At 35.8% G+C, this 66,984-nt stretch overlaps 3 protein-coding genes, 3 non-coding genes and 1 pseudogene across 9 annotated transcripts; 4 read left to right on the forward strand and 3 right to left on the reverse strand.

Annotated features, from left to right (window-relative positions):
* Window positions 1–14,940: 14,940 nt before the first annotated feature.
* Window positions 14,941–16,085, reverse strand: LOC132054572 (dehydration-responsive element-binding protein 3-like; annotated as a pseudogene).
* Window positions 16,086–31,732: 15,647 nt separating this feature from the next.
* On the forward strand, window positions 31,733–38,989 carry LOC132052230 (uncharacterized). 3 transcript variants are annotated; one of them, XM_059443666.1, is made up of 14 exons: window positions 31,735–31,937; window positions 34,049–34,469; window positions 34,664–34,755; window positions 35,085–35,243; window positions 35,387–35,723; window positions 36,436–36,554; window positions 36,647–36,719; window positions 36,783–37,003; window positions 37,088–37,144; window positions 37,225–37,381; window positions 37,624–37,746; window positions 37,824–37,994; window positions 38,363–38,422; window positions 38,498–38,989. In XM_059443666.1, exons 1-14 carry the CDS (start codon window positions 31,894–31,896, stop codon window positions 38,615–38,617), a joined length of 2,154 nt encoding a protein of 717 aa, XP_059299649.1. In that variant the 5' UTR covers window positions 31,735–31,893; the 3' UTR covers window positions 38,618–38,989. The 3 variants fall into 3 exon arrangements, 2 of the variants coding, with proteins under 2 accessions (XP_059299649.1, XP_059299650.1); XM_059443667.1 differs by lacking the exon at window positions 31,735–31,937 and adding an exon at window positions 33,016–33,283; XR_009413963.1 differs by lacking the exon at window positions 38,498–38,989 and having other exon boundaries at window positions 31,733–31,937; window positions 37,858–37,994.
* Window positions 38,990–43,940: 4,951 nt separating this feature from the next.
* On the forward strand, window positions 43,941–44,014 carry TRNAN-GUU (transfer RNA asparagine (anticodon GUU)). The gene has a single exon. It is a non-coding gene; the product is annotated as a tRNA-Asn (tRNA).
* A 1,093-nt stretch (window positions 44,015–45,107) lies between these two features.
* LOC132052231 (aquaporin TIP2-1-like) lies at window positions 45,108–47,479 on the reverse strand. The gene is made up of 3 exons (XM_059443668.1): window positions 47,231–47,479; window positions 46,261–46,511; window positions 45,108–45,676 (listed from the first exon to the last, which is right to left on the reverse strand). Exons 1-3 carry the CDS (start codon window positions 47,355–47,357, stop codon window positions 45,296–45,298), a joined length of 759 nt encoding a protein of 252 aa, XP_059299651.1. The 5' UTR covers window positions 47,358–47,479; the 3' UTR covers window positions 45,108–45,295.
* A 3,544-nt stretch (window positions 47,480–51,023) lies between these two features.
* On the reverse strand, window positions 51,024–51,139 carry LOC132054972 (U5 spliceosomal RNA). Its single transcript, XR_009414444.1, has one exon. It is a non-coding gene; the product is annotated as a U5 spliceosomal RNA (small nuclear RNA).
* Window positions 51,140–53,830: 2,691 nt separating this feature from the next.
* Window positions 53,831–58,627, forward strand: LOC132052232 (uncharacterized). Of its 2 annotated transcripts, none has more exons than XM_059443669.1 (4): window positions 53,831–54,182; window positions 56,298–56,742; window positions 56,931–57,046; window positions 57,969–58,627. In XM_059443669.1, the coding sequence occupies exons 1-4, from the start codon at window positions 53,861–53,863 to the stop codon at window positions 58,385–58,387; spliced, it is 1,302 nt and encodes a 433-aa protein (XP_059299652.1). In that variant the 5' UTR covers window positions 53,831–53,860; the 3' UTR covers window positions 58,388–58,627. The 2 variants fall into 2 exon arrangements, with proteins under 2 accessions (XP_059299652.1, XP_059299654.1); XM_059443671.1 differs by having other exon boundaries at window positions 54,043–54,182; window positions 56,302–56,742.
* A 1,549-nt stretch (window positions 58,628–60,176) lies between these two features.
* On the forward strand, window positions 60,177–60,258 carry TRNAS-CGA (transfer RNA serine (anticodon CGA)). The gene has a single exon. It is a non-coding gene; the product is annotated as a tRNA-Ser (tRNA).
* The last annotated feature ends 6,726 nt before the right edge of the window (window positions 60,259–66,984 follow it).

Genomic DNA, 66,984 nt, shown 5'->3' on the forward strand with positions numbered 1-66,984 from the left:
TCTTTAGATGGGCCACGTTCCAGTTATTGCGCAGACGCTGCCCGTCCATTGACTCTAACTGGTACGATCCTTTGCCCGTTATACCGGTTACCTTGTATGGGCCCTCCCAGTTCGGACCTAGCTTTCCTTCGTTGGGGTTCTTGGTGTGCAAGGTAACCTTTCGAAGCACTAAGTCCCCAACTTGGAAGTGCCGAAAGCTCGATCTCCGGTTGTAGTATCTTTCCATTCTCTGCTTTTGGGCCGCTATGCGGATAGACGCGCATTCGCGTAGCTCATCCGCGAGGTCAAGCTTTATTGCCATGGCTTCCTCGTTCGACTCCCCGGTGGTATACCTGAAACGGAGAGTCGGTTCACCGACTTCTACGGGGATAAGGGCTTCGGCCCCGTAAACCAACGAAAATGGAGTTTCACCGGTGCTTGATTTGGATGTGGTTCTGTAAGCCCACAGCACCTCCGGCAATACGTCTCTCCAATGGTGCTTCGATGCTTCAAGCCTTTTCCTCAGATTTTGGATTATTGTTTTGTTCGTGGATTCTGCCTGTCCGTTCGCGCATGGGTGATACGGGGTTGATACGATTTTCTTGATCTTCAAACCTTCGAGGAAACTGACGTTGACTTTTCGCCCACGGGCGATTGGGGCCGTTATCACAAGTTATCTCGGCGGGGATGCGAAACGGCGGATGATGTGATCCCATATGAAGTTGATGACTTCTTTTTCTACGATTTTTTCAAAGGCACTCGCGCTTCAACCCACTTAGAGAAATAGTCAGTCATAAACAAAATAAAACGGGCCTTACCTGGTGCCGGTGGTAACGGGCCCACGATGTCCATTCCCCATTTCATGAATGGCCAGGGTGAGACCACCGAGTGCAGTAACTCCCCGGGCTGGTGGATCATCGGGGCGTGTTTCTGGCACCCGTCACACTTTCGGACGAAATTCTTAGAGTCTTCATCCATCCGATTCCAATAATAACCGGCCCTGATGATTTTTCGGACCAGAGCTTCGGCACCGGAGTGGTTGCCCGGGTTCCCTCGTGGACTCTCTCTCAATACGTATTCGTTTCGGGCCGGCCCAAGCATTTAGCTAGGGGCCGAGAAAAGATCGTCGATACAATTGACCATCTACCAAGCAAAATCGAGGCCGCCTTCGTCTTAATGACCGCGATTCCTTTGGGTCGTTCGGGAGCTTGCCATCACTCAAGTAGTCGATGTACCTGTTGCGCCAATCCCAAGTCAGGCCCATTGTGTTTATCTCGGCATGTCTGTTTCCTATGGCCGTGTTTGATAGGTGCACTGTGGTACCGGAGTCGATCTCCTCACCGTCGACCGAGGATCCCAAATTTGCCAAGGCGTCGGCCTCGCTGTTCTGTTCCCTCGGTATGTGCTGCACGGTCCATTCACTAAATCGGTGAAGTACCACTTGGGCTCTCTCGAGGTACCTCTGCATCCGTTCATCCTTGACCTCAAAAACACCGTTTACACGGTTTGCGACCAAGAGCGAGTCGCGTCGAGCTTCGATGAATTCGGCTCCCATGCTCGAGCCGGCTCCGAGCACCTGCAATCATAGCCTCATACTCGGCTTCATTGTTAGTCAATTTAGCAGTTCTAATTGACTGTCGAATGATATCCCCGGCCGGACTCTTAAGGACGATTCCCAGCCCGGAACCTTTAAGGTTCGAGGCCCCGTCCGTATGCAGAGTCCAAATGCCCGTGGTTTCTCCCGAGGTCACAAGTTCCTTCTCGACCTCGGGGACCATAGCCGGGGCAAAGTCGGCCACGAAGTCGGCCAAGATTTGGGACTTGATGGCCGTTCGGGGTTTATATTCGATGTCGTAACCGCTAATTTCTACAGCCCATTTTGTTAACCTACCGGACAGCTCCGGTTTGTGCATGATATTTTTCAAAGGGTAAGTGGTCACTACACGTATAGGATGGCATTGAAAATAAGGTTTGAGTTTTCTGGAGGCGCTTACCAATGCTAATGCCAACTTTTCCAAATGAGGATACCGGGCTTCCGCATCCCCCAAAGTTCTACTCACATAATAGACAGGGAATTGCGTACCTGATTCTTCTCGGACCAAAACGCCACTTACCGCTACTTTGGAGACAGCTAGGTAGAGGAAAAGCGGCTCGTCGGCCTTTGGTGTGTGCGACGGGGGGGGCTAGTCAAATACCTTTTCAACTCCCGTAGAGCCTCTTGACACTCCGGTGTCCAAACGAAGTCGTTCTTCTTTCTGAGCAAGGAGAAGAAACGGTGACACTTGTCGGAGGACCTCGATATGAAGCGACTCAGCGCCGCTATTCTTCCGGTGAGCCTTTGCACCCCTTTTATGTTGTTCACAACCTCGATGTCCTCGATGGCTTTGATTTTGTCCGGGTTGATTTCGATTCCCCGGTTTGACACCATGAAGCCCAAAAATTTGCCGGACCTTACTCGAAGGCACATTTTTCTGGGTTAAGCTTCATGTTGTATCTGCGGAGCACATCGAAGGTTTTCTGCAAATGCTTTAAATGGTCCTCTGTTTCCAGGGACTTAACAACCATATCATCAATATAAACTTCCATCGTTTTCCCTATTTGTTCTTCGAACATTTTGTTAACTAGGCGTTGGTAAGTTGCACCGGTATTTTTTAATCCGAAAGGCATGACGTTATAACAGTAAGTCCCATAACGGGTAACGAAGGACGTTTTCTCTTGATCCTCCGGGTGCATCCGGATTTGGTTATACCCGGAGTAAGCGTCGAGAAAACTTAACACTTCATGCCCGGCCGTGGCATCGATCATTCGATCGATGTGCGGCAACGGAAATGAATCCTTCGGGCACGCCTTGTTTAAATCTTTATAATCGACACACATCCGAAGCTTATTACCTTTTTTGGGCACCACCACCACGTTAGCAAGCCAATCCGGGTATTTTACCTCCCGGATGGAACCTATATTTAAAAGCTTTGTTACCTCGTCTTTGATGAAGGCGTGTTTTGTCTCGCCATGGGCCTTTTTTTTTTCTTTCTCGGGAAAACTTCTCGTCAAGCGAATTCGTGCGATGCTATTTCGAGTGATATACCTGTCATATCTATATGCGACCATGCAAAGCAATCGGCGTTAGCTCGAAGAAATTCAATTAATTTGCGCTTGAACTCCGGGGTAAGCCGTGCCCCGTATACCTTGCGTCGGGTAAGAACTCGAACGGGATGATCCGCTCCGTTCCTCTATGGTTGATTTGGTTGCGTCAGCCCAGTCGTCGGCATGACAAAAGACTTTGGGTATCCGAAGTCATCCTCTCCGTACACGGATCGCCCCGGTACTCTTTGATTTCTATTGGGGGCTTCCCTCAGGTTATACCCCTTCTTTGTGAGCGGTTCTTTAGGCCGGGGCGTTGATTCCTCTACGGCGAACATCTCCTTTCTTTGCGGGCTGCTCACAGCGGATGGTTTTCCTCCCTCTAGGGTGGGGAATTTCAGCAATTGATGCGGCGTTGAAGGTACCGCCCTCGTGCTATGTATCCCGAGGTCGCAGTAGCGCGTGTGCCATGTCCCTCGATCACGTAGAACAAAGTTTGTTGAATGGCGGCTTGTATTCCCGCAGGCGGTGAGATCTCTTTTCGTGGTTTCGCTTGCCATGTTGAACCGTAGTACCGAGGTTGCCGGTACGATCCGATCGAGCGATCTGGCTTATTCGACCACTCTCATCGAATGATGTTGGCCGGTACACATCGATCAAAATACGTTTAACCTTAGTTTTAAAGATAAGTACGAATTACCAACGCATCATTGTGCGGTTGAATGATGCCCCTGCGTCCCCGTCGTTGAAAGAGATGGAACCTCCGTAAACGGTCTCGGAGTACGTTTTCCCAACGATGGAAATCTTTGTCCGACCGTTACGAAATCGAGGGATGTCAATGCCCCCTATCATATTGATTATATCTTTGGTGTTCAAGCCCTAGTTCGATTCTACGATGACCTTCCCTTTCCTTATAATGGTTTTTGGCTCGCTCGCTCAATAGACCTTCGGAGGTGGCCGTTTTTCGCCGCCGGGCTACCTCATCTCTCGGCCCTGGCGGCAATCTTGATCTTGTGACCGTGGGTCCGTGATATTCCTGAGCCATGCTCGGATCCGTTGCCGGGGATGCGCCCTCGGTGGTTTCGGCCGCACATTCGGGACACGACCGATGGCCGAGATAAGATCGAAGATGCGACGTTGAAGTTGTACTCCGAAATCCTTGGAGGGCCTTTATTCTTTGGTGAACTTCCGGTATCGCTTACGAACGCGGGACCCGGCTATTTAACGGGGGCGCGCGTCCGACTGCCTACCTCGACACGAGGAAATGGCCGGGCCTTCTCTGGGCTTTTCCGACTGGGAATTTGATCGCTCCGGATGCGGTATGGCCGAAACCTTTCTTTGGACGATTCGGACTTTCATAACCTTTCCTCGGCTTCTCGAAACCTCGTCGCCTTCAGCTTTATCGGGGAGAGCTCGGGCGGTCATCCTCTGCCGAATCTTCGATTCATCTAGGTTGTGGACATCGGCCCCATATTACGGCCTCGTATTCCGGCAAATTCTCCTTGACTTGGCCGGGAAGGCACCGAGCTTAGCATGTTGAGCCCTTTCGTGAAGGCTTGTGCGGCCCGTTCCTCGACGGGGGGTAATTCCATCCGTTCCTGCAGGCCGGGTGCGAACTCCTTAACGACTCGTCGTCCCTTTGAGTTATCGGAAGATGTCGGCCTTACGGGCCTGCACCTTGATGGCACGCCGCGTGTGCCTTTACGAAAAGCGTCGGCCGGCATTTGAACGAAGTGATCGAGTGCTCGGGTAGATGATCATACCACGTCGGCGCTCCGCCCGACGGAGTTTCCCCAAATTTTTTCGGCAATACCGACTCAATTTCATCTTCTTCCATCATTGCCTTTTATGGCGCAAGTATATGAGGTCACGTGCTCGTGCGGGTCCGTGGTGTCGTTGTGCTTACGGATGTCGGGCATCTTGAACCTCTTCGGGATCGGTTTCGGGACGCGCTTGGTGGAAAAGGCCTTTGGATGTACCTTTTCGGGTCGGCCCCTTCGATGAGTGGAGCCCCGGTATTTGGTCACAGAAATTGTATGTCTCGATTCTCTTCTCGGTCGAATCCACGTTTTGCCAAATTCTCGAAGCATGCGGGACCTCGGTGGAGGAACCGGCCGAGAATCGTGCCTCTCGACCATCGTGGCTCGTTCCTCCGATTTCCCTTGTACCCTTAGCTTTTCCGCCCGGCTTCCCCTTGTCCACTTTGCAACCGGGCAATCGCCATTCTTGCTCGGCAATTCTTTCTTTGTTCTATGACGTCTCAAAAATCGGACGCGAGTTAATGCCGTCATTTGGTGCCTCGGTTCCCTACGGCTTTGGGTGCGAGACAATGTAACGGAGTTATGAGTTCTTAGAGGATCGGTGGCCGGTAGGGCGGCATTCTCTTGATCACGGTGTTTTGTCGATTGAGCCCTCCTCGAGTTAACGGGGTTCGGGTCGGCGGTTGGTAGTCCCCGTGGTTCGCTCCTCCATTTTACCCCAATTTCGGTGTTATTAACGTGACCGGATTGTCCGACGTCGACCATGGGTGAGTTTGATAAAAATCAAGACTAAGAACTATTATCCTAGCCCCACGGTGGGCGCCAAACTGTTTACCCCGAAATCGGATAATCAATTGAATTTATAAGCGGGTATAGGATATGTGCTTGGATCTTGGTATATATGAAATGGAGAGAATATATGTTCGAGAGTGTTCTAGTGAAAATGGCCTATGGCAGCGATTCGTTTGCAAATATAATCGCGTATGGACAATATGGAATACTTGATGGATTAAATCACTCTATAGACTTGAACAAAACAACCTTGACCAAGTTAGGAACCGAAGGGAAGATTGTATGTATATATATATGATCTATTCTATTACAAGTGTTCTTAGAAAGCAAGAAGGAGCCAACCTCTGCAAAGGAGGGGGATGCCCCATATTTATAGTGTTGCCCCCATGGGCTTTGTACAATGTAAACCAATAAAATAATAACAACAAGGACAGCTCTGAGCGGATTTGGTGGGATTAGACTGACGGCGCCGTCTGACACACGCGTGGTTGGTGGGCGACCATGGCGGAGACGGCGCCGACGCGTGGCTCCATGCAACGCGGCATTCGGACTAACGGTCACTCGGGGCAACAACTATCCGGATCAACGGCCACGGACTCCGTGGAGATGCGGTCTTGGCTATTTCAATAACGGAGAAGAGGCTCGTTTCACGGACCTACTTCCGGAAAAGGATCGGGTAGCATCGGTATGTCCCTACTTCTTCTCTATCCCGGTTTGTAGCGCATCCAGAGTTTTAAACGGTATACGTAGAGAGAGGGTGCAATACTCACAAAGATCTAATATTGCAGGTATCTATTATATTAATTATCTCGTTTTTTTCTCATAAATTATACTCACAAAGCAATTTGAATGGAGAATGTATAAGTAATTTGGTTACATAGGAATATATTTTTATTTATCTTGATGTACTTTTAGAATCTTGATACCATTTTTTTATATTTAGCAAAATTAATATGCTACAAGATTCATTCAATTATCGTAAATGGCATAACAAGGTACAATATCAATGGATAATATTTTCTTGTTCATTAAAATGTATTACACAATTAATTAATTAATTAATTATCTAAATTTATTTTCATAGATCGAGAAGAATTTGCACGGTGATCCGAACTTTTACATTAACTTTCTTGAAAAGAAATATAACGTATGTTGTGAAGTTGAAGGTCTATGCCTCCATATTTAAAACACAGAAAAAGTGAAGCTTTATTATTTTAAAAGAAAACAATTAATCTTGAGAATTCAGTTATATCAAGAAAAAATTATTAGTGTTATGATTGGACAATATAGAAAAAGATAACATTGATTGAAGTATAATTATTGATTTTTTATTACAATATATAATTATAATATAATTATTCAATCACAATTATTATTATTTTAGATCGCGCTAAGCCCGAACAAATTCACTGGTTAAAAGATACTAACAGCAAAATATCCAACTTTATGGCGTGCAGCTCATGAGGGTTGGGGTCGTTTTCTAGAAATCATTGTAGAGAACTACCTCCTTCTTAATTAACTAATGTACTGTTGCACGTAGGAAAACTTATGGATGTCTAAGTTCTAACAAGCAAATTGTTGTGTGGTGTAATAATCGCCACACAGACCATATCTAAAGGACATAAAATAAATACATCGGGGGGCCCACTCTTCGTTAAGAGTCTCGACTTGTTTTCCATTCGTTCTAATGTTGTAGCTAAGCAAGACAGCTTCATTGTGATTTTGACAGCCTACCAGATTAGTACTTTTTTGTGATTAAAAAATTAGTGCTGCAGTAATTAGGTCTGTCTGCGAAATATCTGATTCGAATACAAAGAAAACGGGGAATAACTAAAAAAAATATAGTGTTTTCTTAGTTCATAATTTGGCAGCTTAATTTGTCAACTTATACAGGAATATGTCAGTTGTCTATCTGTTACCCCGTTAGGTACCCCTTGGCCTCCCACCCACCAGGAAGTAGGCAAGAACAAGAAAACTCCATGCATTTCTCAAACTTCCAGTTTATAGTATAAGGTTTCTGAATTTGTAGTTCGAACAAAACACTGACTACATCAAATCTTGAGGAGATCTTAGTTTTTTCTTCTTCTTTTTTTTTGGTTCCGAGCAGCTTATTTTTGGTGCATTTGGTGGTACCTTAATGTCCTATCGGCATTTGACGTGAAATTCTTAAATCATCTTCTTTATTTGATTAAATGGACAAAATATTACGAAAACTTATACGTCACTACAAAATACTTGTCACTTTGGACCATAATTTTTTGAGGATTAGCTTCAATTATATTCCTAACAATAGCCGAAACTTTTCTTGCAAACATAGTTCCTTTTTTGTTAGACCATACGGCTTCATTGCCAAATAGATGAAGAATTACAAATAAATAAAAATGGGATCATTAAATATTTTGTTTTTGCTCTTTTCGTTGATAGGTTCGCCACCCTGATCTGCTTCCGAAAGCTGTGTGCCTGAACATGCATCAAATACATACATTTGTTTAAGATATAGCTATAACTAAGTTTCGTGATAGTATTGATTAAGAAGTTTGATTACCTTGATAGAGTATGTGGAAACCTCCAATGGATGGAAGTAATTTAGAACATCTATTTTCGTTATTTAGAACATCTGTTTTCAAACCCTGCAGTAGATCTAATATTAAATCATCTCTGTTTTACTCATTACACATGTGTTGTAAGTTGCAAGTTGTAACCTAAACATCATATTATCTGGTTAAAAAATTGGATTACTATCAATCAAGGTATTTGAAGCAAATTATTGAAACGAATGGTTTTCACATTAATCATTAATCATGTAATTGCGACCTACCTGTAGCAAATAGTCGGTTGGAGTATTGTAAAAGTTGAAATCTTTTGTAAGGACTCTGCCCAGGAGCAGATGAGCTGGATTGCAATTTAGGAAGATGTGATATCCAGCTCGTTAGTATCACTAACTTAATTCATTTTTGTAATTATATTAGTAATACTTTTTTGTTTTTCTATATGCTAGTCATAATCCAGATTAATGTTAAAAAAATTGGAGTTTATGCCATAAATTTGCAATAGTTTAATGATTATTACTATCATGTTTTGGTTTTTGGAGGAATAGAAAAATGCTGGCATGATAGGCTAACAAGAACAGAAACGAAACCACCGGTACTCCATCTGACTTAATAGAATTACATCAAGTAGTGGTCAAACATCATCGGAAAAAGAAATTATTTCGTACCAATGTGGGAATATAATAGATGAATAAATACAAATTTCATGGAATTGTACGTCACACTTTTCTTTCGAGTATTCTTTCATTTGTTAACATCAGAGGCTGTAAGTTTCCTACCTAATAGGTAATTAAAAGACTGTAAACATACACATTGTCTTCAATTTGAAATACATAAATCGGGAAAAAATTATTCACACTCGATCATTACATTAATTAACTGTAGTTAAGTAATATATTGAGGTAATAATATATATATCGGTTAATTATAATTAGGCGACGTGTATATAAGTACATGTTAGTCTATTCATCATTAAGGTGTAAGGTGCCCTATCACATTATCAGCTCGATCCAGTTCATTTTTGTCCTTGTCTGTTGAAATTTGTAGCTTGATATTTAAAAAAAAATCTCTTATTTTTGTTCGCTAGGCTACATCCACAGCGTAAGATACCTGCTTTCTTTTTCGAAATTGTGATATTTATAAAAATGATTATTCGTTAGTCAACCACGATACTTGAATAATGCAAATCGCGCGCGTAGGAATTATTACATTGGTTACACTTAAGCATGATCATATGTAATTCGTTTACAAGAGATGATTGATTCATAAATTTTGTTTCCGACTCCATTACGGAAATACTTTTGTGGCCACGACATATTTCTACTAGGAAACTTTGCACTTTTCAATGCTTTTACTTTTGAGAAGTACTTCTCGTCACGTTAAATTAGAAATAAACATTATTAGCCCTATTTTGCAGGTAAAAAGGTGAGAATATCAGAGAATCTTGGGTGCGATTAGAATATTGCAGTTAATTAGTGATATAAATGATAAAATTGTAACTAGGATATATTGTACCCTAGCTAACTCACGATCTTAAGCTAAGTGATAGAGATGTCAGATGTAGCCAACCGCGGAGGCTACGGCTAACAAAACCGCCATAGGTATATTATTCTCCTAACAAGGCGTAAGTACTAAATACCCTCTCCATAAATGAATTTCATTATTTGCAAATTAATGGTTTGAAAATCTGTTCATTATTTCAATGTAACCTCAGGACCGGTGCATCTATATATATATTGACGCAAGGCATGTCCAAATTATCTCAAGTGATCTTCTTGTATTTTATCCTCAATGTGTGCTATTTGCACCTTCTGGCGAATGTGACTATTTTTTATGTTATCTAATCTGGTATGAACGTACATCCATCTTAGCATCCATATCCCCACAACACTCATCTTGTGGATAAGTTGGCCTTTAGCACCCAACATTCACTACCATATACATAGTCGGTCTTGTAGTTGTACATCTATAGAACTTACCTTTTACTTAATCCTTCTATCACATAACAACCCGGTAGCACTTCTCTATTTCAACCATCCGATTTTATTCCTATGACCAACATACATCGTTCCATTAATTCTCTTGAAACAACGAGCCTAGATATCTAAATTGTTTGCATTTTGGCACTGCAATCCCATCTAGTCTCACCTCAACTAAGTTCTCTCCTCTCATGCTGACTAAACCTGCAATGCATATATTCAATCTTACTTCTACTTATACAAAAACTCTTACTCTAGAATGTGCTTCTCTATAGTTCAAGCTTGGTTGACACCCTCGCTAATTTCGTCAATTAACACAATATTATCAGCAAATAGCATATATTATGGGACCTCCCCTTGTATTGTGTTGGTTCGCTCGTGCATAACTAGGGTAAACAAGTAGAGACACAATGCTGATCCCTGGTGTAAATTCATTGTTATGGGAAACTCCTTTGTGTCACCTATCACTGTTTTCACGCTAGTGACGGCTCCTTCATATATACATGTCCTTCATGTTATTAATATATTTAATACTATGAATTTTATTTTCCATCACCCACCAAAGGACCTTGTGTGGTACTCTATTATACGCACTACAAAAAAAAGGGTAATTTGCGGAGGTTGAAAGTCGCAATTCGCTAGGGTTTTAGCCTCCTCAAGCAATTAGCAGGAGCTAAAAACCCCATGAATTGGAACTTTCAACCTCCACAATTTACCTTCTTTTTTTTTTTTTTGTAGTGTGTATGCTTTGTATAGATCAATAAACGCCATGTGTAGATCTTTTTTCTTTTCGTGATAGAAAATTTCCATCAATCTTCTTAGTAAGAATATAGCCTCCATTGTAGATCTACAAGGCATAAATCCAAACTGGTTCTTTTTCACTCTTAGGAGCCGTTTGGACATGGTTTGAAATGATGATTTGAAACCATGGTTTCAAACCATGATTTGAAACCATGTTTGGACATGTAATTTGGATATCTTAAGTTGCATTTTCTCTTATAGACATGAAAACCCCACAAGTTGTGAAAACAATCAAAACATTCCCAATTCTTATACAATCTTACCAAATGAGCAAGTCATAGTTCATAACAAATATTAATACGCTACTAGAAGACCTTTCTAAAAAATACAATATCAATTGATCAAACTTTAGTTCAATAAAACGAAAATTTAACATGAATAGTAATGTAACTACTCTTTAACATAATCCTCCCACATGGTAGACATAAATAAAGATTGGTGGAAGTTAATGAGATTGGTAAATGGTTGACGGGAGTAATTGTTAAAAATATTTACCAACTTATGGGTCTTTTCTTATAAAATATAAACTTATGGGTCAAGTTTTATATTTAAATTTTTTGAAACCATGGTTTGAAACCCCCAATCATGCCTTTTTGGATGATTTGGGGTTTCAAACCATGAGATGAAATGCGTCCAATCGCTTGGTTTCATCTCATGGTTTCAAACCGCATATCCAAACGCCTACTTATTGTGTTCCTATGTCTACGCTCTATCACACTTTCCCAAAGTGTCATCGTATGACTCATGAGTTTAATGCCATGATAATTCACACAACTTTAAATATCTTCTTTGTTCTTTTAAATCAGAACCAGATTACTCTTTCATTCATTGAGCATCCTACCACTTCTTAGTATAGCTTTGAATAGCTTGGTGAGCCATTCCACTCCTACATCTCCAAGGTACTCCTTCCGTTCACTTTTACTTGTCCACTATTCGTAAAATAGATTTTCATTTTTACTTGTCATTTTTCACATATCAAGATAAGACAAATTCTTTTTTTTTCTATTTTACCCTTAACATTAATTGCTCATTCCAAATCATTTTTCAAAACCAATATCATTATATAGCAATTAATATGGCGTAAATAGTAAAATATACTGCTTTATTTATTATTTTTTAAATAGCGTGAAAAGTCAAAAGTGAACGAGAGATTACTTCCAAACCTCAATAGGGATCCGGACCACAATAAAGAATAGAAAGTGTAAGTAGATTAATTAAGGCATAAAGTTTGGCTGCATTAATTGTTTAATCATATACATGTGTCATAATTAAGGCCTAAAGTTTGGCAGCATTAATTGTTTAATCATACACATGTATCATATATGGTTCATATGCAAATGGTCCCTCCCCTATTGGAGAAGTCAGGAACCCGATAGTTGATGATATATTTCAAACAAAGAATCGTTTTAGTGGCACACTGCCATTAGTTCGAAGAATGACCGGTTACTTAAGGCCTAAGGCCCTAAAGTTCGGCAGCATTAATGATTCTCTCCTTCAACTTTATTTAATTGTCCCTATGTATAAATATTCCTCCAAGTCTAGATCGTTATAATTAACGGCTATAGCAAGAGCGAATTAAACTCTGATCATCTTCTCCTTCACATTACACACAAGTTTTAACTAGTACTTGAGCTTTAATTTAAGCATGTTAATTACTATCTTCTGATTTTCCTTTTAGACCTCGAAAGGAATGGTTTTTAAATGGCATATGGCATACTAAACGAATCACCATAAAAGCAAAAAGATTCATGTTGAAGATACACATTAATTAGTTGAGATTAATATCTAGTTGTCGTTGTTAATTACGTACACTTACATTAGATCTTCTCTAGTTAGTCATAAATCGTTTTAAAAAATATACTCCGTAAATATAATTTTTTTGTTTTAGTATTACTGTACTAGTACTCTTAACATAAGCATGTTGAACTAATTAATCGAATTGCTCGAATGAGCATTTAGAATAATAAACCCTGCTCAATTTGATTCAGAAATGGATCAAATAGAGAATGAATGTAGCTCACGGCTAAGTTCTTTCGACAATCTAAAAAAATGTTGTTGCGTCAAGTGTAACCGGATCTAAAAAATATATAATTTTTGGAGGATAATATAACTTCATCGATATTTCTGAAGATACGATTAAGCAACATAGGCTCACGGAGGTGATGATGCGTGGTGTCTAATTTTGAAAGGTGTGGGGGGGGGGGGGGGGGAAGGGAATTGTCTCGCAAGGAGGCGGCATGAAAACAACTAAATAGAAGAGTTAAAAACATGTTGAAGACCAACCTAAGGATGAATGCAAAACGTGGCCGAAAATTGATAGTGTAAACCTAAGGATGAAAGGTGCACACTGAATCAATGATCGCCCACTTAGACTTTCGGTAGAGAAATTTTCACCAGTTATCCCTTTTTGGGATAATTATATATTTAGTAAATAATTTTTTTTTTTTTGTAAATTATTTTTAGACTATGGTCTAAAAGCAAATTGCAAATTTTATGAAAAAATATTAGAGCCTATAAAGGGATATTTGGGCAAATAATTCCCTTTTTGTACCTGTAAAATCTCTTTCAGTTGACAAAACCAACGAATAATTCTTCTTTAACATAAAACCAGAAACGCAAGCTATTTTAAAAAGTTCACCATAAAAGAGTAAAATAAAATAAAATGGTCATCCAAATGAGTTTGGCCGGTGTGTTTAGAAAAAGAACAAGATAATGAAGATAGACGACGAAAATGACAGGATAACCTATAGTACCAGTTTTGAAGATTTCAATTCTTGAATACCCTTTTACTTGAGATAATGCCGAGTATTTACTCTACTTGATATTTTTTCCTATCAACCCCGACCCCTACCCATTTTCTTTAACACAAGTTTTGACTTTTGAGTGCAAATACAATTGAATGGCCCTTCATTACAAGTCAGTCGATTATTATATGTTGAGTTTAAATGTTATGCACCGATAATGTAACAGCCCTTCCCAAAACTAACATTTGTTGTGTTACAGCTTTGGATCCATAAATTTTGAGTTCACTTTTTATGAGACAAAAAGAAACCTCACAACATCAGTGTGAGTTACAAAATACTTTTTTGTCTTATAACACGTCACATTACACTGTCAGTGTATATAGCTTAAATCTAGATGGGCATTACATCCTCTCTAACAATTTAATAACCTTATATTTCATAGGTTTTAATTACTTTTAAGCTGGTTAAATACTCTAAATTTATGTACCATTTAAAAAAATCATTTACTACCTAATGAATGTAGAAGATTAAAAGTTAAAAACAAAACAAAAAAAAAACTATTTAATTAATTTTAAGGTTATATACAATATATAAACTCTATCTTGTTGTCATATTTTTTCTGCAATCTTACTTCGAAAATTTCTCTTAAACGTGAGAGTGGTGTTTGAAACATCCTCTTTACCCCCCCAAAACGACGAGGGTGAGGTGCTCGCATACATCCTCCCCTCTCAAAGCTTGCTTAATGGCATTATATTGAATGTGTTGTTGTTTTTTGTCGTTGTTATTTACTCTAAATTAATTACTCTGTGTCTTTCAAAGCTATTGGGTACAATCGCTCTCAAGTCTTGAGATGTTTGCATGCTAACTGAAGAATGCCCTACACTTGCTGCCCTGCTGTAGGTTAATTAAGTAGACTGCAAAAGTATATATGTTCATGAATGTGCTATAAAAAGTACACTTCTATTTTAAGTACTGTATATATTACTCCATACATCTTACAAGTTAAAGGGTTAAAAACACACCTTTAGTATCGCTCTTTTTTCTTTTTTTAGTTTCCTACCTGAAGTATCAGGTGTAAAAGTTTCCAACCAGTTTAGATTGAAAACTCCTTCATGTCGGAAACTATAAAAAAAAAAAAAAAACGATACTTGAGGTGCGTTTTTTATCCTTATCTCTATCTTATATACATAAACACAGATGACTAGTTCGTGAAAAAAAAAAATTAAAATTTTCAAAAAGCTTACACCACTCTTACTTATTTCAGCATCTCAAAGCTGCTAAGAATTAAACTCTCTCCAAACGGCATCTTGTCCAAGAAAATACCCAGCAAAGTCGTTATCTGTTGACCACCACGGTGGATACAGCCACGTATCAACTGAGTCACTCAACTTCAACTCGCTCTTCGACTCGTCCGAGTCAAAACTAATTCCCTCCAAGCTAGGAAGCTCTATAATTTCACCCAACTCATCCGACCCTGACGTTATTTTCTCAATTGAACTAACAGAAGACGAAGAAGAATTTGCAGTTGGTTCTTCCATTGCAGCTGCTTTAGCTGCAGCAGCTTGTACATCTCTTGGTGAGAGTGAAATTGGACGAGGCAATGAGTTAACTAGATGAGGGAAATTTAATATAGATGAGTTCTTTTTAATACTCAACGCCGCAACATCGTGTGCTCTAGCTGCCATTTCTGGTGTGGGGTAAGTTCCGAGCCAAATGCGTGACTTTTTACGTGGTTCACGTATTTCAGACACCCATTTGCCCCAACTTCGCATACGAACTCCTCTGTATATTGGGTGTTTATTCCCAGCATTAGCACTCTGTCTTACTCGCTTCGTCATTCGATTAATATTTTCTGCTTTTTAACTTGTTTTGAGCCGAGGGTCTATCTGAAACAATCTCCCTATCTTGTGAAGATAAGGGTACACTCTACTTTCTCCAGACCCCACCTGGTGAGATTATACTGGATATGTTGGTGTTGTAGCCTGTTTTTGGTAATGATTTGTTGTGTGGAGGGTCTATGAGTAACAGTCTCTCTACTCTACAAAGATAAAGATAAGGTTTGAGAACATCCTATTCTCCGCAAACCCCGCTTGTAGGATTACACTGCGTATGTTGTTGTTGTTGATTTGTTGTAATGTAATGAAGATCAAAGGAGAGTGAGGAATGCCTTTCTGAAAACAGAGGAGAAAAAAAAAATCAGTGTGTAATTGTGTGAATTTCTGCTTTTTAGAAGCAAGAGGAAAATGAGAATGAAAGGAAAGGACAAAACAACGAAGTGCCGTTGGAGGGGGAGGGAGATAGGGAATTGGAGAGGAGTGTGTTTTTTCTTATAGAGAGTGAAGAGAGTAGAAATAGGTTTCATCATTATAAATTCTGAACAAGCTTAATATTTCTATAAAATGAAGAGTGTAGAATTTTCATTAAATTTACAACTACGTCTATAATTTAGACAAAAATAGATTAGGTATAAGTGATTAAATTTGTTGTACTGGTAACTTTTAAACGTTAAATATAACACCTTACTACCAATACTGACGGTTAACTAACCAACTGATAACTTATTATATTACTGACAATATAGACGCGCGCACCTATAGTGTAGAACATTTTTTGCATCATTAGTACTATATTTTTATTATTTAACAGGTAATATAGTTTATTATTTCTAATTGTTATACTAACTGTTTTTTAGGTTGACCCAATAACATATTCTTCCATTTCATTTTAATTATTGGAGTTTGACTAGATAAAAAGTTTAAGAATGTAAAAATACTTAAATCAAATGTCCAAAAGTGTTGAACTTGGGATTCTGATCATGCTATTTTGTGAATTTTTCTGCCTCTTACTTGTAAGAATAGTCATGAAGGAAAAAATTAGAAAATAAGTATTCCCTCCGTCCCAATTTATTTGAAGGTTAACCAGTTTGGGGTGTCAAATAGCTCTTTTTTAACTACAATTTTCTTCAACTCTTTTTATATATTGTGAATTATTAATTATGCAGACTTATATTACTTTTTATATAGTTTTTAAATATGTAAATTTTATTATAAAATACTTGAAGAATCAATGTTTAAAATTAAGTCAAAGGAAAAACTGTTTGACTCCCCAAACTGGCCAATTTTCAAAGAAATTGGGACGGAGGGAGTATATGTTTTTAAATGTAGAAAAGTATTTTTTTAATAGATTAAAAAAAGTGACATATAAAATGAAATTGATGGAGTATAAATTTGTCTACACTGTGCATATTCTTCCATTACTGAAGATATTAACCTTCCAAACTACCCAAAGCACCATTTACAAAGATACAACAGACTCGTGGTGTAATGGGACCAACAAGAAAGTTATGTCATTTATAATGCGAAAGGGGTCCCCAAAAAGCTCAATAAAAAGTCCTCTTTATTTAATGTAGTTTTGCTAGCTAGCTTTTAATCAAAATCATCCACGTATCCTTCTTTCAATTTATATATCCATTGAGTAGAGCCATTATACTTTTGTCCCTTATACGTGTTCAAACATTAAAATCTGGCCCATCTCCGTATTCTGCTGAAAGGCTACCTCCCTTAGTATAAACTAAATTAACCTGATACATTTCCTTTAACGACATTCCTTGACTATAAAGTTCCGAGTAATATACTAATACTTTCCAAATAAAATATTTTACGTTATACATCTTTAATCATTAGAAAATGAATAACATGTCACAGTAGTGACGGATGAATGCCAGATATACAGATTAAGTATATGAAATGAGAGTAAATATAGTTGTGTTGAAAAATACTGTATGTCGGCATTTTTTTTTTAAATAATTTGACGTAATACTATTCTCACGACTATATTTCATCCAAGTCTATCACTATCCCAAGGCAGGAAAAAGCAAAATCGATGTTATTCTGCAATTTCTCTCTTTTTTCTTGTTCTACTTAGAGATTCTTCTGTGCTGATAGTCACAGCATAGCGCTTGTTTATTATCAGTAGCTACTTCTAGAAAAGAGACACTTGTCTTAAACGTGTTGATCCAATTTGCCGTACACTCATTTTCTGAAGAACGTGATCCACATTTTGTTAACAAGTACTGTAGTAATGAGACAAGGGAAAAACAACAGAGAGATTCTGAAGTCTTAGAGAAAAAGAATGAGGTAGCAAAGAACTCACATCATGGCTATTGGTGCAAGGAAAACGATCATTATTTGGGCTACAAATAGACCTTAGGTGTTGGACCCAAGTAGAGGCTTATTGGAGACTTAAAAGGCCCAAAGAGAATAGGCAAAATCCTATTGGAATCACCATTAGAAAGAAAATCACAAACAACCACTTTTCAATTTCTGTAATTCAAAATAACTATTATCTTGGAATTTCAATTTCTACAAGTGAAACGGCATGACGATAGAAGTTAAACTTGAGGACATTGTCATAGAATTTCACTCATAGAAGTTGAAACTTCGGAACAATGAATATTTTTATAGGGTTGAAAAGTGGTTATTTATGAAATTTTGGTGTGTCAATATAATCGTCACCATTATAACTTGTAAGTAGGTCGAGTACTTCCTATTTGCCACGCTTTTGCAAATCAACCTACTTTTACATATTTCCATAACACTCCATTTTGACATTTCATTATTACTTATTAGTCTATTAACCATATTGAGATTTGAGTGTCGCAAGGCAATTGGGTGAGAATGGTCCTGCCATATAAATTCGGCCAAACACCCCAAGTTTAGTGGTAGTGACCACCATTTATACTAGCAAAGCTGCTTTTCTTAGCATGCGTGATTTAGGAGCCGTTCGCCTATAAAAATTATTTACTCTTTTTCGAAAATAATTTTTCACTTCATTTGAAAATCAGTTTTTAATTATGAAAATTTCAAATTCAACTTAAAGTTGTATTTCAAATGTGCGTTCGGTATGAAGGAAAATGTGTTCTTGGAAAATAAGTGAATTTCTACTTATTTTCTCATGTTCGTTTGAGTAGCGGAAAATAAGTGAATTTCTTACTTATTTTCTCATATTCGACAGTTGGTAAAACATTTTCAGAAAATACTTTCCCCATAACCTCAATTTAACACGGGCCCACCCCCACCCCAATTTTTTTTTTTGAAGTATTTAATTTTTTTTCGATTTTCTAAACCACCACATCCCCCGTGTGGACCAGTACACACCAACCCCTACAACCACCCACCCCGCACCCTTTTTTTTTTTTGGAAGGGTGTGGTGGGGTGTCGGGAAAGGGGCGTGGGGGGGGGGCAAAAAACCAAAAAAAAAAAAAAAAATCAAAACTTTTTTTTCAAAACAAAATTATTTTTTTTGGGGGGGGGGGGGGGGGTGAGGTGCGGTGGGGGTGGGTGGAGTGGGGCAGGGGGTGGGGTGGTGCAAAAAACCGGAAAAAAAAATTCAAAACTTTTTTTTCAAAACAAAATTAATTTTTTCTTTTGGGGGGGGGGGGGGGGGGGGGGTGGTGAGGGTGGGGCGGGGAGGGTGGGGTCCGGGCGTGGGGGGGGTGGGGTGGTGCAAAAAATAAAAACAAAAAAAAATTCAAAACTTTTTTTTCAAAACAAAATTAATTTTTTTTGCGTGGGGGTGGGGTGGGTTGGCGGCAGGGGGCAGGAGGGGGGTGGTGCAAAAAACTAAAAAAAATTCAAAACTTTTTTTTCAAAACAAAATTAATTTTTTTTTTTGCCAGGGGGTGGGGCAGGGGTGGGTGGGGTAGGCATGGAGGGTGGGGTGGGGGAAGGGGTGAGGTGGTGGGAGTGGTTAGGGGTGGGTTGAGTGGTTGGTGGAATGCACTTATAGACTTGTTTTCCCTACTTTTATTAGGGAAGTCATTTTCCCTATTTTTGAGAAACTTGTTTTCGTAAAGAAAATGTTTTCCAAATTTTTTGACCAAACGAACATGGGAAAATTGGAAAACATTTTCCGGAAAATTGGAAATCATTTTCCGGAAAATGTTTTCCTCCATACTGAACACACCCTTAAAGAACAACTTATAACCTGTCTTCCAACTTATCACTTTTTACTTTTGAAGTCGTATTAAAGTACATTCAAGCATAAACATTATTCTAAACATTTGGAATCTATGGATTGATTTAGTAGCGCAAAAGATTTGAGGCTAGAGAAGCCATGGTTCCAACGTTCATCCACCATTCCACCAAGAGTTCATCATTATATATTTCTCTTGTTATTGTATCGCACTCACTTTCCATATTATTTCATCATTTGAAATTTGAACTAAGCGAGACTTTGTAGAGTAATTTGAAATTCTCTTCAATATACTTTAATGTCTAGTATAGGTATTTGGAAAGTTGTTGCAATTGAAAATACACTCAATTTATTAAATTCAAATGATTACGTAAAAATTTACTTTCAATTTTTTCGATTAGTTTCCTGGCTACTTCCTTCTTAGGGAATAAAAAGTAAGGTTCTTTTTTTCGAATGAAAAAAGTAAAGGTTAACTTCACAAAATTTTGAATTTTATTTGGAATTGTTCACACTGTCGCAATTCTGTTATAGTATCAATTATTATGATCCATGATATGTCTCTTCTTCTTGTATACTTGTCGTGAGTACAATTAATACTAGGAAAACTTAAGTAGTTGGTATTGTGACATTGGGGGTCTTCTCGTTCTTTTTTAAGTTTACAGAGTGACAATATTTGGACTTTTTCTCTACGTTTTTATGTGGCACAATTGGTTAAGACGTGGAATGTTAATCTTGATATGCAACTAATTTTCTGTGGAGATCCAAAAGTCAACCTAGGTTTGATATAACGGCACAAATAGTTACAAATAGATAAATATTAAAAAGGAATAAATCATCGAAACTTAATCAAGAACTAACCTAATTATTGCACCTCTATTATGCATCATTTGGTGCACGTTTCCAAATCTAAAGCCTTCATCTCTCCCAAGGGTGTCAAGTGGGCGGCTGGGCCGGGCCATTTTAAGGTGGGCCACAAGGGGCCGGGCCGTAAGTTAAGGGCCGGCTTGAGAGAAAAAGGGTGTCCGGCCGTACATGGGATAGGGAAATTTCTGTCAGAGCACCGGCAGGCAGCGGCGGTTATAGTTAGTGGGCGGGCTTCTTTTTTTTTTTTTTTTTTTTTTTTAAGTTCTAATACAAAAATAGACATTTACATTTACTAATAATAATAAAATTAACATTTACATCTAATGATAAAATTGCTAAATTAAAAAAAAAAGTTTAGTCGTCGTCAAATTCAAAAAGCTGAAATAGCCGTTGTAAATTTAAAAAAAACTAGTCGTTGCTAATTTTATTTGAACCTAAATTTATGGATAACTTCACTTTGGTCATATTTTCAAACTATAAATACCACTCCTCCGTTCTTAACGTTTTCGCACAATTTTCCACAATTCTCTCTTTATCTAAATTTGTTATTCAACTAGTGTACATTACTTCACCTCCACCTTTCCTCGAATTCAAGATCAACTTCAAGTGCGGTGTGGATGCATTTTGAGCGAGTAAATGAGGAACTTGTTAAATGTCAACATTGTGGTGACATATATCTCCCAATACGTGCGTGGTGTGCCTATTGGGGGGTGGGGGGTGGAGAGGGGGTACGTGTATTGCGTAGACACTTGTGAAAAGGCATGAAATCAACCCAGATGATTTATCAAAGGTATATTTGTTGAAATAAGTACTACTACAATCTAATACATACTATATACCGAAAATGTATCAAAGGTATATTTGTTGAGAAAACAAGATTGTCTAAATTTTTAAAATACAATTTTAAAGAAAACTAAAGTGCTCCATAAAAAAGAGACTCCTAATTTATCGGGATATAATGTTTTTAAACTACTTATTATTAGTAACAAATGTAGTACTTATCTTTTTTTTTTTCTTTTTTTTTTAATTTAAGAGGCGGGGCGGGGGTGACCCCGTGGCCATCAACCGGCTTCTAGGCCGGCCGGTGGGTGTGCCTTTGTCCGCCCACTTTGACAGTCTAAACCCAGCCTGCCCCCTCACACCTTTTGGTGGGTTTGGGGGCGGGCGGGCTGTGGCGGGTTCCGGGCGGGTTCGGCCTAACCGCCGACCGCCCACTTGACACCCTTATTCTCTCCTACGCTCTTCTCCCCATTCACAAATTCACCCCATAAAGAATCTTGTAATTGCAACTTAAGCATTAGTTATACTAGTTAATTAGGCTTAGTATTATGAATAAGGCCTTCTCCTCTCCTACATTCTGTTTATCTATTACTAGTGAAATCTACCGCGCTTCACGCGGATTAGACTTTCGAACATTAATTTCTTTAAATATTTAACACTTAGTTTATATAGTTTACTATGGTCTTTTATTACTTAAAAATAGTTTTAGTCTTCAAAAAACTTGTATAATCTCTGCAAAGAAAACAATATTTTTTCCGTCTTATAAAAAATAATCTTAAAACAACATCGTTGCTTCATTGTACATTTAATTTATGCGTATAATTGGAGAAAATATACACGTTTTATCACCTAATATTATAAATATCTTATGTAATTTTTGTCTTATGTTTTCTTTTCTTTTTCCCCTTTTAACCTCTTTATCTTTTATCTTTTTTCTTCTTTTTCTTTCTTACTTCCCTATATGAATCGCTCATTTTCTTGTTTCAAAAAATATCAGATCTTATTTTCTTTCTTCCTTAACTTCCTAATAATAAAGGTAACTAACCAAGAGATAATATTTTCAAGTCTCAACAAAAATATGTGTGTGTGTGTAAGAAGATATTAAAGAAATAGTGCCTAAAAACATATTATAGAATATGAAGAAGTAGATGTTGACACCCAATTTTGTCCCTCCTTTATTTAATTTACTCGGGCTTCTAAATTTACCGACAAGCTAAATACCTTATTTTTCATTACTACTACTATTAATATCTACTCTTATTTTTCAACCATTATGAGCATTACTTTTATCACAAATTTTAAACGGTTAGTCATCGTTTCATTTTGAGTTCGAACTCGTTAAATTAATTACAAGACAACATTTTGATAAAACCTTATTAACTACTAATTATCTTCGCATAATATATATTGTATTAGTTATCAAATTAGAAGCCCGAAAAGAAGTTAATTAAAGGAAGAAATGGCCGTGGAAATTGACCAAACTAAGCCAAATCGGTCCATATATTTAAAACTACCAGCCCATTTCTCAATTACCCGACCCGGCCCATTTTTAAAACCTAAATCCCTATCTCTCTCTCTTTTCCTCAATAGTTTCTCTCTCTCTCTCTTTCCGCCGCCTCCTCCTTCTCTCTTACATCTCCCTTTCCATTTCAAGTTAAGCCCCAATCACCCTTTCATCATTCCAGATTTTTGCCTCCCTATTTCGACACAGAATCGTACTCTCCTTTGGCTTTACTTACTTAGTCTGTCCATTGAAAGGGAAAGCTTCCCATTTTTCTTTTCGTTTCGGACACAACAGATTCAAAAGAACAGAAAAATCAAACCATTTTTGGTAACCCCGAATCAAATCACGTGAATGAAGCCTCCTAACGTTCTGATTTTTGAAACGATTTCAAATTCGAATCCCGCTCAAACCGAAAACCCTAGTTTTTACACCTATAAATACCCTCTTATACTCCCAGCCGAAGAGAGGATTTTTTTTTTGGAATACACAGCTTACTCCTACATTTCATACGACTTGATAAATCATTTTGGTTTGCTCTTGAACACTTTGATAGAAAAGAACTTTTGGGTTGTTTCCGAGTTTCAAATCGTTCGTGAGTTAAGAAAGTAGATTCGACACCGACGATCCTCGTTCACTGCACCCGCGAAAGGTAATTTCGCTTTTCCTTCAGTAGTTTTATTTTCTGGTTCTGTCAAGTTATTGGATTTTTCTGAGTTTGAATGTTTGTGATTTCTCTTGGTTTTGTTGATGCAAGCATGAAATGGCTCTGCCATATTTAATGGCCATCGTCGAGTTTCATATGATTATGTTGAAGTGGGCACTTACATTCCCGTCGCTTTCTTGCTTTCTTTCATTCTGTATGTTTGTTAGAAGAAGCACAATCTTGTTCTCCTTTAAACGTTAACTTAAATTTTCAAGTTCCCTGGTCACTTCCATTTTTGTCAAGTCCCCCATTTGAAGTTTGATATAGCTGAGATTACTATCTGCCTGTTTGGGTTTTCCATATGATTTTGTACTAAGTTCCATGTCAAGTTTTATGTAAAATTCATGTTTCCAAAACCTTGGTCCTTTTCTTATTTTATAAAATGAAAGAATGAATATAGGAGTTTTGCATTAGTCATATAACCCGTAATGAACGTCATTAATGCTTTCCTCTTTACTTAATTGCTCGTGGGTTGTCGAAAAGAAACAGAATTCATATGCTAAGTCTGAGTAAAAGAAAAGATCATTGTCTTGTGACATTTAGGATACCTTAGTTCTTAGCATCCGATCGAACCAAGTCAATAGTCTTTCAAAGTGTAAATGATAGGTTAATGTTGGTATGAGCATAGAGTTTGGTTTCTGCCTTTGTTTGGCTTTCTTATTGTTTTGTTAAGATTTTTGCTCGTTCCGTCCAATGTCGTCATGTTGGTCACGGTATTTTAGTCCTTGTTTCACATTCAAGCTTAGCTATTGTCATGTTTTGCCTTCCTCCTTTTTTTTGGTTGATTTTAGGTCTGTCCTGTTTAGTAATGCTTAATATACTGCCTCGGTTCGGCACCTTTTAATTTTAGTCAGTCACATGTTCGGTTTTCTGTTCGCTTAAACTCTCGTTTTGGGGTTTAGTTTGGTCCTCCCTGCTTAATTATGGTGATCATGTTATTCAATAGCCTAGTTTGCATCTTGTTTGCTGTGTGGTACAGCTATCTGCCAGCTTGTTTGTCTTGTTATCACTGGATCTTTAGGAATGTCAAGATTATTTCCAGCCCTCATATAAGTTCATTACTGTTGGAATATGTCGTTCAAGAATGCATGTTTGTTTGAGTACAAGTCAAATCCTATATTTGAAATGGTCTGCTGTATGTCTAAAAGTAGGCATTATACCTAGTTGTGACTGCTTGCCTTGTCTAATCTGTCTATAGGATTTCATGGCTAAACTAAACAGGGTTAAGATACTTTCATATCTACCTTTCTTCTCCTCCCCCTTTGGATTTGAATACTAGAAGATTGATGCTTGAACCTGTCCGATCCCTTCCCTTTTCTGCTTAGCCGAACAAACTGTCCATATGCCTTTGGTAAATAACTTGAAAATATGAGTTACACAGGGTCTAGCATACGTTTAGCCTACATTGTATTATAGTTGTTTATCATCCTTAGCCTTGCATTATGTTGATACTCGCGTATATACGGGAAATACACAAGATATGCGCAATCTAACAATCTGTTTCAAGTTTATGTTTCACGTGTTTAATCTTATTCATTGATTATGTACTAATCCTTTTCCTCTTCATTTTCCTTGCATGACACCCCGCATATGAGTCCGAGTGACTCGTCATCTCCTTCCGCACTTGGCGTTGGGCTAAAAGCCCAACGGGACCTCTTCCGTGTCAGCCCTCCTCTGTCCGCAGCCAAGAAAAGGGGAAAATAAATTCTGGGCCAGCCCAACAGCGTGCATGACATAGTAGTCCAAATGGGCTGAACCCATTTATTTATCTTCTCTTGCACCACTATTTCATTTTATTGCATTCAACTTGTGTTATTTTGTCTATTACTTTATCTTACGTTGCCTCACTAATTTAGACGAATCGCTAGAGAATTCATAGGGATTTAGCGTGATTAGTTTTAAAGATGACGGTAGCTAATTTAAGAGGAAACCAATAACTATTACCAAAGTGTCATTCTCTTCCGTTTATGTTTAAACTACTTATGGTATTTACAATATGTATTTTCATTAGAAAAATTAATTTCCAAAATAGCGTGACTATATACGTTTGAGTTAAAAGAGTCATGATTGATTTTTACTCTCTTCAGAAACTTTCAAGACGTCACTAATATAAATACTAATCCAAGTATACTTTATAAATATTACTTTAAGATTTATTCAACGATGCATACTTTTAGTCTATATAATCAAATAAGTCAACAAAAGAAACTCATGTCCTTGTATCCTATTTTTAGTTGGCATTGTCATAGTAATACAATTTTATCTAAAATTCAAATTTGCTAAAACCCCTTCTTAAAAGGTATTATTTATATTTTTACAAGTTCTATTTTAAATAGCATTCTTATATATATTTACCTATAACTTTAGTAATACCTACAAATATTTCTTAAATGCTATAAAATGATACATTTACACTTAGCCTAATTAATTATAAGTCAAATTACGGTTAACCATTATTAATGGAACTTTTACAGGATGCTTAATACCTTCCCTCTAGGTTAGCTGAACCTTACTTCAGATCTTTTGGTTTCGTAGACTTTAAAAACAAATCAACTTTAATTAACCTTAGGTGCCCTAATTCACCGTAAATAATTAGGTGGCGGCTCTTAACTTTAATTAACCGGAATTACCGGATGTTATAAACTATTTTGACCCCGGTTAAAATAGGGTATGACAAGAGATATATTGTTATCAATTAATTATTCGATTTAATTTGAGAATATGTAAAGAATCAATACAGTTTGGAACATTATAAAGACAAAAAAAAAAAAAAAAAAAAAAAAAGGATGTGTAATAGTGAAGATACATTTTTTTAAAATGATTGGTCGAACGTTCAATATTTTGTGAAAGACTATTTGAATAATCTTTCATGAACGCAATACTTTTTGATTGATCACCAAAATAATTATCAAGTAAAGCGATTCGGAATATTAAAAAAAAAAAAAAAAGATAAGATGAAAAGGTTAAATAAATGCATTACTTAATATGAGCTAGATCTCAATCTCAAAAATCTTAGTGGTCTAATTATTGGCTAACTAAACTTTTACCATATTGATGAGGATTCGATTCTCTTATGTCCCTAATTTCCCTTTCCCCTCTTTCCTATATATAAGTTATGTAAAATAAAATCTTTGTCAACAAAAAGAAAAAGATAAGAAACAAATAAAAATAAACTTTTCTTTGCAAACAAACAATTTCTTTACTTTCATAATTGCTGTAGAAATATGGACAACACAATCTTGGCCTCCGATGTAAACTAAAACGTTGAATCAAGAAAAATTATATATAGTTTTTGTTTGCTAATTTTTTTTTCAAAGAGCCTAAATAAGTAGAGTAATTGGGTGGAGATAATGCAAAAAAGAACTCACTTAGTTTCTCCAGTTGAAATGAATTTTCGGACAAAACGTACTTCAAGGTTCCTCCAAACTAATATGTTTATCTTTAAGATTCCTCCAAATCAATATTTTTCTCCTACTCAACTTTTTTTTCTTTACACCATAAGTCCATTCTCCTACTTAAAAATCGTAATATCAAGCTCTCTCTTTCAAAAAGTTCATCCTTTTATCAATAGCAAAATAGTAAATATAGTTAATAAGTAAGCTCATTTATATCAACCAAAAAATGTCCTGCTCTCCACAGCCTTATATCCCATTTCACATCAAACTCTAGGAAGATCATCATTTCTAGATTCTGCCTCATTTTTTCTATGGGTTGCTTTCCAAAATATAGTTTCCAACGTTATACCATGTCAATTTCTAAACAATCTAATCAAAAAAATTATGCACTGTAAAAGAAATTAGAACAAAATTAATAGGAGTATACGAAAGTTAATGAATTTATAGAGTACATATAATTACCTTATCCAACATTGAGGTAAATATCACGGAGTGTACCATGCCTTTGATGTTGCTGACATAGCACGAAACACCAAAATTTAACAAATACTGAGCAAGAAATAATTATGAAATGTAAAAGTATGTAAAGTTTTCAACCAACATGTTGAAAAATAACGCTGTCAAATCTTTTGTTGTAAAGAAATGAGTCGATCTGAATTTGCAGGCAAGATAGCACATACAAATAAACTCAATCAAGATAAAATATTCACTAACACATGAATTTCACAAGATAAATTGTTGTATAATAAAAAGTAAAAGAAATATATACCGAGGCCTTGACTTGAAAATTTTCTAATGCAAAGATTAGATCGGAGGTAAAATGATGAAGTATATATGAATAGGTTAAGGTTCTTGTCTTTTTATCTCCTATCTTAATTAGCACATTACTACGCATTAATAAGAATTAATGAAAAGGAAGGGAGAAGAACTAAAGTTTTTTATCTTTCACTGTTAGCACGTTATAACCATAATCTTCAGGGAATTTAATACAGACCTCTAGGCATTTTAATATAAGTTAAATTAAATTAAACTAATAGGATGGAGAAGAGGAAAAAATTCGAAAAAAGGAGAGGTGCCACATCACCTTATCTATGCCTAGCTTTATATTATATATAGATTCACGAGCTCACTCTCGTTAAGAAAAGAAAATATAACTTTTTTCTCTTAGCTCTTTTTTTTTTTCTTCAGAAAAAGGTGAACCGTCTATAAAATTATGACTTCTGAAGTACCAACATCATCATATTTTAATTATTACGTGTAAAATCATACTCCAATTTTAATTTTATTTAAATAAATTTACGTATGTAAGAATCCCATACAATTACAAATCTTGAAACTAGCAATTTAGAAAATACACCCTTTATGTTCGGTTCATGCGATGCACTTTTTCTAGTTTGATTAAGAAAATGATATATTTTATATTTAAAACTTAACTTTAAGTTTTTTATTTTATTCCAAATGAAATTTACTACAATATATAAGGGAGAATAAGAGTTTTTTGTAGTCCTCAAAACCTCAAAACTTTCAATTTTGCCCCTATTTTGGCCTTTATTTACATAGTTACCTATATGTATTTTGTTAAATTTTTAAAAAATTGATGGCAATTATACCCAAAAAGCAACAAAGGTGGAGAGACACTTGGCAACTATCAAGATTTTTTTCTTTTCAAAAGTTACGGTCCCACATAAACTCTACTCAAGGGCACATATTTTCTTTTGTTGTCCAATCTCTGTAAAATCTACATATTCACACGGACCATTTATTATTCATTTTTTGTTTTATTTTTTAAAGTTGCAAGCAATGCTCTAAAGAATGATTCTTTTATCGAGTATACTTGCCTAAATTGACAATATGCAATGACTTTTTGTGTACCTCTCCTTAAAAAAATAGAGTAAGAGATTGGATTTTATATATATATATATATATATATATATATATATATATATATATATATATATATATATATATATATATATATAATATGTATGTATATATATGATATATGTATTGATATACTCCTATATATTTACACCCGCAATGAAAGACTGATAGCTTGGCATATATATGTATAATTATAAGGTGTTGTATATATGTATTGATATACTCCTATATATTTACACCGCAATGAAAGACTGATAGCCTCGTTCGGCTGTGTTTAAAAATCGGCTTTATTTCGAAAATCGCTTTTCAAAAAGTTTTATTTCGATTAAAGGTTGTTTGTGTTTAACTAATTAAATTAAAACTATTTTAGAAGAATTAGTGTCAAACTTTTTTAAAAAGTCGCTTATAAATCTATTTTTCAAAAAAAGTGTAGGCGCAAAAAGTATACCCAAAAAGCAACAAAGGTGGAGAGACACTTGGCAACTATCAAGAATATTTTTTCAAAAGTTAAGGTCCCACATAAATTCTACTCAAGGGCACATATTTTCTTTTGTTGTCCAATCTCCGTAAAATCTACATTTTCACACGGACCATTTATTAATCATTTTTTACTTTATTTTTTAAAGTTTAAAGAAATGCTCTAAAGAAGGATTCCGGCTTTTTCATTGTATACTTGCCAAATTGACAATATGCAATGACTTTTTGTGTACCTCTCCTTTAAAAAAATAATAGAGATTATATATATATATATATATATATATATATATATATATATATATATATATGTATAATTATAAGGTGTTGTATATATGTATTGATATACTCCTATATATTTACACCGCAATGAAAGACTGATAGCCTGTTCGGCCAAGCTTCGAAAATCAGCTTATTTTGAAAAGTGCTTTTCAAAAAAGCTATTTCGATGAAAGGTTGTTTGTGTTTAACCAATTAAATTAAAAAGCACTTTTGAGTAGCAATTAGTGTTTGACCAAGTTTTTAAAAAGTACTTATAAATCTATTTTTCTCAAAAGTACTTTTGGGCAAAAACTATTTTTTTTAGCTTCTGAAAAACTCCATCTGCTACTCCCCATAAGCACTTATTTTCCCCAAAAGCTTGGTCAAACACCTCATTTTTTTAAAATAAGCACTTACAAGCACTTTCGGAGAAAAATAAGCTTGGCCAAACTGGCTATAAATCTATCACTATGACCTAAACTATTTTAAGAAATAACTCAAAATGTATTTATTTTGCATTTCTTTAAACTACTATTTATTGTTCAACACGCATGTCATATCTTTGCCCAATTTTAATCTAATAGTTTTTTAAAATGTTAATAATTTCATGAAGTTATCATGTTTTTTACTAGTATTTTCGAAAGTATCATTTTATTCAACTTTCTTAATCCAAGTTATAAAGTATATAAATTAATTAATTTGGCTCCATTTGGGTTTGAAAAGTTACTTAAGAGAAAATTTGATGTAAAATTAAGAGCAAATTTGATGTAAAAGGTATAGCAGTTCTAAAAGAATTAAATTAAAAAAATTAGAATTGTCATTTTCGTTGTTATATACTCCTTATATAGTTAAATTTATCCTCATTTAGATATGTTAATTTTTGTATACTAACAAGAAACCATATAATATTGATAATATTTAATTAAGGATAATTTAGTGGAAAAACTAATTTCTAGGTATGAGTGATTTGTTAGAGCCAAATTTTCTTTTCCAACTAAAGCATTTATTAGGTCTTACTTTACATTCAATTATTCAAACATTGCCAACATCATCTGTTTCTCTCCATATGTTTCTCTCAGTTAAACATCCAACATTTTACTTCGTTAGTGATATCATATGTGCTTACAAATACATAAAGTAAAAATTATTGAATGACATTGTTTAGTGTGAAAATGAAGGTAGCGTTATTGGTCTAGATTAGATTATCTTTAAAATCTCTTGTTTGATTAACTAAAAATCAATCATTTTGAGCATAAAGTATATATGAATAAATTTGTTCATACTATGAATTTAGGTTATTTATTGAATTTTGTCTAAAACTAAAGTTAAAAAATACATTTGACTAGCATAAAGTCTTGACACATAAAATAATGAGTGAAAAATTAATAGATATCAAAAGAAATCTATTTGTATCTATAAATAAAAATCGCATGCTCACAAATTCATAAAAATATAAAAATAATTTTCAGCTTATGATCTCCGCCAAGTTGTAATTATCATACTTTATCATGTTAGTTTATAAAATACCGAATCGCTTGAGCCTTTATGGTATTTGCTAATTTTCCTACCAAACTTATTTCCTCATAATTTTTTTTTAAAAGACTATTCAATTATATGATGAACAAAATTTAGTAATCATGACAATTTATAAATTAAATATGATCAACTTGCAATTACATTAAATTAAATTAAATATGTACTTAAAAAGTGACACAAATTATACTTATTTGATAAAACACATTTTGAGTCGGGCCTCCGGTAACTAGTATTTAGGGAAAATAATCCTCTATGGCTATTTAGAAAAAATAATTACCCGAAATAGCCCATGTTTGTAAAATTAGCCGTAATGGCCCAATTTGTACCCCTCACTTCAAAAGCTTGTGCTATATTTATAACCTCACTACAATTGAAAAAATATTGTATATTGTTGTATACAATTGAATTTCTTGGATATAAACAACTCTTATACATTATTATACACTTTTATACAAGGTTGATACATTATCTACTACAAATGTATAAAGTTGTATAATATTATATATTGCAAAAAAGTGACTATACGGGATGTAACTTAAAAATATAGCTATGCAAAAATAATTTTATATGCTAAATTGTACATTATTAAAATTTCTTCTAGTATTTATGATAAAGGTGTAAGAATTAAAAGTTGTCGTCATTCTTAAATAGTGGCTTCGTTTTCCCTGGTAAGAAAACAATGGGAGCTAAATCCCAAGTTGGTTTTACGTAGAATATTAAAGTCGGAAACCCACCTAATATATCAAATTCCATCTTCATTTCTCTATCTACCTCGATGGCTTCGCTTCAAACTCTTTTATATATATATATATTCCCTTTTCATCCCTATCCTTTTTCATGGCTTCCCTTTTTTCTCTCCGTACTTCCACTTTCCATAATCAGTAAGTCTCTCTCTTTATTGCCCCTAATTTCCTCTTTATTTTCACAATTATGATTTGCTAATTCCATCGTTATATCATATGGATTTGTTAAAAATAAGAGTCAACGAATGTGCTAAGTATAAGAATTTAGTGTTAAGTATGAGCTCAAAGCCCTAAGATTTTGCCTCATTAATCAGATTCATTTCTGAGACGGAAATTTAGGGTCCACAATTTGTGTTTGGGGAATTTATATAGCATTGGTTAATGATGGAGTACATTTGTGGATTTGGTTTTGTTTCATGAATTAAGGAAGGGAAATTTTAAGTAGAGATGCCGAAATTATACTCCCTCCGTTCACTTTTAATGGTCCACTTTGGACTTTTCACGCTGTTTAAGAAATAATAAAAAGAAGTAATTTACCAACCCATATTAATTGATGACACTTTTTATTGGATTTGAAAAATGATTTGGGCGTAAAGAATTAATACTATGGGTAAAACAGGAAAAAATAAATTGTATTATCTTGATATGCTAAAAGTGACAAGTAAAAGTGAAAATCTATATTTAGAATACTTGACAAGTTAAAGTGAACGGAGGGAGTAAATTCCTTTGCTGTATCATACTCCCTCCGGTCCATTTTACTTGCGATCCTTACTAAAAATAGATGTTCCAAAATAGTTGTCATTTTAGAAAACTAAGATATAATTAAGTATCTTTTCCCATTTAGTTCTTTTCTCAATAAATGCGGAGGAAGATACAGTGAATAAGGGAGTAGTATTAAATTGAGATCAAAGAATAGATAAGGATAATTTAGTCAAATTACCCTTTAAGTTAATGTTTCTTCAAGGGTGTGCAAAAATAAGCATGACAAGTAAAATGGACTGGAGGGAGTATCTTCTCTGATTTCGGGAATCAATGTTATAATTGAAATGGAAATGAAAAAGAAAACTTGATTTATAAAACATCAACCTTTCCTTTTCTTTTTCATTTGGTTAATTATGTAAAGCAATTTATTCAAAGAATGGTACAATAGATGAAAATGTATTGGTACAATTAAAAGAGATTGGCTGAAGTGGAGGAGTGACATGTGGGATTACTAATAAAGTGAATGCCAAGTTCTGTAGAACTGATTGCGAACTAGCAATATTATATGGGAATGAATGTTGGGCTACTAAGATACATATGTCTGCAAGATAAGTGATATAAATACGGATGTTAAGATGGATGTGTGATCATACTAGATTGGACAAATTAGAAATGATCATGTTGATAAAGGGGACAAGTACGTACGGATAAAACATTGAGAGAAGATCGCTTGAGAACATAACACAGTGAAAACAAATGGTCAATATAGTACCAGCCAATAGGTATTAGTTGTTTACACTTCATTAAGTTTGGTATCTTTCCAAAGTATTTTTATTCTTGTTAAAAACTTGTATAACATTATTGAGATAAGTGTGATATTTTGAGAAAATCTACTTTTAGGAGAACTCCTAATTTACCTTGAAAGATAATTTGTTTAGTATTCACTTGAAATAAGTCCAAATAGAGTGGCATGGATATAAGAGAACTCATCTAGTCAACCCAAACTAGCTTGGGATGGAGTATTATTGACTGATTTAAATAATAAGTGCAATGGGAAAAAGTTTAGAAGTGCATCAGCACAACTCAACAAGGAAGGAAAAGGTTTTACTATCATCATTCTTGTAATAGTTATAGATCTGCATAAAATGGTGATACATCCAAAACAAAAAATGCAAGATTTGATGCTTCTTAGATGGTTGTTCTTCATCCAGCGATAAGTTATCACTTAATCATCTCAGTTTAATTGTCTGAAATTGTGTTTGAGGGGAGTGCAAATCATCGCAGTATCAAATTAACCACTAACCATACATGAGTTTGGTTAGGAAACTATAAAGACCCTCTGCAGAGAAGGTCCAAGCAAGTCTACTAGGTTTGGGTTCTTAAATTTTAAGCCCCATCAGAAGTCTCTAAATCATAGATAGATGCTTTTGCAAGGGTATGGAAATTTGTGAGAATGCAAGTGTAGATTAAAAAGGTCCTTGAAACCTATGATTTCTTCATATTTCAGACATTAAATCAAATTCACTGTTGGATCTTTTGTTCTGCAGAGAAATTGTCCGATCATGGAACTTAGCGAAGTCTGGGTCTAGGAAACTGCATTCATCTAATATATATGTGAAAGAGCAGAGTTTTGGCTGTGTAAAATACATTATTCTGCAAGGATATCTTTCTGGATCATTGTCCCAGAAAATTTCAGTTAAATGCATTCCTTCAGAAGAACTAGGATCAGTGGCAGCTACAGGCAACCCTGATCAAAACATTATTATGATGGACTGTTCTATAGCCAATAGACTCAGGGATGAGCTGGAATTCAGTCGAGTCAATTGTCTTGTGTGGGTACTTCATGAATCTGCAAGAAGCTTCTCAGTTGCAGTACAGACTCTTGAATTGGCTAAAAATGGGCCTGAGCTTGCAAGTGCATGGGTTGGGGTGGATGTGCATGCCTGGCATAAAAGCATCGCATATCAGGTATGGAAGTACAGCCAGCAGTTCTGTGAATAGAATTTCTGACACACTGCATTTGTGGTTCAGTTTTAAATTGTGAAGGTTAATATGAGTTGTGATTTTCCATCTTAAACACTTGGCTCATAACTATGATAATTGGCAAGTTTGCGAACTTTGGAACCTATGCGGACAAATAAAAAGCAAATGCTGCTGCACAGGTAGCAATTTATGCTTTGTTCAAAGCAGCAATAGAAGTGGAGGTGTTTCTTTCTCGCAAACGCAGCAGCAACACTTCTTCTGTTCATGAAATGTAAGTTTGACTATCTTGAACCTTTCCACAAATGGACATTCATGTATTGTCATGTAGTTTAACTGTTAGGCTTATCAATTTCTCACTAACGTGCGCCTCTGTCTATTATGCGACTCTGTCTATTAAATTGTTAAGAAAGAAGAAAGTAGTAGAGCGGTATGGTCACTCAGTTTTTATGATCTCCTTTGATCATATTCATTATGGAACTCATCATGAACTCCTATGTGTTTGTGTGTCTTCTATATATGGAGAAGGAAACTGCATGTCACGATTTGGCGATCTTGTCCCTTTTCTTATTTTCATGTTCTTCTCTTCTTGCTTTACATCAGCCTATCCCCAATCACTGACTTTCTTGGAGAGCGCATTGAAAGTCAGTTGAATTTGAGGAATCCGAAGTTGGTGCAATGGTTTAGAACACTGGAGCTGCCACGGATTGCAGGAATGTTCATTCCCCTATTCAAGAAATGGTCTGTGGATTATGCAGGAAGGTATGTTCTTAAAGACCACTGCTTCGTAGGTTATTATAGCTGTCTTCATGAGGCAACCATATGCTGTTTAATATTAATCTACTGATTGGTTCATGTATTCTTCATATCTCAGTTGATAAAACATCTAATTCAGAATTATTCAGTGGTGTTGCAGGAAATATCTTGGCTATAAGCTGTTGCACTGCAGTGCAGAAATTAGGTCCTGGACGAGTTTCTTGTCCTTTATTTTCAGCTTCAGTTGAAGATGCACTAGTAGAGCTCATGAACTTGTCAGAGAGACTTGTTTCAGTTGATAAATTGCACTACTTAGCAACTGAGGCTGGATTCGAAGAAGACTTCTTGTTCCAATTTGGTAGAAAGGTTCTGCCAAGTAACAGTATTGAAGATGTAGAATTTTGGATAGGATTGGTACAAAGTAAACTCAGTAATGCATTCCACAGAGAGAACGTGATTGCAGACAAGCATACTTTTCACGACAAGGTTAGCTCTTACGAATTGTATTGTAGTTAATTAATTATGTGACTGATCTCTTTTTTTTTTTTTTTTTTTTTATGCTTGACAACTGACAAGACCTGCGAAATACCTACAAATTTATGATATCTCGCCGTTACTGTCATTGAACTATGTTTAGGTCTTGAATTCAGAGAAAGAAGGTTACATTAGTCTTTAATGTTAAAGAAACTCCATCTTGGAACTGATTTTGAATGGATTTTTTTTTTTGGGTAAGTGAACTGATCTAGAGTTGATAAATACCTTTTTCTTCCTATTTCAATAAGTTCTATAAAAAGATTGACTATAACAATGAGCACCCAAAGGTGTGACCTAGTGGTCAATGAAGTGGGTTGAGAATCATGAGGTCTTAGATTCAAATCCGAGCGGAGACAAAAACACTAGGTGATTCTTCCCATCTGTCCAATCCTTGGTGTATAGAGTTAGAAGTACTTGTGTTGGTGGGAGGTATCAGGTAACCCATGGAATTAGTCAAGTTGCGCACAAGCTAGCCCCGAAACCACAGTTATAAAAAAAAAGATTGACAATAACAATAATTACGAAATAGTTAGTCAGCAGACTGAAAGCTTGCCCTGCCTAAAAAGAAAATGATGGTTCTCCTATAATTTGGATGCATCAGTTAATTGTGATTTTGACAGAAAAGGTTATATATTGAACTGATTGTAGTTTCGAGATCTGACAGGTTCAAGAAAATAGTTTAGCTACCCTGGGACTTTTTGCATATTTGGGAAGAGAGACGAGATTGTTCCTCTCGGAAATGGGAGTAAAGGATCTTGATGAGCAAACTAAAGATTTTCTGAGGTATTTAAAGAGAGAGCCTACTTTCCTTACTCTAGTCAGTGTGGCTTGTACATTTGATTGATGTTGGGCAATTTTATGCTTTCTCCTTGCAGTTACTTAGAATGCGGTAGCCTTCTTATGCATCCAGAATTCTCCACTCTCTCTGAATATCAGCTCTTCATGGAGGTTAGTATTTAAAATAACTTGGAAAAGGTGAAAGAAATAAACATTAATTAACAACTCTCGCAGGTAGTAGTCAATGAAATTGGGTGGCTCGACTTTTATGCTGCAGCTGCTAGCAAATTTTGTGTCAAAAGAAGATCCAAACAACAACCAATCCAAGCGGAGAAAGAAATAATTTTGTACACTGTTTTAACTGTATGCTACGATATTATAGCTGGATTCGCCCACTATAGCAATTCCGTGCAGCAGCCATTAGATGCAAAATTACTGGACTTCTTGCTTCAGAGGTATCAAATCATTCTGAGAATGTACTGAAAGTCTCCGGCATAAATGTAGCTCACTTTTTAGCTGATTTCTGTCAATCTCTTTAGTCAGAGTCTGCTGTCTGTATGTCTGGAGGACTACTGGGCAGCCTATGATAGAACAGGGTATGTTGGATTTAATGGACAAGATTTAATCTTCTGTTGCTTCACATTCCAATAATGAGTTGCCTATCTCTCTCGAACAGAGGAGTGCAAAAATTTGCTGATAGAAGTGCATCTGATCCAGCGGCATCTTTGATTAGTAAAGGTGGAATGGGTTCATCCATCCTATGGGAAGCAAAAGAGAGGCCAACTGACTTGATAAAAAAGGAAAAGCATCATTCTGGATCTAGATTGAATCAGGTACAAGTACTAGATTTTATAAAAGGGACTGCTTTACTAAGTTCGTTATTTTTTTTTGGCCAAAAAAAAGAAAGTCTGGATTACTAAATTTTGTGTCCCATGAGAAAACGTTGCTTTACGCATTGTGGACAGTTCTTACTTTATTCATCAATAGTCATCTAATATTTGTGCACAACCTTTTGGCTTAGCAATTAGTTTCTGAAGCCCTTCATAGACTTTTAATTTCTTTTATCAAATGGCAGGCCACCAGCTCTGCTGTGATGGACCCTGTGACGCTGGTGAAGTTGGATTGCTCAATTGCACCCAAACCACTGCATGAAAATTTACTCAGAAAATCTACAACCAAGCTGTTATCTGCAAGTGCTGTAAGTTATTATCCAGTTCAATCAAATCAAAAGATTATGTCTATAGTAGTTAATTTTTGTATTGCATTATGCTATAGGATATCTGGATGGGTACTGAATTGCTCTTTACAGACGTATCGGATGCTTTAGGGCTACTTATAAAGCAGTTGAAAGGCCGTCGACTCACAAAAAGGGAGAGAAAGAAAATGAAGAGAACGCTGGGTGATATTGCTACCCTTGTTCCCATAACCATCTTAATGCTAATCCCTGTAAGGATCAACTATATGAAACAATGGATTTTCGTCCCTTCTGCTCAATGCTTATATTTTCTGTTGAATGAACTGGTCTTCTGGTCAACTTCATGCTCTATGATAGAAATGGTAGGCCTATAGAACTCAAAAAGAAGTCAGAGATGATATGACAAGGTTTAAAGGACTACAAAGTAAGCATGATAAAGTCTCTTTGAAAATGAAATGATCTGGAAAACGGGGATTGATTCTTATAGGTGTTGCACAATAGACTTTCACCATGAATAGCTTTTATCTAGTTTCAGGACGTCAATGTGAAAAATAGTTCTTCCCTATTGTTCTCACAAAGAAAAGAGCTTCTCAAAGATTCACTTTGTTAAATTTATCAGGTTTCTGCCGTGGGTCATGCAGCAATGCTAGCCGCAATCAAGAAATATATCCCAAGTTTGGTAATTAACTGTAATCTATCATTTGATACAATATTCCTTGCCATTATTTGCTTATATTTTTTCTTTGTGGCCCAGATTCCTTCTCCGTATTCTTCTGAAAGGCTTGATCTAATAAAACAATTAAAGAGAACGAAGAAGAAGGAAGTCCAAGCTCGGAGCAGCATTGAGAACCCTTCTTCTAAAGTTGTAGAGTGAATGCAAGCTGTGGAAAGCAACTTCATTATCATGGTGTTGGTTCAGCTTAACTTCTGTAAAGTGGCAAGAGAAGTTGCACATACACCTTATTATAGCCGATGCAAGAAACTGTCTATTAGAGGAAATAGAAACAACACTCGTTCAAGAACACCTGTACACAAAGATGCTGCTAAGTTTAGTTTTAGTTTTAGAGAAAGCAACTTAGATTTTGATCGAGTGTATTTGCTTAGGCATAATCTGACTATTGTTAATATTGTCCATGGTTTAAGACAAAGCTTTTCGAGTTTCGAGGAACTTATTTAGTGAGAGTGTGTGGCTGCTAACAACTCCCTAAGTTCTAAATTTATAATCGTTACAATTATTTCCTTTTTAGTTGGAGATAACTTTCATTTTTGAAATTCCTATAGAAGTCGGCAAACCACAAGGAGGTCAATGCACAGTGCATACTTACGACTAGGGGTGGCAAATGGGTCGTTTGGGTTGAAGTTGGACGGATCAACATGGACTGAACCAATAGATGGGCCAATGCCTAACTCTGCCCAAAGCTTGTTCATTTTTTGGTGCGGATTGCCCTTACGCACGTGGTAATGCTCGGGGGTGGTGAAGACAGAAACGGACCCAGCTTGCCCCGCGATCGACAAGTTGGGCCAGGACGTCGCGTGATCCAACCTAACCGCACAAGCCGAAACACCACCACGCGTCGTGCGTCCACATGCGGCCGGCGCGCGCGCCGCCGAACACAGCCCCGGGCCGCACGACATCGGATGCCGCGCGCGCGCCGCCCATTTTTAGACACGAAAACCCACGCCCCGCCCGCGGGGGCGTCCGAGCCCACCGAGGCGATAGCGCCCCCGAAGTCGGTGCGGATTGACCTGGACCAAAGGCACTGGTCTTTAATTTTTGCCCCTAAAATTGGTGGTCTTTAATTTTTGCCTTTCGCCTAATACCCTGAGGTTCTGGTTCGAATCTTAGCTTAGTAAAAACAAAACAAAAAACAAAAAAAAAAAGAAATTTCGCAAGACAGAGGTTTGGATTCGCAATGCAGCCTCGAGTTTCAAAACTCTACCTTGAGGTAGAGTTTTAAATGCAAAACTCTGCCTCAACTCTAGTTGAGGCCTAATCTTGGCCCGAATAGGCCTAACTTAGCTACGAAATTCTGCTTTGCTATTTATTTATTTTTTGACTGAGCTGGGGTTCGAACCCCAAACCTCATGGTATTAGGCGAAGGGCAAAAATTAAAGACCAATGCCTTTGAAGTGTTACACCTCGAAAATTTTCGCGTCGTATGCGTCGTGAGTAAACTAACGTAAGCTCGGAGAGGTCATGGAACCCTTATAAGGTTAAGGAATACTCTTAATAAGTGTTAAGCAAGTGTCTAAAGGTTCTGGGATCAAGCAAATAGAAGAAAATAAGTTTGTCAAAAATTTGGAAAAAATTTGGACAGAAATTTTGGGTCAACTTCAGAGAGGTATATCTCCTTGGATATCAGGAGTTTTGAGGTGTTTCAAAAGCCTAAAATGAAGTTCGTCGAGTGTAGTTTCCAACGCAACAAACCGTTCGTCAATACAACATCGAAGTAGGGAGTTATGGGCATTTTAAAACGGACTGTCAGAAGCCTGCGAACCTACGCGGAAATTCTAGAAACTACTTAAAAGGCCCACCAATTTCGGCCCATCAGCCCAACCCGATTTGGACTACTATATATACCCTCTTAAGTCACCTAAATCACTTAATTTTTCACCATTTCTCATCTCCACACCTCTCTAGAACCTCCCACAACATTCACCCAATATCCAAACCCCCCTAAACATATCCCAAATCCTGTAAAACATTCCTCCAACTTCCACAACATGCACACATATTCCTACAAGTCTATATGACAATTTTGGTCATTTTTATTTCATTTTTAACATATCCCCAAGTCCTAGGAAGTCCTAGAAACCTCTCCAAACATATTTCCAAGCCCAAACCTAGGATCAAAGTGAAGATTAAAGTGGTTAAGGGTTCCAAGTGAGGTCTACACTTGTCTCCTCTTCTTGAAGATGTTTAGGTGAGTATTTTTAAGGCGGAGTAACCATGGAATTGAAGTGTTCTTGAATTTTGAGGTAAGATTTCATCTTAATTTCATGTTTATGAGTTTGTTTGGTAATTATGTTAAGATTTGAGGAGAAGAAAATTGGAGGAAAAGTTCAAATATGCATTTGATGATATTTTGAGTTGTGAATTAAATTGAGTTATAATTATTAGTATGTTTTGAGCATAATCTTGTTATGAGGGATAATAATGATGTTAAGGAATTGTCGTATACGAGTATATAAGGGGTTGTATGAAGTTGTTGTTATGGATTGATTATGAAAAGAAGTTTTAGGATTAAAATGAGTATAATTTGAATGTAATCTTTTGATTATGGAATTGTTGATGTCTTATTGTGCTTTGGGAGTTGTTTTGAAGATTGGAGGGAGTAGAAGATATAGGGGAGATCTTTGCCGAATTTCGTGATTCTAAAAGGTTTAATTTGAAGTCTTAAGATAAGCATACGACGATAAGCCTAACAATAGTATGAAAGGTTTTTTATGTAGATTGCGAGACCAGAAGTAGATGGGAAAGTCGAGAAGTGAACTTCCAGGTATGATAAGACCGTTCCTTCTTTTCTTGGCATGATTCCATATATGGTAGGAGCGTAAAGAACCTTATGACTAGAGATTTGTCAAAGTAGAGCTTGTCATATTGTGGCATAGTTTCCGAGTGTTATGTTGTTCTTTCTGAGGGGCCATATCCCCTCCCTATGTCCTTGAGTTTATAGAGAGACAGAAGAGACATGTTACAGTATTAGTGTTTTTCAGCATATGCATGATGTACATATATATTTTTCTTTAGCTTGGCCACTTGGTCAGTGAGACATTTTCTTTAGCATGGCCACTTGGTCGAGACAGTTGCACGGCCTACGGGTCGGTGAGACGGATTAGCGCGGTGGTCAATGAGACATATAATAGCATTATATTGCATTTCATATGAGACAGGTCAGGTGAGATATTCAGGGCGTTCTTGAGCCTCCAGATTGTATTGTTTTCAGTTCAGTTTCAGTTATCCTTTGCCTTACATACTCAGTACATTGTTTCGTACTGACGTCCCGCTTTCTTAGGGGCGGCTGCGTTCATGCTCGCGAGGTTCGAGTAGCCGAAGGCGATCCAACTCGCAGGCCTTCCGCCCGGCCTACGTACCGTGCGCTTCACTTGGCTCCGGAGGCCGCAATCCTTTTGTTATGCCATTTTGACATGTATATATGGGTATAACAGGGCCTTGTCCTGTCCTTTCTACATCTCGTACTCCATAGAGGTCTGTAGACAGTTGTATGTAATTGGGATGTTATGTAGCCTTGTCAGCTCTTATTTTTGTTGAACAACATACGTAACGGCCTAGTCGGCTTGCACTGTTATCCTTAGCACGTATGTTTATATATATGCGTTGGTTGTGAGTTTTCGATACAAAGTCTATGGTATTAATCTTACAAGAGATGGTATAGCTTAGTTATAAGTTATTTATGGGCCACGTGTTGCTCGGTGAGATGAAAATATGAGATTAGGGGTGCTTGGTCAGTGATGGTCGGGCACTCCATAGAAGTTTGTAGACAGTTGTATGTAGTTGGGATGTTATGTAGCCTTGTCAGCTCTTATTTTTGTTGAACAGCATACGTAGCGGCCTAGTCAGCTTGCACTGTTATCCTTAGCACGTATGTTTATATATATGCATTGGTTGTGAGTTTTCGATGCAGAGTCTATGGTATTAATCTTACAAGAGATGGTATAGCTCAGTTGTAAGTTATTTATGGGCCACCAGGTTGCTCGGTGAGATGCAAGTACGACATTAGGGGTGCTTGGTCAGTAATGGTCGGGCACTCGTAACGACTCATCGGCTTGGGTCGTGACATGAAGGATAATCGTGCAAATGACCCAAGATTGTTTGGGCTAAGATGGGTTGGGTCAAGATGGCTAAATGATGGGCCATAACCCAACAAGCCCAATTTATCCCACTTTTCAAACATTTTGAGAAACTAAAAATAAAAAAATGTTAAAAAATTCAAATAATTTTTTTTATACAAATTTAAAATAAAAAAATTATTAAAAATTTTAAAATAAAAATATCATAAAAATTTAAATAAGAAAATGAAAAAATTAATTATATTTTGTAGCTTTTACACTTCTGAACAGAGGACAATCGATGGGTCAGTTTGGGCTGATGATTTGTGATGGGTCAACTTGAGCCCAAATCAGCCCATCTTCAAAATCACTCTAGCCTAAACCCATTAAAGCTTGGGCGGGTTGGGCAGGTCAAATTGGTTTGGGCTAATTTTGCCACCTCTACTTACGACCACTGAGTAGCATTTTCTTTTACTGAGAAACCGGTGAATGCTTTTCAAATATAAGTTGACGTGGGATATTGAAAGAATATACTTACGACCCGTTTGGCCATGATAATTATGCAATTTTTTTCGATTTTTTTTTCACTTTTTTCACTTTATGGTGTTTGCCATAAAAATTCTGGAATTGGAAAAACAACCAAAATCTAGTTTTTCACTTTTTCTATTTTCTGTTTTGGATTGTTACTTTTGTTTTTCTATTTTCAATTTTTACCCTAAAAGTTTTTATGTTGTTCAATTTTTACCCTAAAAGTTCATACAAATTTTTTTCATTGGTCAGAGGCAACTTATGTTGCTCAGTTGTTCTCCACTCCAACAACATTCAATATCATGTGCTAAAAAGCCTTTTGATGGAAAGAAATCATCACTTTTGAGCACTCCATAAGCTGATCTCGAGTATAGTTTCTATATTTCTCGCACTGGTTATGTTTATTAATTGCTTTGGGTGGTTTCACTAGTTTTTAGAAATTTGGGGGGTGGGGGGGTGGGGGGGGAGGGGGTATAAATCATATTTCATATTTTTTAGAAAAAGTATATTTCAACAACTAAATATTATTTTCAAAAACTATGGCCAACCACAACTTCAACAATTCCAAAAAAAGTGATTTTTTTTTTTTTATATTTTCTATGGCCAAACGCCTACTTAGGTACTCTTTAAGTTTTTTTTCTCTAGATAGCATAGTTGTAAGTGCAGAAATGGTCAACTTAAATGTGAAAAGGATTACCTAGACGTTTCAAAAAGCAGAGAAAAAAAGAGAGGGAACTAAAAACAATTACTCCTATTATCTTTATATTCCATTGTTTGGTTGGAAGAAGAGAATATTTATTCAACTCACAGTAGATTCTAAAAAATTGCTAATGTTTAAAATTTTCAAATAATAATAAAATAGATGCGTACAGCGATCAGCTGGAGTAGCTCAGTTGGTTAGAGCGTGTGGCTGTTAACCACAACGTCGAAGGTTCAACACCTTCTTCTAGCGTTGAAGGTCACTCTTTTTCGTTTTTTAACTTTTTTTTTTCCAGTGGTTTGTCTGCAACTGCAAAGTTCTTACCAACTGATCTTGTACGATGTTTGGTAGCTTCATTAGAAGTTCCTAATTGAAAAAAGTAATTTGTTTGCTAGCATGTCTGTGTACATTTAGTAGGCTGATTGCATATAAAACGTTGAGTTGAATTTACCAATTGTCAATAAAGATCAAAAGATTATGGTACCAAATAACTTGATCAGCTTCAATAATGATAGTCCCTTCTATTATAGTCAACGGCACCTCTAGCTGTCTAGCATTAGGTACAATTCAACACATTACAAACGGATCTAGGAAGTGTATATATGGCAAGGACACAAGGTGATCAATCATTAAGCCAAACATCAACAGTTATTGACAAATAATACTCCTCTGTTCCACCTTTTATGATAACATTTTCTTTTTTAGTTCGTTAAAAAAAAAAAAATTAAAAATTAGGAATTATTTCATGATAATAAGTTTCAAAAATCTTTCTTTATTTCTTAGTGGGCGTTTGGCCATAAAAATTATTCACTTTTTTCCGAAATTTTTTTTCACTTTTTTTACTTTTAGCATTTGGCCATAAAAATTATTCACTTTTTTCCGGAGTTGTATTCCAGAATACTAAAAACAAGAAAAACTTATTTTTCAAAAAATTTCAACTTTTTTACACTACATTTCACCAAAAACTACAATTTCAAAAACTATGGCCAAAGACAACTCAAACTCCAACTCCAACTTCAAAAATTCCAAAAAAAGTGAAAAAGTTTTTGGTATTTATGGCCAAACAGGCCCTTAAACTTTATGTTTATTGAAACTTCGTGACATAAATTGAAACAGGGACCATTGAGTACTAGTATTAGATACCCTTTTATGACAAAATTATGAGCATCGACCTTCTAAAATGCATACCAATTGCTCGTTGGCTTGATAATACCGGTTGCTTTCATTGCCAAATGTACGTGAATCAATTAAGCAGGGACACTGTCCGCGATATTTCAAATTTTAAATTGCACAACAATATGATCAATGAATGGCACAATAAATGATCAATGAATGCACAGCAATATCATCAAATTCGTGCACCATTTCGAACATTTCATTAAAGTTGAATCCAAATATGCACAACAAAAGTTAGAAACTAAGCAAGAAAACATGAAAAAATGTTAAACAAGGAAAAAGAAAGAAAAACAGCAAAATGTTGCTTTTCTTCCTTTTATTACAAAAAGCCAATGGGGGTACTGAACACGATCAAATTCAATTAATTTCTTGGAAATCGCTCGAGAGAGGGACATGGTCGTCGTTCATGAACACATTACTGTAGATTAGACCAGCCAAGCCACCACCCGTGAGTGGTCCAGCCCAGTAAATCCAGTTGCCAGCAAAGTTGCCACTGGCTACTGCGGGCCCAAAAGATCGGGCTGGGTTCATTGAACCGCCAGAGAATGGGCCTGCAGCCAAGATGTTGGCACCAACAATGAAACCAATGGCAATGGGTGCAATTGTACCTAGTGCGCCGTTCTTGGGGTCAGCTGCTGTAGCGTACACTGTGTACACCAATGCAAATGTGATGATAATTTCCATTACAACTCCTTCAGCAGCTCCTACACCAGCTGCCACACTGTGAATTGGAACAGCCTGAGAGAGAGGAAAAATAATTAGATATTAGATATAAAGTCAATCGATCAATTATGATTCAATCTTAAATTAGTTAAGAGTTGATTTTCTTGTATTTATTCTGGTGGCTATTTGGGAGGGTCTATCATAGTTTGATTACTTTTACGTTGATTATTTCTACCATAGCCATGTTTTTTATTGGGCTTAATACAGTTCATGTTCAACAATTGTATATCGTTCAGTCCCAAATTAAAGGTCAACTATATGAATCATCATGGCCGATTATTTTCTCCATTATATTTAAACTTATCACATGCCATGCATAATCATCAAAATAAAAGGAAAAAGATAATGTGTGTGTATCTTACACTGGCATATAAATCAATGATTAGGCTAAAATACTCTTAGAAAAGCATCAAATCTAAATAAACGTACTAACATGATCTTTTTCTCAGAAAGTCAAATATCATGTGCCTATCCATAATCAAGATAACTTAAAATTGATTTTTGTTTTAACCATAAATATCATATTCTAACATAAACTAATAACAAGGATCTTTTCGAATGCAAGTCTATAATTTGAGAACTAGAATTAGTTAACTTACCAATCCTCCAGTGACAAATTTGAGAAGGTAGCAAGCAACAATGGAGCCCAAAAGTTGAGCAATCCAGTAGAACAAGCCGGTAAGAACTGGGATTTGGCCACCAAGAGCTAAACCAAAAGTAACAGCAGGGTTCACATGACCACCAGAGATGTTAGCGCCAATAGAAACAGCCACGAAGAGAGCAAATCCATGGCAAACCGCAACTGCTACTAGCCCAGCAGGATCAAGAGCAGCACCTGCTGTCAACTTGTCTGCATTTCAACACAATGTTAATTTGAAATACCATCAAAATTAAAATGCAGAAATAACCAGTGTACGTTGTTTTACCTGTCGTAATATGTTACTTATCATAATTTGCAGGGATCAAACTCTATAGGCTTGTCACATAATATTATCTAGATGAACGAATGCAATACATGGAAGGCTTACGGATGTATTACTGGACGGCTTTACCTAAGACATTTCCTACTCCTACTTTTCATACAAAGAGAATGGACAGCCTAGAAAACTTGGAATGATTACAGAATATTGATTACTGCCTTCGATTCTCTATTATCTATAAATTGGCGTATCCAACTGACTAGATATGAGTTGATCATTTGAACCCATTGATTTTGGCTTAGGCTATGTATATGTGGTAAAAAAAAATCAAGTAGTACTAAATATGTACAAATAAAATTCCAAACCGGGTGAATTTAATGGAAGTGATAGAATTACGAATTTAAACCCATAAAATTCAAATCATAGATCGGTCTCTGTCTATAATTTGTGGCTGTAAAATTAATTCATACGTTAATTAATCTATGCATATTATCATTTTCACTTAAAAGCGGGTGTTTACGTAAGGAACTTTACGTACTACTAAAGCTATTTGCAAAAGATACTTCAACATAAACAAAGCTACTCCATTAGAGTTCATTAGTAAGTAACTAAATTAGTTACTAGTATAAGAAAAAGAAAAGTTACTGACTGTAAGCAATGGCAGAACCAACTCCGGCGAAAACGAAAAGCAAGGTGGAGATAAATTCAGCAACATAAGCCTTAATAGATCCGGAACTGAATGAATCATCAAAGCGTCCAAAAGCTATGCAAGGCATTTTTAGAGCAAATTATAATTTGTTCTAATTAAGAAGCTTATGAGGGGAACTCTTCGAGAAGAGAAAATTAAAATAGACAGAGAGCAGAATATTGCTTTTGGATGATCCGAAGAGTCCTTAGTTTGTCACGTATTTATACTACAAATATAAGAATAAAATATATTGTGTCAATTAATGCACTTCATGAGTTTTTCACTGTAGTATACCATAAGATTGGTACGAGCATCTTTTTTGTTATAAGGGGAATGCATATGTATATATATCCAATCAGCTTTTTCATTACAAACTTAGCTGTCACTAACATGTCTGTTTATGGAAATGTCTGGAAGCTCATATGATCAAATAATTAATGATCATCCATGTGAACCGATCGTTAATTAAGACATTTTGAGTGGTGATATGGGGTCCCTTGTGAAGAATATAATGCTTAACAAAAGAGTTGGTGATGCGTATATGGATGCATGACCAATGGTTTTTGATCTACAAGATTCACCGACCAACCATGAAAATGGAGAATCGGGCTTGTGAATTGTTATGGAATTTGCTGGAGTTCTTAAAATGTGTGGATAAAAATTGAAGTAGAGTCATAATATTAATTACTCCCTTAGTCCCAATTTATCTGACGTAGTTTGACTCAAAAGATAAAATTTAAGAAATAAAGGAATATTTTTTAATCTTTATGATCTAAAACAAGTCAAAGATATTTGTGTAATTATAAATCATCTCGTTAAGCGTAAACGGTAAAGTTTAAAGTTTAATTGTTGCCAAATAAGAAAATGTGTCATTCTTTGTGGGACTGACTAAAAAGTGAAAGTGTGTCATATATATTTGGACATAGGGAGTACTAAAAAGTATTAGACTATTTTATCTTAATATATATGATAAAAAATTGATAACAGATTCTAGTATACTAATGAATATTATTAGTATAAAATATAACTGTATGACAACTAAAAGTATAAAAAAATAATATATCAATGAGCTTAACAACTCAATTATATGGATATGTGATTAATTAGATTCCAAGAGGATTAGTTTGGACATTTTCTAGTAAGCTCCAAAATTCCTACTATTAATAAGTGAAAGTCATCTGAACGACGAAGGGCATTTCGGTAAATGTATATGTACACTGATATCCGCGTTTTGAGTGCTTCTGCTGTAACACAGAACTGATATCCAGGATTACAAGCAACACGTGGATTTGGTTTTTCGCCGCCCTTGTGTCTTCCTCTCCATCTCAAAACAAAATACTTTCCCATCTCACTTTCACCACTTTATATATACCATTTTATATATTACTTCCTCAATTCCCTAATAAGTGTCACTTTAATTAAAAAAAATTATCCCATAATAAGTGTCACCTTAAAAAATTAAGACATATCAGCTAGTTTCTTTTAATTCTACCCTTAGACAAAAAATGACAAGTTAAAGTAACAACTAAATGATGATTGAGCAAGCCACATAGTAACTTGATATTGTTGGATTCCTAATATTAAAAGGATTACTAGTTGTGCATGCTCTAATCAAGAAGAAAAAGTAATTTATTTTTATTATATAGGGGTAATTTAATAAACTTTACATTACATTATTGATTTCTTAATATGTGTATTTTTTATTAAGGTGACATTTATTATGGGACGGAAAAAGCAGTATAAACATAACCAACGGCACTTTTTTTTTTTTTTTTTCAGGAACTCAAAAAAGACAAAGGTGTAGTACCGTGTGTGGGGTCATTTTGAGCAATAATATTCTTCTTTTAGAAAAGACATGTGCCTTCGTCTTTAAATAAATTGGAGTGTAACTTTTAGATTGAAGAACCAAAAATCGTTAATTGTGCCTTCAACTTTTTCTACCTTTACATTTATTTATTTTTATTTTAAAGAAATAGTGTACGTGTTCTTATTTGGATGGTAGGTCTAAGTTAAAAAAAAAAAAAGTTGTCTTCACGGATTTATTGATAGCATTATACCTTACGTGTCGAGTGGTTTTCACATTGAATTTGAAACGTGAACACTCAAAATCAGTATACTGGCCAAAAAAAAAAAAAAAAAAAAAAAAAGGAACGTTTTTAGAGCTTATTTATTAGGAATGTTTACTATAACCGCCCACTAAAATAATAGACGATAAATATGTATTTTTTATATATAATATGTAATGTACATATTTTAGACATAATTGGTTTATATCTTTTATATATTTGACTAGAGGTTGTGATGATTTGATCGAGCGAGTTCAATTCCTTGTACTATAGTTGTGTTACGACTTACGAGCCCAATAAAGGATAATTTTTTATAAAGTGATTTAAATAAAACTGTCTTTAACCAATAATTAGGTATGAAAGTGCAAGAGGGGGGGGGGGTGAATTGTAAATTTTTCGTTCGGTAGTCGACTATCAGACCACGTAGTCGACCGTTTGCTCGTAAAAACACTAAACGTAAAATGCATGTAAATGACACAAAGAGTTTTATATCTGCTCGCATTCAATGTGAATCCTACCCGGGGCCCCCTCAAGCCGTGCGGCGATCTCTCCAGCCTTTTCAGTTTGGTACAATCGATGGTTTGAATGAGCCTCCCAAGTCTACACTCAATCGCTCTAATCTTTTGATATAAAGCCTCACAAATCGTATTATAACTCTCCTTTCTTTTTTTTTCCTTACACTATAAATCACTCGTACATACAATGCTTATGAAAAGTAAAAGCAGAGTACTAGGAGAATAATCAAGCATAACATATTGGTTTGTGAAGCAGCCCCTTTATACCGCTTTAGGTTTTTCACGCAGAGATCAACCCAAGGGATTTGATCCTTGGAAACTAATTAATGATCCTATTTCCAAGAATAAGGCCGGAGATGTCGCTGTCGCTTCTCAAGGCTGAGCAAGACTATCAATCAAGGCTGCTTTCCTTGTGCGTTGAGTTATTCCTTTTAATGTTGGAGATGATCTTTCCTTCGTTGGAGTGGTTGTGTACTTTGAATATAACGTCGAAGATATCTTTTCCTTTCTTGAATGATTTGGTGCGGCTGTGAGCCGTTATCTTTATTAGGGCTGGGAAGGTTTCTCTGCAAACCATTTATTTCTGTACTTTTGCCTTTCTTTTGTATATCATTTTCCTTACAAGATCTGTAAATTCATTTCTTAACTTTTTTTCTATCCAAAGTAGTACAAATAAGTGAAATTACTTTTAGAACCTTGATACGTTATTTTGGAATCAATAAGTTTAGCTTAAAACTCGAAAAGATTGACATGTTCCGTGTCAATAATTTGCTATCGAAGTTTAAAGAGTTAATCTCCAATGATAATAAATAAACAACTATATGAGATAATAATGATACAATAAAGAGTCCATAGTTTATAGAAAATATATTAGAATTGTCTAAATTCAAAAAATACAAAACTGATTTTTAGCATAAAATGGACTATTCTAACTTGGTCAATCCCTGCAAACATCTTTCCAGAGCTTAATTATCTGATTGTTTTAGTAGATGGCGCTGTTCAAACTGAAGGAAAAGCGCCACGAAGCTATGTTCTTCTTATTAAGGGATTTTCTTTAATTGCTTGTTATATTATTATCTTGTGAAGGTTTACCCAATTTGTTAGCAAAGTATTTTTGGACAAAATGACATTAATAAACAAGCAAATAATGAAAAATTCAGACTAGTGTTGTTGGGGCTTCCTTTGAAGAAACCCTCCAAAAATAAGCGTATGCCACTATTTGCAATGAGTACACGGTATTCTTTAGTAAAAGGCGAAAGAATAGTTCGCTATGTGCCCATTGCGTGGCTGCGTGAGCTGTGTGGAGGCGCTTGAGCTCGTTATATACTATTCCAGACACTCGCTTCTTCACTAACTTCTTGATGTGGGATATTTTTCTAGTTTCTCCAGTGGCTACCATTATGGGCTCTGTGCTCTTTCCCATATGATAGGATGAAGATATTGGGCTTGTATTTTTGGGCCACTAACATGAGCTTCGCTTGTTCTTTTGTCAAATTCGATTCATTTTTTTGTGCGGAATATCCTTCAAAGGCCCTGGTCTTTAATTTTTGTCCCTCAAATTGGTGGTCTTTAATTTTGGTCCTTTTCAAAAAATCTTTTGGTTCCTGATTCGAACCCCCACTAAGTCAAAAAAAAATTAAAAAAATCTCAAGGTAAAACTTGGATTCGTAAATGAGTTTTGCTACCTTTAGGCAGAGTTTTGCTACCTTTAGGCAGCGTTTGGCTCTGCCTTAAGGCAAAGTTTGAAACTCTACCTGATCAGGCAGAGTTTGAGGCCTTATACATGAAGGTCAACTCTGCCTTAAGGGAGAGTTTTGCCTTTAGGCCTTATACCTGAAGGCAAAACCCTACCTTGAGGTAGAGGTTTGCATAAAGGCAATTTTTTTTTATTCAGTTGAAATTTTGCAAACTCTGCCTTAAGGCTAACTTTTGCCCGAAAAGGCCTAATTTTGCTACCAAACTCTGCCTTGCGATTTTTTTTTTTAATTAAGCCGAGATTTGAACCCAGGACCTCGCAGGTATTAGGCGAAGGGCAAAATTAAAGAACCACCAATTTGAGGGGCAAAAATTAAAGACCAATGCCTCTGAAGGGCAAAAATAAAGGTCACAACTTCAATACACAGTGACTGAACTTCGGCCTTGCCAAGGTCACAACTTCAGTAAAAAATGTCTAAAGTTGACATTAACACGCCAAACCAAACTTCGGACAAAAATATTCGATGTATGCCCTTGGCAAGCCATACCAAACTTCGGACAAAAATGTTCGATATTTGGCCTTCGCAAGCCAATCAAACTTCGGACAAAAATGTTCGATGTTTGGCCTTGATAAGGGCACACTTGAGGCAAAAAATATCCTAAGATTGCCAAATTACTCAAAACTTGAATTTTTGCAATTTCAGTCCTTAGTTCCAAAGTGAGTATATTTATATATAAAAAAAATTCAACTTTGAGTACAACTGCAATGGCGGTCTCAAAATTGAGAATTTGTGCACCTCATCCACGACATACTTCTTTCACTACGAGGAAGGTCCCTCTAGATCTCTTTCTCTCTTTATAATTTATGGGCTCTGGAGGCAAAATGTGTGCGTTTGGCGCAAAAAAAGCATGGGTGATTTGCACAAATAAGATATTTCGATGCCACTATTTAAAATGTGATCTCATTAAAAAAGTTGGTGCAAATATAATTGTTTCGCCAAAAGCAGAAGCAAGACTTTCTTAACAGAAAAAACATTGCTATTAAGGAAGTCTTGTGTACTTTTAGAAAAAATAGGGATAAAAACATTATATTTAAAAGTTTTGAAAGATCAGAATATTTTTTAAAAAATAAGTAAAACTGCTAGTCATCTTATTAAGAAATTTGTGTTCATTTTCTATTTATGAGCTGTAATCTTAATTTTAATTTCCCTAGACGTTATAAGATCTAGCAATTTTTCTTTTAGTTTAGAGGGGCATTAACTTTCCTTACAAATAATTACGTAAAAACTCTTAGTTATAATTTTAGGCCTCATTTGTTTTCATTAAAATTAAGACGTCTGAATCTGAATGCACATCTGAATGATTAAGATGTTGTCTCTAGATCTGAACACTGAATGATTAAGACTGTTTTGTTTTTCAACATCTGAATGTGCAGAACATATTTATTTAAACAAAATAAATATACAATTCAAATAAAAAAGTAACTAAATAAAAATTTAATAAAATAAAAATATTATTTGACAAAAAAATGAAACATTTATGTTCGCTAGTGATGGTGGAAATGCTTTGTGGTGGTGGTGGGTGGGGTAAGTATGTGGTGGTGGTGGTGTGGTGGGTCTCGGGTAAGGTGGTGGTGAGAGGGGTGGTTGGGGGTAAGGTAGGGGGTGAGGGGGGTTAGGATGGTGTTGGTGGTGAGTAAGGGGGGAGGGATGGTGGTGGTGGTGGGGTGAGTCGTGGTGGTGTGTTGGTGAGGGTGGTGATGGTGGGTGGGTTGTTGGGGTGGGGGTGGGTTGGTGGTTTGTTGGGGGTTGGGGTGGTGTTGCTGGTGAGTGGAGGTGCTGGGGTGGAACCGGTGGTAAAAATTATTCATAAAAAAAATATCTCTTAATGATGTTCAGACTTTGTTCAAGATCTTAATGATTAAGATCTATTCAGGATCAAATAAGTTGTTAATCAATCGTAAAACAAACGCACTTAATGGTATAACCGAACTATTCGTATTCGCACCTCCATTAAGTGCAAACAAATGAGGCCTTAATAACTATATTTTAATATACTTAGTCATGAATATAAATTATATAATGGAAGTATTTGTTTTCAAGAGAATATATTCTAAATTGAATCATAGTATAGGGATATCTTGTGTAATTAACCAATAACAAAAATGAAAATATTGCAAATAATTTAGGGGGGCATTCTTTGATCCCACAAAGAATTAGGTGGTCAAAGTGTCGTTTATGCCCTCTTTCTCTGCCAAACAAATAAAGGATATTTCAATTTTCACACATTGAGAGTGTTGGAGTAGGACTCAGAAGATGCTAGAAAGAGTGCTCTCTTTACGCAGGGCAGCATCTCCGGTCACCGACGACGGCGACGGTGACGGAGAAGGAGACGAATCTAAAACACGGAAGCAATTATCTCCGGCGACGAGATTCACTAATTACATGACTCGTACATGTCACATCTGGCCATTTGTCTTTATTATAGGACTTGTGTTAGTGGTTGTTACTTCTTTCGCTTATCACTCACGTGACCTTGTTTGTATCTCTGCTTCTTCATCGGATCATATTTCAAGGTTGCGATTTTTTGGATTTGAAGGCCTTGAAACTGACTTCGGATCTCTTGGTGTTCCATGGTGTAAGTTCTTTTGTGAGATTACGTGTATTCACTGTAGATAAAGTTAATGAATTTGCGTATTTATGATATTGAGAAATGAGAGTTTCCTTTCATGTGTTGTTGTTTTTTACTATCCAGAATTGTTTAGATCTGTATTCTTGTGGCGTTGAGTACAGAGGCAAATCTAGAATTGGGTTCACCACTTAAAAAACAGAGAGAAAATGTATTAAATGGGAGTTGATCCCTAGTCCTCTAGGTAAATAACTCAACATTCAACCAAGTGCACCATTTAACCTTCTTCTAGTATGAGTTCCAGCAAATAATATTATACCAATTTTAAAAAATATATACATAAAATACCTAGTTTTACAGGGAGACCGTGGGTTCGTGTGCCCCATAATTAGCACACAAATTGGCCCCTTGAGTATTGTGTGTCCGAGGATTTTATGCGTTCCTGATCAGAAATATATGCTCAATTCGCTTGTGATTAAACAGATTATTATGTGACGTGTTTGGCTGTTTTACTTAGCATGATTAGAGCTACATTTAGGGAGGACATGACCCTAGATAGGAAAATATGGAGGTCGAGGATTAGGGTAGAAGTTTAGTAAGTAGTTGAGCGTTGTCTACTTTGTCCTTCTCTTTACTATTATTATTACTCTCCTATTTCTGTGATTCTTATTACTATATATGTTGTTTCCTTTGCTTCGATATCGTATTATTTGTTGTTGTTACTGTTCTTTTCTACATTATTTGCAACATTTCATCACTGCTGTATTTCTTTTCAAACCCGCTTTAAAATGTTTTACTTAAGCCAAGGGGTCTATTGGAAACAACGGTAAGGTCTGCGTACACCTACCCTCCCCAGACCCCACTTGTGGGATTTCACTGTGTATGTTGTTGATTAGAGCTACATTTCATTTTTGCTTGTGGTCCAGTTTTCTCTGATTAAAAGAAGTCTCGACGTCTAGTTTACCAAATTTATCTGGATCTTTGGTGGAATCAGGAACTCATAGCCCGCTCTGGCTAGTTTGGGATTACGACCTAGTTGATTGGGTAGAATGGAGAACTGTAAGGTGCGAGTTACTGGATTGCGTTAGTTTTTTTGTTATTATAGACAACCCTCCAATAAGGTGATATAAATATGATTGAAAGCAGCTACTGTGTATTGTTAATGGAAGGGGTTGGTATAATGGCCCGATGGGAACATTTATTAAGTGTGAATTGAGTTTCTGGTTATTTAATAGGTATTTGGTACACTCAGATATGGAACTTGAGGAACTTATTAGCAGCAGTCCTTTTGTGTAATTTTAGTGCTATTATGGGACTATATTTGAGAACGCAGGTAGCTCAGTTGGTTGAGCATGAGGCTTTCATAATGGAGGTCTCAGGTTTGAAACCCCCCTGCCGTAGTAGGGGATTTGCCTTCTGGGTCAAGCTCTCTCCTGTGTGGTTTGCGGGCTATTGCATAGGAGCGGAGTTTAACCTGTGCGCACCCAAAGGGTAGCGGCTGCGGGTTCCTTGTCATATTAAAAAAAAAAAAAAAAAGAAGGTGAAATGATTGTAGATTTTGCCAAGTAGGAGTACTAATTTTTTTTGATAGGTCCAAGTAGGAGTAGTAATTTAGTTTCAAAATATAGACTGTTCAGTTACCTGTTTATACCGAGTTTCACTATATTGTTGTTTGATAGATGATCATTTTAAACTTTTAGCATGTGGCATAAAGTGGATGAATTGGTTACTTGCTGCTGCTTCGCAGTTTGTGATTGCCGAATTAAGAATTGTTTATCATCATTACACTTCTTTTCTTTTTTCTTTTTCCTGAATTGTGTCTTAAGTTGTAGCCTCGATCAAGTGTCATTAAATGAAGCAATTATTGCATACATTCATATGCACGCACACGAGAGCATACACGCATACATAGATATATATCTGTTTTTATGTATAAAAAATGGATGACCATTTGAATGTTGGAAGGTTTTTTTCCATGCATTCTCTATTTATGAGGAAGCTAGAATCAGTGCAATCATTGATGACAAACAATCAGTTGTAGCTATCTGAACATTTTGGGTTTGAGCATTAGCAGATGATATTAAAATGACCCAATGCAGCTTATAATTTAATCCTTGTCAAAAGGCAGATCGAAACATGATAAATCTGTTGAATGGACCACCAAGGACTTACTCAAAGGTCTGGAGGAGTTTGTGCCAATATACGAGACACGACCTATCAAGAATAACATGTATGGGATGGGTTTTGACCACAGCTTTGGGCTTTGGTTTATTACTCGATGGTTGAAACCAGAGCTGATGATTGAGAGTGGCACTTTCAAAGGACACTCAACTTGGGTCCTGAGACAAGCAATGCCTGATACACCAATCATATCAATTACACCCCGTCATCCAGAGAAATATCTGAAGAAAGGACCTGCTTATGTCGATGGAAATTGCACGTACTTTGCTGGAAAAGACTTTGTTGATTTTGGAAGTGTTGATTGGGCAAAAGTTATGAAGAAACATGAAATCAAGGATCTTAGCAAGGTTCTTATATTTTTCGACGACCATCAAAATGAACTGAAAAGGTATTATGTCTTTTTAGACTGGACGGTCTTGTAGTGTTTTTCTTGATGGAGGATTTCTTGGTCATTTGGTTGGTCTAACTGTAATGCAATAGTACCCATTCTGTCTAATGGTATACCGACTGCAACTTGTTTTGCAAAATTGTTGACTCTACGTCACTTGACTCTCCATTTTGAACTTTGATTGACAGACTAAAGCAAGCACTGAAAGCAGGGTTCAGACATCTTGTGTTTGAGGACAACTATGATACTGGCACTGGAGACCACTATTCTTTTAGGCAGATGTGCGATCAATTTTATGTAAGAGGTGTGTTTCGTTTTGACTTCCTATCTTTTTTCATATGTCAAGACCTAACTGGACATTTAAGTTATTTTGCATTTAATCTTCTTATAAATCTTTTTGCATTTAAGTAATGCTGTTTAATTTAAATTTCTATAGAAGTCTATTTCGTTTCAGTTTTATATTATATTTTTCCCCCTTTCTAAGTTGATTTAACATATATTGGGAAATTGATACTCGACAATTGAAGAATGATTTTGTGCTACCACATATGCATGTCCAACAATTATCTTCCCTGTTAAAACCCTTAAAAAAAGATTTTGTGGTTACTCTCACTATGATTCGGGAGACGAATGTATCAATTGAATCAACGTTACAACAAGAGAATCCAAATGAATTGATTGCAAATCTGGGGTATGTAATGTAGCTCATTAAATATATCATAATTTAATATATACTATCATAATTTGAATACGCTATTCATCTCCAAGCGTATAAAAAATACGCAAGTTTGAAACACTAATAGCTGGCTAATTGATTTTAAATTAAAAATTGAGATAGTCTTGATTATGAATTCGGGAAAACTGAGATAACAAGAGAAAAATGTGTAGGAACAAATGGCAAACTCTTGCTCTCGGAAAGAATCTTGTTGTGAAACCAAAAAAATAGGAAAAAGGAAGAACAAAAAATGAAGCTAATGCATTCTAGGACAGTGTCAATAAATGATAAGGCATCTATGCTATAGAGGTAGCAGGGAAGAACACTGCTGGAAATGGAATTGGATTAATGTCCCTTTCTACTTGACAGATGAACTTAGTGTTTCTTAATATGCTTTGAAATTGTGCATTTTCCTCCTTTATGATTTATCATGGACTCATTAGGTTATTTGAAGTTGCTGTGCTACTCAAAATGCATACATGCATAATACATTTTTCTATTTGATATTCAGGTGGGGGTCATAGCTGCTTTAAGGATAGTGATGAAGCTAGGGTTAGATCAAGAAGGAAGAAGTTTTGGGAGAAGGCCGTTGATATTGAGGAACTATGCGGTCCTGGTGAAGCTTGGTGGGGTGTGAGAGGGCAGATGCGTGATGATTTTAACCACAGCAATAAAGCTATTACTTATGCGGAGCATTTTCAAAACAGCAGGTTTGTAGAGTCAGTGTTAGATGTTTACTGGGAGCTCCCGCCTGTGGCTGGTCCTTCACTTACTCATCAGACGAGATACGATCCAGCTCGTGCACAAAGTCCTATTATTGAAGATGGCAGATATAGATTGTTTCAGAGGCTTGGCTTATCTGGACTCGAGACTTCTGTATTCAATGGTTACACTCAAATGGTCTATCTTCAGGTGTCGCAAGAACCTTAATTGGTTTTAGATTTGGTCAAAAATGAGCTTTTTGTTGCCACTGTATTAGGTTTTTGTTTTGTTCTTTACATGTATATCTCCTTTCTCTCTCTATTTCTTCAGTTCTTTGGGATGTACTTCTTGAGAGCCACGTGTATCCCTTGTTCATTTGGGCATGGTACTAACGGAATTTGCTCATGCCCTGGTTGTTATAAGTACTACAGTCTACAGCATTATTTACGTGAAGTTTTAGATGTCCAATGGGTGAAATTTGATGCTCTTTACGCAACACGGAATATATGCCAAAACTAGGCCTGCGCACGAATCGGTTCGATTCGGTTTTGTCCATCATCGAGTTGAAATTTCAAATTTTGACTTTCTAAAATTTTCAATCAAACTCGATCCATTCTAGGTTCAATTGGATTCATTTTTTTCGGTTCGGTTACACAAATCGATTTGTTCGGTTTATTTGAAATTTAAACAAGCAACTATTTCATTTCAGTTTTGGAGTAAATATAACAAAAAATAATGAGATCCTGAACTTACAGCTTTATAATCAAGACGTTAATCAAGAAAAAATCATAAACTTGCAAGCATAATAGCATATAAATAGCAAAACAAGAGCTTGACAACTTGTGCAAGCATATAAATCCGTCAACACCACATTACATATACCAAATTAGTCATATTAGTCACTAGTGGCATATAAATTCGGTTTGTTCGGATCGGTTCGGTTGATAATTGAAGCAAACCGTATCCGAACAGTTAAATCGTAATATTTTACAATTGCATTTGTAAATCGAAATCGAATTGTATTATTCAAATTAAATTATCCGAATTGTTTCGAATCGATTCGAAAATTTGGATTGAACCAATTTGTGCACAGGCCAAGCCAAAACTGCTGATGTTCGATGGCTCTTCCTTTGCCTCTATTACTCTTAAGCTATATGGCAAGAAAGAAATATAAAAAAGATGCATCAAGTGATAGGTCACTTGTATTTATCTTCATATAAAAAAGAGTGATGGTTACCTTGCCTTGTACGGTTGTACCCCTATTTTTACATCTATTTAAAAAAAAAAAAAAAGAAAAAAAGAAGCACCCCACTACCGCGCTGTTAGTGTTAAACCAAAAATACCCAGTGGCAAGATTACAAGTTGTTTGGAGAGGTTTGATTGATGAAGAAATTGGGGGTATTTAGACGGTTGAGATTGAAGTACAGAAACTCATGCCATATACTCTCTCTGTACCAAAAAGATTATTCTCCTTTCCTTTTTAGTCTGTTCCAAAAAGATTGTCCCCTTTCTATATTTAGAAACAATTTAACTTTATGAGATGATTTACAGACACACAGCTATCTAAAACTTGTTTTGGATCACACATTTTAAAAGTTTTCCTTTGTTTTTTAAATTTTGTGCCAAGTCAAAAGAGGATAATTTTTTTGGGACGAAGGAGTATCTAATAAATAAGACAGTCGGCACCTAAACCAATTCAAGCAAGGGAAGGGCAACAGAAGCAATCATATGTAACCATTTTCATAATTTCCTGGGGAGGAGATGGGAGATAGAGGCACAGAGGGTGTCAAGTACGTGGTTATAGAAGTTGCATTTACACATTGAAGGTTCAAGACGAACTCAAGTTACGAGCCAAGAGCTTCTCTTTCTGTTGTTTTTGATTGGACAGTTTTCAGGAGACGTAATGAAAGGCTAAAAGCTTACTCCTATAACAATATCAATTGTGGGAAACCGAAGACTTTAGCCTGCCGTGATGGTTTTAGCAATATGTAAATTGCTTTGAATTTACAAAGAAAGCGTCAATATGTCCGAGTGGTTAAGGAGACAGACTCGAAATCTGTTGGGCTTTGCCTGCGCAGGTTCGAATCCTGCTGTTGACGTCTTCTTTTGGTTCATATGATCATTTTTTGGAGTATTATCTTCTGCAAGATGCGCCTGCAATTTATGAAGCAATAAATAAAATATTTTTTGGAGTATTATCTTGTGCAAGATGCGCCTGCAAATTATGAAGCAATAAATAAGGGAAAATAACACGCTATGGCATTTTGGGTAAAGTATTTACCCGAAATGGCCATAGTTTTTTTTCTTACATTTTTAAGCCTTCATCCCATTTTTAAAAAAAAGTTATTACCCGAGATAGCCACCCCCCCTTCCCCCTCATATCAAACTCCAAGATGCTATTTTTTCCTTCCAAATCTCTTTCTAATGTTGGTGTTTTTTTAAGGGTAAAGTGTATATAAAACACATACACTATGTTACACTTTTACTGCATAACACTGTAGAAGTGTGTATAAACACCTCTTATACATTATTATACATTTTTATACAAGATTTATATCTTTTATAACGGGGTGCTTTATCCCAAGATTTTGAGTTCGGGGGGTGCTCTATCCCAAGAAGTGTGTATAAACACCTCTTATAAGTTATTATACATTTTTATACAAGATTTATACATTGTCTACATTAGGTGTATAAAGTTGTATATTGTTGTATAAAGTTGTACATTGTTGTATAATGCTGTATATACAAGCTGCAGCCATAATTTGTTGGGTCATAGGTTTGTAATTTAAAAATATGGCTATCCAAATGTAATTTTGTGTGCTAAATTGTACATTACTGAAATTTCCCCAATAAATAAGTAATTTAAGAAGCAATAAATAAAAGAATAATTTTACTATATGTCACGACCCAATTCGCGAGTCGTGGTGGCACCTACACTATCCCTCCCAGCAGGCGAACCACATTACCAATAACAAGTTAAATAAGCGGAAAAAAAAAATTAAATGAGAAGAAGTTATCAAGTCTTAAATACTTATCATAACTAGAAATGTCACGACATCTCCAAAACCTAATCAAAGGGTACAAGAGCGCTAAATATAGTCTGGAATAGAAGTCTGAAAATATTCGAAGGCTACATACTGTATGTCGAATAAAAGAAAAACAGAATTAAATAAGAGGGTCCTTCAGGGGCCACAGATGATCAAGTAGCTCACCCTGAATAACCGAAAGATGTTACCCTCGCGTATTAGCCACGGGCGTAGGCGGAGTACCGGATCGTACTCGCACTCAACAAAAAGTGCGGCAAAAGTAGTATCGTACAACACTAGTACCTGGTAAGCATCATAGGCCGACAATGATTAGATAACGCATGAAGAAGTGGAAACTAACAAGTAGCACATAAAGCAAACATGTATGGTCACGTATCATATACAAGTAAAGTGTAAAGGAATCATGAAATCAACCAAGATAGATATAGCTCACCAAATGACCAGTCAAATATATGAGTGGATGAATGCAATGCAATGCAACTGTCTCCTCTCTCACTCCACTCACGTACACACATGCTAAGGGCAGTGCCTCAAAGCCATGACCCATGGGGGACCCGCGAAGTCCATGTACCATCCATGCTCACCGACAGAAACCTCGAAGGCTATCAATCACTCTCAATCTCTGGCAAAGACCTCGGAGTCTCTCTGTCACTCTTAAGCTCCGGCAAAGACCTCGGAGTCTCTCAATCACTCACCTCACCATCATCACAAGAATAATATGAAAAGCATGTTATGCATGATATCCGTCTCAACAATATCACCAATATACAATCAACAAGTACAAGTCACATTATTGTCCACTGTTCATTTATCGATATTACAATTCCTTTCCACGTGATGAGTGAGCTAGTATGTGACGGAGATACAAACAAGTGATAATCATAGAAAATAACACATACGGCGACAGGCCCACATAACAACTGACATAACCAACTTAATTGGAATTCACCTCCACTCCATGCCCGAAGGCCCAACATATGCGATCTAATTTCGTTACCAATACGATTCTCTAATCGAAGAACTAAAGTAGACCGTAACCTACCTCGATGCGTTGCCACGAACAATCAAACTAATGCGTAGAGCCTCTGAACGATCAAAATCTATCAAATATGCGATCTACGTTAGAATACGAATCTGAAGACACCCATATTGCTATACTTATATTCGAAACCCAAAAACGACCTTAAAAAGTGACCGGGGGCCTACAAAGGCAAAACTGAAATTTTATTAGAAAATTATATCACCCATAACCTAAGGGTCATATATCCAGAAAATTAGTCACTTTCATCATTAATTTTCATTTCTTAAGACTAGAGCTCAAAATCTTTCTTTATCCGAAAATCTTATCTTAGGATTGAAATCTCAATTTCCACAACTCAAATACCAAGAATTTGAAGGCGTACGTATAATTCAATATCCTAATAATCAATTTCATATACCTAATATAATAAAAGTTGAAGGGGCTAACATGATAATCATAAGAGAATTTTTCAAAATCGGAGGAACACTGACTCACTTAGCATAAACGTAGAGCGGTACCCACACACCCATTATATCAACTTAGCAAAACAGTGACTTACCATGCACCCATTATATCAAATATTCCCAAAGTTTATTCCATCATTACACTATAATTAGCTCCTCAAATCATTTGGTAATCATTATGACCTCCACTATCTATCACCTAAATTTTATAGCAAGGAATTGTACCCGTAAAGAGGTCTAATTCTACTTCACCTTCACATTATCACAACAAGAAGTTGCCTTCATGTCACTTAAACAATGGCATGAAATTAGGACAGAGGTGTAAAAATATAATCAGTTTGAGAAAGTTGATGCCTTTCAAATCATGTACATAATAGAGGAAAAAGTATTTTAATTTTCCTACGTTTTTCCAAGCTATGCTATCAAAAAAAAAAAAAATATGAAAACAATCCAAATAATGTACCTACTTCCCTTCCAAAGAAGATAAATAAATAAAGGGAAAAGGGCCTGATTTACCCCTCTACTTTCAAAAAGGTTCATATTTACCCCTGTATTCTTCAATACACAAAAACAAGTTGAAATATTTGCCCCTATTTTTAACGGAGGGGTAAATATGAACCTTTTCTTACCTAAAAATAAAACACTAAAGTTTCCAAACAAAACTTGTCTTTTCAACCCCCCTATTCTACATATCCTTGATGTATTGAGCCTACATTGTGTACTCTTCTATATAAAATATTTTTTAGTCTTGACACAATAATCATTGGTCAAAGTATGAAAAAAACTAAATTTTTCAACCAAAAAACTTAGGTACCTTTTCTTCTAATATATATCTAATCCTTGATGTCATAAGACATTGGGTGAAAAAAATATCGGAGTTCTATATAAAATATTGACGTTTCGGAGTCTTGACACACCACTAATCATTGGTCAAAGTATGAATACAACTTTATTTTTTACAACACTTAGTGTTATTTTCCATACTTTGACCAATGATTAGTGGTGTGTCAAGATATAATCAATATTTTATTTATATTCAATAATGTAGGCTCAATAATACTTTATTTTTAGTAAACTTAGACCAATGATTAGTGGTGTGTCAAGACCCGAAACTCATATTTTTCCTCCGATATTTTTTTACACGCGTATAAACTATTACACATATTAAATAAATTTTTTAAAAAGTTTAAACTTTAGGGTGTTTTATTTTTTAGGGCCCCATTTACCCCTCTACTTTGGAAAATCATATTTACCCTCCGTTAAAAATAGGGGCAAATATTTCAACTATTGTAACGGTAGGGGTATAAATCCGATAGTATAACGAGGGGGTAAGAAATATGAACCTTTTTTTGAAAAGAGGGTAAATAGGCCTTTTCCCATAAATAAAGGGCTGGAGATATACTTCTTCAATACACAAAAACAAGTAACTGCCCTCTCTTACCCACTGCTTCCTTGTCTTTTCCCCTTCGTCAAAGTTGTTTCTCTTCTATTTATTTTTCATGTCCACAATAAATGAATTATTTTTAAACCCTAGGCTTCTAATATATATGGTCGTTAAGCCCCATAACTTAGCCCAATAATTTCTACAATTTATCTACTCACTTAACCATTGTAATAGATATAATCATTCTAATTCCGTAAAATACTTTATTTACCAACTTAGACCTTATATGTGTGAAACTCATATTCCTATAAATAAACTATTCACACATATTAAATAAATATTTTTTTTAAAAAGTACTCGCCAATTAAATCACCGGTGTACAACCAATTCCCGCAAAAGAAACCCTTTAAAATACGAAAAGGGAGCGTAAAAGATCACGTTATATTATATAACCCTGATTATAAATGATACTCCCTCCGTTCACTTTTACTCGTCTATTATAAAAAAATAATAATATCCCCCTCAAATAAAAAAATTTATCCACCCATACCCCATTATTTTCATGCCCCCAGAAAAAATTAAAAATATTCGCCCGAGATGCCCCTCAGTTGTGATACCAACATGGTATATAAATATATTGAATGATATCATAGAAGATGATTTAGTCCTCTTAGTCCTCATGATACCATCATGGTATATATATATATATATATATATATATATATATATATATATATATATATATATATATATATATATATATATATATATATATATCATGAAAATGTTCCTTCTCTTAGTCCTCCATGATGCCATTATGGTATATAAATATATCGAGACGGTATTATGAATGATCATGTTTATTTATTAAAATTGACACACTTTTTTTTGAAAAAAAACCCTCTATGATACCATCGTCGTATATACATATATCGTGATGATACCATGAAGGACTGCTTCAGTCCTTCAATGAGACACTCTTTAGGATCATGATACCATCATGGTATATAAATATACTGAGATGGTGTCATGGAGGACTGTTTCAATCCCTCTCTTAGTTCTCCATGATACCATCATGATGTATAAATATACTGTGATAGTATCACGGAGAGGAAGGGGTTTGGCTGAGGGGTATGCCGGGTAAATACTTTCAGACCCGGTAGAAGCGAAAATAGTTTAGGAGGGGGCATGGGCGGGTAAATATTTTGTATTTTGGGGGCAATTGGTGATGTTTTTCCAATAATAAATGAAGTGTATATTTTACCATAATACTCATATTAATTGGCGTATAATTGTGTTGGATTTGTAAAATGATTTGGAATGGGTAATTAATGCTAAGGCTAAAACAGGAAAAACAGATTATTTTTCTCTTGATATGCGAAAATGAACAAGTAAAAATGAAAATCTAATTTTAAAATAATGGACAAGTAAAGGTGAACGAAGGGAGTAAAATTATCTCTTGGTTCTTCACATTGGATGAGTAAAACTAAATATCTAGTATTATTTCGTATACTCTTCTGTCTCGAAATATTTGTCGTCATTCCTAAAAATATTTGTCTCAAAATATCTATAGTTTTATGTACCGAAGATAAAATTATGTAGTTTTTCCCCATTTTACCCTTGTATTAATTACATCAATGGGCTGATTTTGTGAGTTCACATACCAACATTTAAGATGTTTCATCATTAACGGAGTAAATATTTATTGAGGAGAGAGAACATGATGAAATATGTTAAGAGGGCATTATAGTCAAAATGATACCCTTATAAATGCTTTCTTAATGGGCGTGTAAATGAAAAATGCGATAAATATTTTGAGATGGAGGGAGTAGTAGATAAGTAATGGCAAACATTTTTTTGCGGATTCATTCTTTGGTATTCTTTTAAATTTTGCCTCTCCATATTTGTGTGCCTTTAAGTTTTGCGTCGCTTGAAAGGCGGACTAATACTCGGCGTTCGGGGTTCGAACCGCTCTACCCGTATAAAATAAAAAAATAATTTCGCAAGGCAGACTAGGCGTGGTGGCGGTTGATCGAGAGACACGCCTTAAGAAAAAAACTAAAGTTATGCGTACTGCATAACTAAAAGTCTACCGATATACAAGGCAAAACTTTTTCTTAAGGCATAGTTTAGTTATGCCTTATGGAGCAGATTTTTAGTTAAGACATAACTAAAAGTATGCCCCATAAGGAGGAACTTTTCCTTAAAGCATAACTAAAAGTTTGTCTTGAAAAGTAAAAAAAATAAAATATATGCCTCAAGGCAAAGTCTGCCGGAGGGGGCAGAGCGAAATTCAAACTCTGCCTTGCGATTTTTTTAAAATTTTTTTGACTGAGTAGGGACTTGAACTCGAAATCCATGAATTTTAGGCAAAGGACAAAAATTAAAGACCATCAATTTGAGGGGCAAAAGTTAAAGACCACCCCAAAAGAAGGGTGTGAATTGCCCATAGCAAAAGAAACCAATTTTAAAGGGTTTGGAAGTTTTAAACCAACTAAAATGTTTAGTATAATAGATAAGGGTCAAAAACACACCCTAACTATCACTTTTTTTTTTTTTAGTTTCATACCTAAACTATCATAAGGGTGAAAAAACTACCTACATTATCACTATCTAGTTTACAAAACACACGTGAACTAAATGTGTGAACTCACTCTCCAAAAGGCAAGTGAAGCTGAAATTTTTTCAAAAAATTTGTCCACATGACATAAGTAATGCTATGGTGGCACCTATACGGAAATTAAAAAATAATATTTTTTTTTATTAAAAAACAATATTTTTTTTAAAAAAAAATCAGCATTTTTTAAAAAACATGTCAACATTTTAAATCTTTTTCGTTAACATAATAACGTAAAAATAGGATTCCTAATTTGGAAAGACATGTATTGCAATATAAACTTGTTTTGAAT

The sequence above is a fragment of the Lycium ferocissimum genome, chromosome 4 (genome assembly GCF_029784015.1).
Source record: "Lycium ferocissimum isolate CSIRO_LF1 chromosome 4, AGI_CSIRO_Lferr_CH_V1, whole genome shotgun sequence".
Lineage (NCBI taxonomy): Eukaryota > Viridiplantae > Streptophyta > Magnoliopsida > Solanales > Solanaceae > Lycium > Lycium ferocissimum.

Coding starts and splice junctions, on each gene's coding strand:
- LOC132052230 (XM_059443666.1), top strand. CDS start 31,894: ATGGCTTCCCTTTTTTCTCTCCGTACTTCCACTTTCCATAATCA. Junction 34,470..34,663: donor ATAAAAGCATCGCATATCAG/GTATGGAAGTAC, acceptor GCTGCTGCACAG/GTAGCAATTTATGCTTTGTT. Junction 37,145..37,224: donor GCAGCCTATGATAGAACAGG/GTATGTTGGATT, acceptor TCTCTCGAACAG/AGGAGTGCAAAAATTTGCTG.
- LOC132052231 (XM_059443668.1), bottom strand. CDS start 47,357: ATGCCTTGCATAGCTTTTGGACGCTTTGATGATTCATTCAGTTCCGGA. Junction 46,512..47,230: donor TGGTTCTGCCATTGCTTACA/GTCAGTAACTTT, acceptor GTTGAAATGCAG/ACAAGTTGACAGCAGGTGCT. Junction 45,677..46,260: donor AATTTGTCACTGGAGGATTG/GTAAGTTAACTA, acceptor CCTCTCTCTCAG/GCTGTTCCAATTCACAGTGT.
- LOC132052232 (XM_059443669.1), top strand. CDS start 53,861: ATGCTAGAAAGAGTGCTCTCTTTACGCAGGGCAGCATCTCCGGTCACC. Junction 54,183..56,297: donor ATCTCTTGGTGTTCCATGGT/GTAAGTTCTTTT, acceptor CCTTGTCAAAAG/GCAGATCGAAACATGATAAA. Junction 57,047..57,968: donor CGATCAATTTTATGTAAGAG/GTGTGTTTCGTT, acceptor TTTGATATTCAG/GTGGGGGTCATAGCTGCTTT.